The following is a 72,089-nucleotide window of genomic DNA, read 5'->3' as shown; positions in this document are numbered from 1 at the left end:
GTGCCTGAGGCAGAGAGTTATTCCAGCAACTCCGTGCAAACTCCACACACACACACACACACACAGGCGCACACACACACATAGACACACACACACAGAAACACAGACACACGCACACACACACACACACGCACACACACACACACACACAGGCGCACACACACACACACACACACACGCGCACACACACACACACACACACACACACACACACACACACACACTCACACACACACACACACATAGGCGCACACACACACACACACACACACACATACACACACACACACACACACACACACACACACACACACACACACACACACACACACACACACACACACACACACACACACACACACACACACACACACACATAGGCGCACACACACACACACACACACACACACACACACACACACACACACACACACACACACACACACACACACACACACACACACACACACACACACACACACACACACACACACAAACAGCATCCGAGGTCAGGATCGAACCTGGTTCTCCGGTGCTGTGAGGCGGTGGCTCTACCCACTCATAATCATTCCTTGGGTACAAATGTATTTGAATTTTTTAAAGTAATTCAGTGCAACAATTGTGCTTTTGATGTGTAACTTGACACAAATAACCGCTTTGGCTGAATTTTGGGCAGAGCTCTTTGAGTAGCTGGAACATTTCACAATGCTTTGTTCTAGACGTATACAATGCCCTGAATGCTCATGAGCAGACAGTTCCAAGTCCACATATTGCTGCACATTCTTCACTAGACCTCTGCTGTGCTGTACAGAGCGCTGTGCCAACTAATATTGGACCAGTATGTTATCTTGCAGAGCGAGAATAACAACCAACAATTACAAACCCCTCCCAGTTGCAAAAGGAAACAGCCAACTAACTATCTGCCTCTACTGGGAAAAGCTGTTTGTATTCACCAGAGTACGTTTAAACCAGGAATGAAATCCTCACCAGCCCCAGTGGTGTGACCAGCATAACTACGGAATAACAACCAATTTCTTCAATGCCGGGCAAATGTCCAAGGGAGTTCTCGAGCAATAGAAGCTCAAGGTAGACCAGATGATGGGCAAATAGACCAGAATAAGCAGCAATGCTGTGGCATTCTGTTGCAACCCAACACCCAAAATATATACAGACACAAGGGTGGCACAGTGGTGGCACAGCGGTAGAGTTGCTGCCTCACAGCGGCAGAGATCCGGGTTCGATCCTGACTACGGGTGCTGTCTGTGTGGAGTTTGCACGTTCTCCCTGTGACCTGTGTGGGTTTCCTCCGGGTGCTCCGGTTTCCTCCCACACTCCAAAAACGTACGGGTTTGTAGGTTAATTGGCCTGGTGTAAATGTAAATTGTCCCCAGTGTGTGTAGGATAGTGTTAATGTGTGGGGTGATCGCTGGTCGGCACGGACTCGGTGGGCTGAAGGGCCTCTTTCCGCACTGTATCTCTAAACTAAACTCAGATAAAGTCCACCAAATGATTGCTATTTTGATCTACACCGGGCAAACTTAGTATTTTCACGCTTGTCGCTTGAAGAAGGTGTAGAGGAACAAGATTTAATTTCTAAATCTCTAAAGATTTTTAAGGGTTTGGACACGCTAGAGGCAGGAAACATGTTCCTCGTGTTGGGGGAGTCCAGAACCAGGGGCCACACAGTTTAAGAATAAGGAGTAAACCATTTAGAATGGAGACGAGGAAACACTTTTTCTCACAGAGAGAGTGGTGAGTCTGTGGAATTCTATACCTCAGAGGGCGGTGGAGGCAGGTTCTCTGGATACTTTCAAGAGAGAGCTAGATAGGGCTCTTAAAGATAGCGGAGTCAGGGGATATGGGGAGAAGGCAGGAACGGGGTACTGATTGTGGATGATCAGCCATGATCATATTGAATGGCGGTGCTGGCTCGAAGGGCCGAATGGACCTACTCCTGCACCTATTGTCTATTGTCTAAACCTTGCTGAGTAAACTCATTGAAAGTGGAGAAATTCACTTCAAGAGATCTCTCATCCCCTCTAGTGGAGTAGTGGGGCAGCGCTGCACCTCCCACATTGTGGCCTCCAATGAATGCCTTTTAAACAGCAGCACCTCGTCCTCTGCTTGGCAAGCTGACAACCCGGCCGTATCAACGTAGAATTCTCCAAGGTAGACACAAAATGCTGGAGTAACTCAGCGGGACAGGCAGCATCTCTGGAGAGAAGGAATGGGTGACGTTTCGGGTCGAGACCCTTCTTCAGACTGAGAGTCAGGGGAAAGGGAAAAGAAAAATATAGATGGTGATGTAGAGAGACATAGAACAAATGAATGAAAGATATGCAACAAAGTAACGATGAGAAATTAAACAGGCCATTGTTAGTTGTTTGCTAGATGAGAACGAGAAGCTGGTGCGATTTGGGTGGGGGAGGGATAGAGAGAGAGGGAATGCTGGACTTACTTGAAGTTAGAGAAATCAATACTCATACCGCTGGGGTGTAAGCTACCCAAGCGAAATACGTCTGAAGAAGGGTCTCGACCCGAAACGCTACCTATTCCTTCGCTCCATAGATGCTGCCTCACCCGCTGAGTTTCTCCTGTATTTTGTCTACAAGCGAAATATGAGGTGCTGTTCCTCCAATATGCATGTGGCCTCACTCTGACAATGGAGGAGGCCCAGGACTGAAAGGCCAGTGTGGGAATGGGAAGGGTAGTTAAAGTGTTTGGCAACTGGGAGATCAGGTAGGTCCAGGCCAACCTAGACCAAATCTCCAGCTCCTGTAACGTCTACATTTCCGTCGCCCGTGCCATGATGTAAACCTTTATGTAAGTGTTACTCGGTGAAATGCTGTCAAGCAATAATTTGGGTGGTAATTGCCTTCCTTGCTTGACTCCCCATGAATTACAGAAGCCTTAATAATCCTCCTTGGTGCTTAGACTTCTCTCGATAACCACTCTACAATGACTAGCTTGCACCCTCCATCATTACGGTGTGACTGCCTCACCAACACTCTCTCCAATTATCTCCAATTCAGAGCAAAAGGATTTGAGTATAGGAGCAGGGAGGTTCTACTGCAGATGTACAGGGTCTTGGTGAGACCACACCTGGAGTATTGCGTACAGTTTTGGTCTCCTAATGTGAGGAAAGACATTCTTGCCATAGAGGGAGTGCAGAGAAGGTTCACCAGACTGATTCCTGGGATGGCAGGACTTTCATACAAAGAAAGACTGGATAGACTCGGCTTGTACTCGCTAGAATTTAGAAGATTGAGGGGGGGATCTTATAGAAACGTACAAAATTCTTAAGGGATTGGACAGGCTAGATGCAGGAAGATTGTTCCCGATGTTGGGGAAGTCCAGGACAAGGGGTCACAGTTTAAGGATAAGGGGGAAATCTTTCAGGACCGAGATGAGAAAAACATTTTTCACACAGAGAGTGGTGAATCTGTGGAATTATCTGCCACAGAAGGTAGTTGAGGCCAGTTCATTGGCTATATTTAAGAGGGAGTTAGATGTGGCCCTTGTGGCTAAAGGGATCAGGGGGTATGGAGAGAAGGCAGGTACGGGATACTGAGTTGGATGATCAGCCATGATCATATTGAATGGTGGTGCAGGCTCGAAGGGCCGAATGGCCTCTACTCCTGCACCGATTGTCTATGTTTCTATGTTTCTATGTTTCTCCTGTTTAAGAAAAATCGAAGGTAGATAAAAATGCTGGTGAAACTCAGCAGGTGAGGCAACATCTATGGAGCGAAGGAATAGGTGACGAATGGCCTACTCCTGCGCCTATTGTCTATTGTCATTCCTTCCACAGATGCTGCCTGACCTGCTGGGTTAATCCGGCACTTTGTGTTTTGCTCAAAATTTAGTTTAGTTTTGCTTAGTTTAGTTTAGTTTAGTTTAGTGATGTAGTATGGAAACAGACCCTTCAGCCCATCGAGCCCATGCAGTCCATACACTTGTTCTATCCTAGACACTAGAGCCAAATTACTGGAACCAATTAATCTACAAACCTGCACGTCTTTGGGGTGTGAGAGGAGACAAGAACACCTGGAGGAAACCCACGCAGTCACGGGGAGAACGTGCAAACTCCGTAAAGACAGCATCCGTAGTCAGGATCGAACCTGGGTCTCTGTTGCCGTGAGGCAGTAACTCTACCGCTGCGCCATCGTGCCCTTACAGATTCTAACTTTGCCTGTAAGAGTAACAGTTTAGAGTTTGCAACACAAATCTGAGCAAATGGTTACTGTTTGTGAGTTTCAAAGTCACGTTCCTTCTCTCCAGAGATGCTGCCTGTCCCGCTGAGTTTTACTCCAGCATTTTGTGTCTGTCTTTGGGGTAAACCGGCATCAGCAGTGCCTTCCTCCACAGTTGTAACCACGTGTTCAAGATTCAAGATTCAAGAAAGTTTATTGTCATGTGTCCTTGATAGGACAATGAAATTCTTGCTTTGCTTCAGCACAACAGAACATAGTAGGCATTTACTACAGAACAGATCAGTGTGTCCATATACCATTATATAAATATATACACACATGAATAAATAAACTGGTAAAGTTCAAATAATAGATAATGGGCTATTAATGTTCAGAGTTTTGTCCGAGCCAGGTTTAATAGCCTGATGGCTGTGGGGAAGTAGCTATTCCTGAACCTGGACGTTGCAGTCTTCAGGCTCCTGTACCTTCTACCTGAAGGTAGCGGGGAGATGAGTGAGTGGCCAGGATGGTGTGGGTCTTTGATGATACTGCCAGCCTTTTTGAGGCAGCGACTGCGATAGATCCCCTCGATGGTAGGGAGGTCAGAGCCGATGATGGACTGGGCAGTGTTTACTACTTTTTGTAGGCATTGACTACAAAACAGATCAGTGTGTCCATATACCATTATATATAAATGTAAACACACATCAATAAATAAAACAGATAAAGTGGTGACTAAAGTGCCAAATAATAGATAATTGGCTATTAATGTTCAGAGTTTTGTCCGAGCCAGGTTTAATAAGCTGATGGCTGTGGGGAAGAAACTATTCCTGAACCTGGTCATTTACGTCTATCTCTCTGTTTTAATACTTCCAGTTTCTATGGGACGGCTTGAACTTCGAGGACAATTTCAGGTGCTCGCTGAAGGACAAGGAGCTCATGTCGATGAGGTCAGGAAAGAAGTTCAACGTCCTGGTCAACACCATCATCCCCAAGAATATTTCTGACATCCGGAGACTAACTCACAAACTGTCCGAGCACCAAGGGCAGCTCAAGCCCGCCGACTTCGAGAGGATACTCTTGACTCTAGTCTTCACAGCTTACCGCACGTCAAAATCCCAGGGACATCAACAAGACACCTGGGCAGAGTCGTTAGTGAATATTTTCAAGGCTTTAAGACATGATTTAATGCTTTAATTACATCGAGTTTACGGGCAATGGACATAAAGAAAAAGGCTTTTAATTCCAATACTAACTCTCGAAAACTTCATTCTACACCCGTTGTATATCAGTTTTAATGGTATCTCTTGTTTCCTGAATATATGTCATGCTTTCCAGTACAACTCTTTCTGCAGTAAACTTTGTCTTCCGCCTGTTTCTCCAAAGATAACATCGTTCACAAGTTATAGGAGCAGAAATAGGCCATTCGGCCCATCTAGTCCACTCCGCCATTCAATCATGGCTGATCTCTGCCTCCTAATCCCATTTTCCTGCCTTCTCCTCATAACCCTTGACACCCGTTCTAATCAAGAATTTGTCTATCTCTGATAGACCACGTATAGCTCATGGGAACCTCTACTCTGGACCCTCCCAATCCCCCACCAGCCTGTCTTGCAAATGTATTGTGAATCATAGAATCAAAGACTCATAGAATGATACACTGTGGAAACAGTGTGCCCAACTTGCCCACACCGGCCAGCATGGCCCAGCTACACTAGCCCCACCTGCCTACGTATGGTCCATATCCCTCCACACCTGTCCTATCCATGTACCTGCCTGAAGAAGGGTTTCGGCCCGAAACGTTGCCTATCCCTTTGCTCCATAGATTCTGCTGCACCCGCTGAGTTTCTCCAGCATTTTTGTCTACCTTCGATTTTCCAGCATCTGCAGTTCCTTCTTAAATACCTGTCTAACTGTTTCTTAAATGTTACAATAGTCCCTGCCTCAACTACCTCCTCTGGCAGCTTGTTCCATACACCCACCACCCTTTGTGTGAAAAAGTTACCCCTCAGATTCCTATTAAATCTTTTCCTCGTCACCTTAAACCTGTGTCCTCTGGTCCTCGATTCCCCCACTCTGGGCAAGAGACTCTGTGCATCTCGGTGCATCTGGGCAACATCCCCATAAATCTTCTCTGAACCCTTTCAAGCTGGACAATATCTTTCCTATAACAATTGTAAAGAATCCTTCATCTTGAACCGATCAAATCTCGCAGAGTCCTCTTTACGATACATTGCAAGAGTAATTCTTCACTAGAAAGATCGCTTTGCTCATAAAGGCAGCTATCATTTCTTCAAAAGAGCAAAATGCGATGAATAAAAATAACCTGGCCTCGCCAACGATGCTTTTATCCAACGAAGAAAGAACAATAAAAATCGCACTACATTCTCAGCTCAGTTCAGTGTAGTTTATCGTCACGTGTACAGAGGTACAGTGAAAAGCTTTTGTTGCGTGCTAGCCAGTCAGCAGAAAGACAATACTTGATTACAATCGAGCCATTTACAGTGTACAGATACATGATAAGGGAATAACGTTTAGTGTATTCCGGTCATTATGAGATTTACGATCAAAGTCAAGGGTCATATATACGGACCATGGAACAATGTGACTCCTACCTGTAACAGCACAACAGGCCTATACATGCAATACACACAGATAATATATAATAAACACATATTCAATACATTAATAACCATAATACTAGTACAGAAAAAAAACCCTATAGTCCTTTAACAATCGGAGACAGTCCATAGAAGTTCATAGTTGCAGAGGTTAGTGTTGTGCACTGTTCAAAAAACCTAGTGGTTCAGTTTAGTTTATTGTCACATGTACCTAAAGTGCTGTGAAAAGCCTTTGTTGCATGCTAACCAGTCAGTGGAAAGACAATGCATGATTACAATCGATCCATTTCCAGTGTACAGATACATGATAAGGGAATAATGTTTAGTGCAAGGTAAAGCCAGCAAAGCCCAGTCAAGGATTATCTGAGGTTGTTTGGGAAGAACCGTCTCCATTAGAGGCGTGGGTTTGTACCCCACTTCTGACACCAAGTTTGTGAATGATCCACGACAACATACATAGTGAAAGATTAGACTTTATTCCATAAGTGATCCTAACTGCCAGCCATACCCAGCTCCGGCGTGGCTTCTGACAGCTTGCTGACCTTGTTAATGCAGTACCGTGTGGTACCGTGTAGTACTGTAATACCATGTAATGGGTGGCATGCATATGTGCGCAGTGGAGTTGATAGCTGGGCTGGATCAATAAGGGTTAATCTGCATGGTGGTCACGGTTTTCAGGCTCCTGCACCTTCTTCTCGACGGCAGGTGGGAAAAGAGAGCGTGGGCTGGGTCTTTGACGATGCTGGCTGCCTTCTACATGCAACGCCTCCTGGAGGAATAACATCAGGAGATTTATTGACAGAGGCTGCCGATTAAAACAAAACCAACTCAAACCACTTGTGAACAAAGTGCTAAGCAGAAGGCAAACCAATGATGAAGTCATTATCATGTTCCCTTTCTCATTATCGAGTCAACAACTCAGAGCTTGAAAGAAATCCATTAAAGGGAAATGAAGATAAGCTTCATTAATTTTAATATATTAAAGGAAATAAAGTTGTGTGCAATATCGATTCTTTATTCTAATTTGTATATCAATTAAATAATTCATTCCAACTACTACAGCTTGCCCTGGAAGTCATTTCACGGGGAATTTAATACCATTTCAGATCATTCTTCCGCCCCTGGGCCTTGTGTTCAAATCCAAGGCAGGTTAATGGGGCGAAGGTCTATTTCTCTGCCATCTATGGGAATGCGCTGGTCGGGTATGATCCTGACCTCGGGTGCTGTCTGTGTGGAGTTTGCATGTTCTCCCTGCGACCGTGTGGATTTCTACCGGGTGTGGACCGGTTTCCTTTAGTCAGAGGGTGGTGAATCTGTGGAATTCTTTGCCACCGACGGCTGTGGAGGCCAAGTTATTGGGTATTTTTTAAGACAGAGATAGATAAATTCTTGATTAGTACAGGTGTCAGAGGTTATGGGGAGAAGGCAGGAGAATGGGGTTAGGGGGGAGAGGTAGATCAGCCATGATTGAATGGCGGAGTAGACTTGAGGGGCTGAATGGCCCAATTCTACTCCTATCCCCTATGACCTTATGGCCTCCCACATCCCAAAGATGTGCAGGGTTGTAGGTTAAGTAACCCCCTGTAAAATTGCCCCTTGTGTGTAGAGAGAGTGGATGAGAAAACAGGATACGGTAGAACAAGTGTATGAATGAGTGATCGATAGTCAGCATGACACGGTGGGCCGAAGGGCCTGCTTCCATGCTATATCTTTCAGTCAATCAATTAAAGAATATGTTGTTCCCATTGATGTGTGGCACGGTGGCGCAGCGGCAGAGTTGATGCCTCACAGCGCCAGAGACCCGGGTTCGATCCTGACCACGGGTGCTGTCTGTACGGAGTTTGTACGTTCTCCCCGTGACCGCGTGGGTTTTCTCCGGGTGCCCCGGTTTCCTCCCACACTCCCAAAGACGTACTGGCCTGTAGGCTAATTGGCTTGGTAACATTACAAATTGTCACTAGTGTGTGTAGGATAGTGTTAGTGTGCCAAACAGGAGCAAAAACGGGAAAGCAGACTATTATCTAAATGGTGGCCGATTGGGAAAGGGGGAGATGCAGCGAGACCTGGGTGTCATGGTACACCAGTCATTGAAGGTAGGCATGCAGGTGCAGCAGGCAGTAAAGAAAGCGAATGGTATGTTAGCTTTCATTGCAAAAGGATTTGAGTATAGGAGCAGAGAGGTTCTACTACAGTTGTACAGGGTCTTGGTGAGACCACACCTGGAGTATTGCGTACAGTTTTGGTCTCCAAATCTGAGGAAGGACATTATTGCCATAGAGGGAGTGCAGAGAAGGTTCACCAGACTGATTCCTGGGATGTCAGGACTGTCTTATGAAGAAAACTGGATAGACTTGGTTTATACTCTCTAGAATTTAGAAGATTGAGAGGGGATCTTATAGAAACTTACAAAATTCTTAAGGGGTTGGACAGGCTAGATGCAGGAAGATTGTTCCCGATGTTAGGGAAGTCCAGGACAAGGGGTCACAGCTTAAGGATAAAGGGGAAATCCTTTAAAACCGAGATGAGAAGAACTTTTTTCACACAGAGAGTGGTGAATCTCTGGAACTCTCTGCCACAGAGGGTAGTTGAGGCCAGTTCATTGGCTATATTTAAGAGGGAGTTAGATGTGGCCCTTGTGGCTAAGGGGATCAGGGGGTATGGAGAGAAGGCAGGTACGGGATACTGAGTTGGATGATCAGCCATGATCATATTGAATGGCGGTGCAGGCTCGAAGGGCCGAATGGCTATGTTTCTATGTGCGGGGATCGCTGGTCGGCAGGGACTCGGTGGGCCGAATGGCCTGTTCCCGCGCTGTATCTTTAAACTAAACATAATGTAACAACAACTTATTACTGAGGGCGAGGTTGAATAATGTGGTGGGAGATTTATTTAGCAATTGGCTATTGTTACATCTGATGCAGAATTCCTGCAAGGATATTGATCCCTAACACTAACATGTCTGAACAAAAATAAACATCTCGGCTGGAAACCTGATGACGAAATAAGGCTAATCAGCTCTTTTATAAATTATATCATCAATCTAGCTCCTGCTCTTTGCTTGCAGTTACATTTATTTACTAACAGTTAGCCTGAAGAAAATGACTTCATGTGTAGGAAGGAACTGCAGATGCTGGTTTAAACCGAAGATAGACACAATAAGCTGGAGTAACAATGGACAGTAGACAATAGGTGCAGGAGTAGGCCATTCGGCCCTTCGAGCCAGCACCGCCATTCAATGTGATCATGTCTGATCATCCCCAATCAGTACCCCGTTCCTGCCTTCTCCCCATATCCCCTGACTCCGCTACTTTTAAGAGCCCTATCTAGCTCTCTCTTGAAAGCATCCAGAGAACCGGCCTCCACCGCCTTCTGAGGCAGAGAATTCCACAGACTCACCACTCTCTGTGAGAAAAAGTGTCCGTTCTAAATGGCTTACTCCTTATTCTTAAACTGTGGCCCCTGATTCTGGACTCCCCCAACATCAGGAACATGTTTCCTGCCTCTAGCGTGTCCAAACCCTTAACAATCTTATATGTTTCAATGAGATACCCTCTCATCCTTCTAAACTCCAGAGTGTACAAGCCCAGCCGCTCCATTCTCTCAGCATATGACAGTCCCGCCATCCCGGGAATTAACCTTGTAAAACTACGCTGCACTCCCTCAATAGCAAGAATGTCCTTCCTAAAATTTTGGGACCAAAACTGCACACAATACTCCAGGTGTGGTCTCACTAGGGCTCTGTACAACTGCAGAAGGACCTCTTTGCTCCTATATTCGATTCCTCTTGTTATAAAGGCTAACATGCCATTCGCTTTCCTCACTGCCTGCTGTACCTGCATGCTTACTTTCATTGTGTTTAAGAAGGAACTGCAGATGCTGGAAAATGGAAGATAGACAAAAGTGCTGGAGAAACTCAGCGGGTGCAGCAGCATCTATGGAACGAAGGAAATAGGCAACGTTTCGGGCCGAAACCCTTCCGGGTTTCGGCCCAAAACGTTGCCTATTTCCTTCAGGGTTTCGGCCCGAAACGTTGCCTTTTTCCTTCGCTCCATAGATGCTGCTGCACCCGCTGAGTTTCTCCAGCTTTTTTGTGTACCTTTGCTTACTTTCATAGACTGATGTACAATGTAACTCAGCAGGACAGGCAGCATCTCTGGAGAGAAGGAGTAGCTGATGTTTTGGGAGGTGCCGGCCCAAAATGTCACCTATTCCTTTTCTCCAGAGGTACTGTCTGACCTGCTGAGTTAACATAACTTCACTTCAGATTCAGAAGCGCAAACTGCTTCAGTAATTAAAATGCAACTTGAAATTATAATGGAAGGGGTTAGTTTCTGATAAGCACTTAGAATTTGTTTTTCCACGGTTGCTCGGCAAGGGATAATTTCCCAAGCATTGGAGCCAGTGTGTAGTAAATGTGAGCTTACCTGGAGCTCCACTTGGGTGGCTGGTTCCATGCCATGATGTGTGTAAGAATAAGGGGTGTGCTGTTTAAGGGCCTGTCCCACCTTCACCACCTAATTCAAGACCTCTGCCAAGTTTGCCCTTGACTCATACTCGCAGCATGATCGTCACATAGAAACATAGAAACATAGAAAATAGGTGCAGGAGGAGGCCATTCGGCCCTTCGAGCCAGCACCGCCATTCATAGTGATCATGGCTGATCGTCCCCTATCAATAACCAGTACCTGCCTTCTCCCCATATCCCTTGACTCAACATGCCCCTCGAGCTCTACCTAACTCTCTCTTAAATCCATCCAGTGATTTGTCCTCCACTGCCCTCTGTGGCAGGGAATTCCATAAATTCATTTCACAACTCTCTGGGTGAAAAACGTTTTTTTTCTCACCTCAGTCTTAAATGGCCTCCCCTTTATTCTAAGACTGTGTGTGGCCCCTGGTTCTGGACTCGCCCAACATTGGGAACATTTTTCCTGCATCTAGCTTGTCCAGTCCTTTTATAATTGTATATGTTTCTATAAATAACCCCTCATCCTTCTAAACTCCAGTGAATACAAGCCTAGTCTTTTCAATCTTTCCTCATATGACAGTAATGAGGTCGTAGGTAGGTCGTAGGTAGGTCGTAGCAGGACGTGATGCTAGTCGTAGGTACTCGTGGCATCAAGTAGGTCGGGGCGTTTTTCTAGCCAGATGAAAAATGTCCACGAGTAAAAAAGATCGTGAATTAGGTCGTGAAAGAGGGACAGACTGAGATGAGGAAAAACTTTTTCAGCCAGAGAGTTGTGAATCTGTGGAATTCTCTGCCACAGAAGGCAGTGGAGGCTGATTCACTGGATGCATTCAAAAGAGAGTTAGATTTAGCTCTTAGGGATAATGGAATCAAGGGATATGGGGAGAAAGCAGGAACGGGGAACCGATTTAGGATGATCACCATCATCGGAGGCCACTTGAAACGAGTATGACTGTCCTGTCATGGAGGAGGCCTGTGCGTGACTTTGTTTAACGAGGGGGGAGACTGGTGCACAGACAGCCACCACACACACGGTCCTTGACAGATCTGGGTCAGGATCCAGTGGCATGGAGTCCAAGACGACCGGAGACTCTTCATCCGCCTTCCCAGCCGTTGTGACGCTCCACTAAGGTCAGCCATCGTCCTCCGCCTGTTCCACCGTTGAGGTCTTGGTTGGATTGGCTCTTTGTCAGAGACCTCCCCCTCGACCTTACCGCCATGGGTGGCCCTACCAGGAGCGTAGCTCCAGACGGCATCGCTCTCAGGATCTCAGGACCACACAAGCTTCTCCACCACGACAAGGTGACAATCCACGGGGAAGAAATGAATGGCGGTGCTGGCTCGAAGGGCCGAATGGTCTACTCCTGCACCTATGTTTCTATGGTTACAATAATAGTGCTGGGAACATTAAGCCCATTATATTAGTTTGGTGCGTACCTTATTGCTGGAAGATGTCACAAACATTGCAGGCGTAGGGAAGCCAGTAAAAAGCATTGAAGTTGCTCCTAATAAGAACGGCACAGTGCGCAGCGGGTAGTACCGTTGCCCCACTGTGCCAGAAACCCGGGTTTGATTCTGACCTCGGGTGCTTTAGACTTTAGCCATGCAGTGTGAAAACAGGCCCTTCGGCCCACTGTGTCCGTGCCGACCCGGCGATCCTAGCACTAGCACTGTCCTACACACTAGGGCCAATTTACAATTTTTTTTTAACCAAAGCCAATTAATCTACAAACCTGGACGTCTTCGGAGTGCGATAGGAAACCAAAGCACCCGGAGAAAACCCACGCGGTCACAGGGGGAACTTGCAGTCTCCATACAGGCAGCACCCATAGTCAGGATCGAACCTGGGCCTCTAAAGGCAGCAGCAACTCTACCGCTGGGCCAGCCATAATGGTGCTGTCTGTGTGGAGTTTACACGTTCTCCCTGTGACCTCCGTGGTTTCCTCCGGGTGCTCCGGTTTCCTCGCCCATCCCAAAGACGTGCGGGCTTGTAGGTTAATTGGTCTCTGTAAATTGTGTGGAGGGAGTGGGTGAGAGAGAGTGAGAGAGAGAAAATGAGGACACAAGGTCACATAGAACTAGTGTGGATGGGTAGCAACAAGGAACTGAAAGTGCTGCTTAATACACAAAAGGAGACAGAGTGCTGGAGTAACTCAGCGGGTCAGGCAGCATCTGTGGAGAACAAGGATAGGTGAGGTTTCACAGACAGAGTGCTGGAGTAACTCAGCGGGTTAGGCAGCATCTGTGGAGAACTTGGATAGGTGACGTTTCACAGAGTGCTGGAGTAACTCAGCGGGTCAGGCAGCATCTATGGAGCTATGGAAATAGGTAACGTTTAGGGCCGAAACCCTTCCGGGTTTCGGCCCGAAACGTTGCCTATTTCCATAAGGATTTCGGCCCCGAAACGTTGCCTATTTCCTTCGCTCCATAGATGCTGCTGCACCATAACTCAGCGGGTCAGGCAGCATCTGTGGAGAACATGGATAGGTGACGTTTCACAGAGTGCTGGAGTAACTCAGCGGGTCAGTGAAACGTCACCTATCCATGTTCTCCACAGATGCTGCCTGACCCGCCGAGTTACTCCAGCACTCTGTGCCTTTCTCCACCACGATCGTTCCTACATTTCAATGGTGACACACGGGCAAACGATAGCTGTAACCAGCCTTGCGATGTGAAGACTGGGACGCAAATGCATTCTTTAACCCAGGTCTTTCTTCCCTATGGTGAGGAGGTTTCTCTGGGCTTCCCCCTGCTGCCCTCCATACTGAGCAGCTGCACGGGCAGTAGCTGCCAATGGATTGGACCGGACATGCAGCAGAACTGCCAGAGCATTGGGAACGGAAGTGTGAAAAACACTGGGCTGAAAGCCGCTCACAGGGAACTGAGATCTGAACAATGAGCTGCAAGCAAAGCTCAGCCAATGTCACCCTTCACCTGCTGTAACCCTCTTGGCCAGCAGGGAAGTCCTTCACAAAACAATATCCAATGGCTCCACGCAGCAAGGCACAGCCAGAAACTCTGCAGATTCCAGATATTATTGATTTTTTAAATATATATATTTTTGGATATTCAGCAAAAAACATAGGACATGGGTTTATGTTGAGAAAGGAAAGATTTAATAGGAGCCTGAGGGGCAACTTTTTCCACATAACCATATAATAACCATATAACAATTACAGCACGGAAACAGGCCATCTCGACCATTCTAGTCCGTGCCGAACACATAATCTCCCCTAGTCCCATATACCTGTGCTCAGACCATAACCCTCCATTCCCTTCCCATCCATATAACTATCCAATTTATTTTTAAATGATAAAAATGAACCTGCCTCCACCACCTTCACTGGAAGCTCATTCCACACAGCTACCACTCTCTGAGTAAAGAAGTTCCCCCTCATGTTACCCCTAAACTTCAGTCCCTTAATTCTCATGTCATGCCCCCTTGTTTAAATCTTCCCTACTCTCAGTGGGAAAAGCTTTTCCATGTCAACTCTGTCTATCCCTCTCATCATTTTAAAAACTTGTATCAAGTCCCCCCTTAACCTTCTGCGTTTATGGGTGGGTTTATGGAACAAGATAGTTGAGGCAGGGACTATAACAGCATTTAACAGACGGCTAGGTACAGGAGAGGATAGGTTTAGAGGGATATGGGTACATTACAGGTCGGTGGAACTAGCATAGATCAGAGATTAACGCAAATGCTGGAGTAACTCAGCGGGACAGGCGTCATCTCTGAAGAGAAGGGATGGGTGACGTTTCGGGTCGTGACCCTCCTTCAGACTGATGTCGGGGGGGGGGGGGGGGGGGGGAGGGAGATACAGAGATAAGGAGGTGCAAGGTGCGAAAACAGGACAAAGGGAATCGAGGTCAAGGGAAAAGGATTTGAGTATAGGAGCAGGGAGGTTCTACTGCAGTTGTACGGGGTCTTGGTGAGACCACATCTGGAGTATTGCGTAGTTTTGGTCTCCAAATCTGAGAAAGGACATTATTGCCATAGAGGGAGTGCAGAGAAGGTTCACCAGACTGATTCCTGGGATGTCAGGACCGTCTTATGAAGAAAGACTGGATAGACTTGGTTTATACTCCCTAGAATTTAGGAGATTGAGGGGGGATCTTATAGAAACTTACAAAATTCTTAAGGGGTTGGACAGGCTAGATGCAGGAAGATTGCTCCCGATGTTGGGGAACTCCAGGACAAGGGGTCACAGCTTAAGGATGAGGGGGTAATCCTTTAAAACCGAGATGAGAAGAACCTTTTTTCGCACAGAGAGTGGTGAATCTCTGGAACTCTCTGCCGCAGAGGGTAGTCGAGGCCAGTTCATTGGCTATATTTAAGAGGGAGTTAGATGTGGCCCTTGTGGCTAAGGGGATCAGGGGGTATGGAGAGAAGGCAGGTACGGGATACTGAGTTGGATGATCAGCCATGATCATATTGAATGGCGGTGCAGGCTCGAAGGGCCGAATGGCCTACTCCTGCACCTAATTTCTATGTTTCTATGTTTCTAAATGTAGAATAGATCATTGTTAGTGTGTGCGTGTGTGCGTGCGTGTGTGCGTGCGTGTGTGCGTGTGTGCGTGTGTGCGTGCGTGCGTGTGAAAGTTATGGCCAGTATCCTGGGTCATCTCTGGCAGAATTCTGTGGCTTGTGATGTATTCATTTCACCAGGAGATAAAGGAGGACCTCAGCAGGTCAGGCAGCATCTGTGGAGGGAATTGACAGGCAAAGTTGGGCAAGCTGGGTGGCACGGTGGCGCAGCGGTAGAGTTGCTGCCTCACAGCGCCAGAGACACAGGTTCGATCCTGACCACGGGTGCTGTCTGTACGGAGTTTGCACGTTCTCCCCGTGACAGCGTGGGTTTTCTCCGGGAGCTCAGGTTTCCTCCCACACTCCAAAGACGTGCAGGTTTGTAGCTTAATTGGCTTCGGTAAAATTTATAAGTTATCCCTCGTGTGTGTGTAGGGTAGTATTGGTGTACGGGGATCGCTGGTTGGCATGGACTCGATGGGCCGAAGGGCCTGTTTCCACACTGTATCCCTAAGTCCATTATTGTCACGTGTACCGAGGTACTTTGAAATGTTTTTGTTTGCGTGCTATCTCGACAAAGAAAATACTTCAATCAAGCTGTCCACAGCGTACTGTTCAATGACAAAGTGCACAGAACTCAGTGCTAGATAAGATGAGTGATTCTGAGCAAAACACAGCATAGGTTCACCAAGTTAGTTCCCGGGATGGCGAGACTGTCATATGATGAAAGAATGGAGCGACTGGGCTTATCTTCACTGGAATTTAGAAGGATGAGAGGTTATCTTATAGAAACATATAAGATTATTAAGGGTTTGGACACACTAGAGGCAGGAAACATGTTCAGATTCAGATTCAGATTCAGATTCAATTTTAATTGTCATTGTCAGTGTACAGTACAGAGACAACGAAATGCATTTCCCGATGTTGGGGGAGTCCAGAACCAGGGGCCACAGTTTAAGAATAAGGGGTCGGCCATTTAGAACTGAGAAAAGTCACCTATTCCTGCGCTCCATAGATGCTGCCTCACCTGCTGAGTTTCTCCAGTATTGTTATCTACCTGTGTCTAGAGATAGTTTGTCTACATAATCATGAGAGGAGGTAAGTGAGCTATTTTGCTCAATGTTGTGGCATCTGCAGTTTCTGTGTGGGGGGTGATCAACAATCCACTGTGTTGCATTACATAGAAACATAGACAATAGGTGCAGGAGTAGAGGCCATTCGGCCCTTCGAGCCTGCACCATTCGCCATTCAATATGATCATGGCTGATCATCCAACTCAGTAGTGCAGCAGTAGCTATGGAGTGAAGGAAATAGGCAACGTTTCGGGCCGAATCCCGAAGGGGTTCGGCCCGAAACGTTACCTATTTCCTATGCCCTAGCTTTCATAGAAACAGAGAAAATAGGTGCAGGAGTAGAGGCCATTCGGCCCTTCCGAGCCTGCACCGCCATTCAATATGATCATGGCTGATCATCCAACTCAGTATCCCGTACCTGCCTTCTCTCCATACCCCCTGATCCCTTTAGCCACAAGGGCCACATCTAACTCCCTCTTAAATATAGCCAATGAACTGTGTGGCCTCGACTACCTTCTGTGGCAGAGAGTTCCACAGATTCACCACTCTCTGTGTGAAAGAAAAATGTCTCTTCTCGGTCCTAAAAGATTCCCCCCTTATCCTAAAACTGTGTGACCCCTTGCTCTGGACTTCCCCAACATCGGGAACAATCTTCCTGCATCTAGCCTGTCTTAAGAACCTTAAGAATCTTGTAAGTTTCTATAAGATCCCCCCCTCAATCTTCTAAATTCCAGCGAGTACTGTGTTGCATTGCCTGTGTTACTTTATGTGTTACACAATGAACTAGAGACGTCGCTGGCCAAGAGTTCCACTACAGCCGCAGCAGAGACAGAGAGAGAGAGAGATGGGTTTAACTTGAAAATAGTTTGCTGTTAATTTCCACCACTTGGGAATTCCTGCGTCTCTTGGGTTCAAAGGTAAAACCTTTCAACTATTCGTGAATTTCACAGCCAGCCCTTCGCTGCGCAAGGGACGAGGGAGGGCGAGCAGAGGGGGTTAATGGACAGATATATTAACCCTGTGTCCCCCCCTCTACCCCCGGCCCGATTGGGTTGAGAAGGTCCTTGCCCTTCACCCATTGGCGGCGACTCCTCGCGTGTGGGCGGCGACTCCTCGCGTGTGGGCGGCGACTCGCTAAAAGATGGGGTTGACTTTTGATAAAAGGGGAGAAAAGTTCTGGTGAAGTTTGCTGGACATAGGGTCGGGGTAAAGGGCAGGCGGAGGAGGAAGATACCGGGTCGGGAGGTCCTGTAACATCTCAACTCAGTCAAAGGAACTCACCTGGGTGGACTTCAGCCACCGAGACCGGGTCTGAAACTAGTTCTTTGATTCAACCAGAGGATCCAAGCAAAGGCAGCATTTTATTTTGCCCGTGGGCTGAGCAGTACCGTGACAGGCAAGGAGATCTTGAAGATCATTCATATCCCTAGACGACCGGTGTCCAGTTGAGAATAGAATTACTGATCGAGGACCACACCTTTGGGCAACTGAGCTGGACATTGGACCTCCCGTTGGGCAGGTGGTCTTCTAATTCCACAACAAACGTTCTCAGGTTGAGAAGGAGACAAAACGCTTCTACCTCAAGGAGTCGCCTCTACCAATGAGAAGGTCCACCGTTCGCTAGGAGCTGAAGACCCGCTGGTTTTGGACGCGATGGGGATGTTGAGGAATCTGTGGAGAGCTCGGAAGTTGTTGCTGGTCATCTTGATCCCTCTGCTGATGTTACCTCTGCCTGTCCTGTATCCCGACAGTGTAAGTCCACCACTTCCTTGCCACGGGTTCGGGGCCAGCTCAGACCATGTCTGGAACGGGTACAGAGAGAGACTCGAGGGCCAGAGCTGTAGCGGGAGGTTGAGCAGGCTGAGACTTGAAGTAACATTGAAGGCAACGTTTTTATTCAGATATTATTCAGATATCTTATAGAAACTTACAACATTCTTAAGGGACTGGACAGGCTAGATTCAAGATGATTGTTCCCGATGTTGGGGAAGTCCAGAACAAGGGGTCACAGTTTAAGGATAAGGGGGAAGTCGTTTAGGACCGAGATGAGAAAAACATTTTTCACACAGAGAGTGGTGAATCTGTGGAATTCTCTGCCACAGAAGGTAGTCGAGGCCAGTTCATTGGCTATATTTAAGTGGGAGTTAGATGTGGCCCTTGTGGCTAAAGGGATCAGGGGGTATGGAGACAAGGCAGGTACGGGATACTGAGTTGGATGATCAGCCATGATCATATTGAATGGCGGTGCAGGCTCGGAAGGGCCGAATGGCCTCTACTCCTGCACCTATTTTCTATGTTTCTATGAAAGCTAGGGCATAGGAAATAGGTAACGTTTCGGGCCGAACCCCTTCGGGATTCGGCCCGAAACGTTGCCTATTTCCTTCACTCCATAGCTACTGCTGCACTACTGAGTTGGATGATCAGCCATGATCATATTGAATGGCGAATGGTGTAGGCTCGAAGGGCCGAATGGCCTCTACTCCTGCACCTATTTTCTATGTTTCTATATTTAGACAGGTACATGGATAGGAAGGGTTTAGAGGGATTTGGGCTAAACCCAGGCAGGTGGGACTAGTGTAGATGAGGCATGTTGGTCAGCATGGGCAAGTTGTGCTGAAGGACCTGTTTTCATGCAGTATGACTATGAGTATATTTTTGGAGCACAGGAGGCTGAGGGTTGATCTTATGGAGGTGTGTAAATTCACGAGGGGAATAGACGAGGTGGATGCAAAGAGTCTTTTACACAGTTGTGGAATCAAGAACCAGAGGACATAGATTTAGGAAGAGGGGGGAAAGATTCCATAGGAACCTGAGGGGCACCTTTTTCACACAGAGGTATATGGGACAAGCTGCCAGAGGAGGTAGTTGAGGCAAGTACAATAACAGCATTCAACGTGGACTGGTACATGGATAGGAAAGGTTTAGAGGGATATGGGCCAAATGAGAGCAAATGGGACTAGTTGGGCGCACGGTGGCGCAGCGATAGAGTTGCTGCCTCACAGCGCCAGAGTCCCGGGTTCGATCCTGACCATGGGTGCTGTCTGTACGGAGTTTGCACGTTCTCCCCGTGACCTGCATGGCTTTTCCCCGGGATCTCTGGTTTCCTCCCGCACTCCAAAGATGTACATGTTTGTTGATTAATTGGCTTGGTAAAAATTGTAAATTGCCCTAGTGACTGAATGAATGACTGAATGAATGACTGAATGAATGACTGAATGAATGAATAGGTTTATTGGCCAAGTATTCACATACAAGGAATTTGCCTTGGTGCTCCGCCCACAAGTGACAACAAGACATACAGTGACAGTTGGGAATGACACATAAAACATTAATAAGTGTATCTAAGTTTATATAATTAATAAGTGTAGTATAGTCTTAATGTGCGGGGATCGCTGGTCAGCATGGACCCGGTGGGCCGAAGGGCCTGTATGTCCAAACTAAATGAAACTTAGATGGAGCATAGACACACAACGCTGGAGAAACTCAGTGGGACAAGCAGTATCTCTGCAGTGAAGGAATGTGTGAGGTTTCGGGTCGAGACCCTTGTTCAGACTCAGACAAGATGGGGCATCTTGAACGAGTGGGGCCGAATGGCCTGTTTCCCTGCTGCGTGACTGTGTGACTCTGAACCTGCTGTTTCTTTCAGACACGTTCCAGAGTACAAGCACTGGAGCCATCAAGTATTGTTTCGTAGGTAGCCAAAAATGCTGGAGGTACTCAGCGGGTGAGGCAGCATCTGTGGAGAGAAGGAATAGGCGACGTTTCGGGTCGAGACCTTTCTTCAGACAGCCAGCATCTGCAGTTCTTTCTTAAACACAAATATTGTTTCATGACTATTCACCGTTGCATTGCAAATATCCCCAATTAACAAGGTTAACATTAACGATAGATTTAAAGCAATATAGAAAATTATCTTGTCGGGGGTGGCTAATTTTAAAACTTCCCAGATGTTGTTTGTTGAGTAATGTTTGGTACTTGGTTTGTGTTTTTTCCAAGGAGAATGAGCAACACAGATTCAACAGGGAACTTTGGCCACCTATAACACTCTTTGCCTTCCCAAAGGGTCTTGAAGGTGGGGATAGGAGTAGAGATGGATGGTGAGAGGGCTAGCATAGACGTGATGGGCTGAATGGTCGCTTGTAGCTGTAATTGTTCCATGATTCGGGAAAGATGATTATCAAGTTCAGGAGTGGTGAAATAGATGGAACCAGAATGGTGAGAGTTTAAGGCGGCATGTTGGTACAGCGGGTAGAGTCACTGCCTCACAGCGCCAGAGACCCGGGTTCGATCCTGACCTCAGGTTTGTGTGGAGTTTGCACGTTCTACCTGCGACCGTGTGGGTTTTCTCCGGGCGCTCCGGGTTTCCTCCCACATCCCAAAGACGTGCGGGGTTTGTAGGTGGATCGGCCCCTCTGTAAATTGCCCCCTAGTGTGTAGGGAGTGGATAAGAAAGTGGGATAGCACAGAACTAGGTGTGAACGGGTGATCGATGGTCGGCACGGACTCAATGGGCCGAAGGGCCTTGACGCCCAACTTAAGTTGGGCGTCACAGCAGCGCAGCGGTAGAGTTGCTGTCTTACAGCGCCAGAGACCCGGGTTCAATCCCGACTAAGGGTGCTGTCTGTATGGAGTTTGCACGTTCTCCCCGTGACCTGCGTGGGTTTTTCTCCGAGATCTTCGGTTTCTTCCCACACTCCAAAGATGTGCATGTTGGTAGGTTAATTGGCTTGGTGTAAATGTAAAAAAAAGTGTCCCTAGTGTGTGTAGGTTGGTGTTAATGTGCTGGTGTTGGGTACCGCTGGTGGGTGAGAACTCGCTGGGCCGAAGGGCCTGTTTCCGCGCTGTATCTCTAAACTAAACTAAACTCTGACCATTGGGGGAGATCAAGATGTCGACTGTCTCTCTGGCGAGCGTTTGGAACTAGTGCGATGATCTTTGGGTTGGTGGGTGATGCCAGACTGGGGTTGCTCCAACTCCCGATTCTTCCCAGGGATATTTCCTTGTACGTTAGGGAACAGTCACAGGTCAATGCGTCTGGGATCAGCGGTACAAATCCTTGACTTCAAGCAAAGTGCACATTTGTCATCAGAGATTTAAAAAATATATAATATAAAGCATAGGTCCTTTCCATAAGAAACATAGAAACATAGAAATTAGGTGCAGGAGTAGGCCATTCGGCCCTTCGAGCCTGCACCGCACTGCCATTCAATATGATCATGGCTGATCATCCAACTCAGTATCCCGTACCTGCCTTCTCTCCATACCCCCTGATCCCCTTAGCCACAAGGGCCACATCTAACTCCCTCTTAAATATAGCCAATGAACTGGCCTCAACTACCCTCTGTGGCAGAGAGTTCCAGAGATTCACCACTCTCTGTGTAAAAAAAGTTCTTCTCATCTCGGTTTTAAAGGATTTCCCCCTTATCCTTAAGCTGTGACCCCTTGTCCTGGACTTCCCCAACATCGGGAGCAATCTTCCTGCATCTAGCCTGTCCAACCCCTTAAGAATTGTGTAAGTTTTGTGAACATAAGAATAAGAAAACCAATCTTACATAGAATATAGAACAGTACAGCATAGGAACAGGCCCTTCGGCCCACAATGTCCGTGCTGGACATGATGCCAAGTTAAAATCATCTTTTCCAGTTTCTTCCAATTCTCCACTTTCCTGATTATTTTTACATAGTCAGGAAAATGGTAAATTCGAGTGGAACATAGAATATAGATCTTAGTATAGCAGAGGAACAGGCCCTTCGGCCCATAATATCCATGTTGAGCATGATTGAGTACTCAGAGAGTGGTAGTTGTGTGTGGAATGAGCTTCCAGTGGAAGTGGTGGAGGCAGGTTCGATTTTATCATTTAAAAATAAATTGGATAGGCATATGGACGAGAAAGGAATGGAGGGTTATGGTCTGAGTGCAGGTAGATGGGACTAGGGGAGAGGAAGTGTTCGGCACGGACTAGAAGGGCCAAGATGGCCTGTTTCCGTGCTGTATTTGTTATATGGTTGTATGTTATCAAGCCATACTAATCTCCTCTGCCTGCAGGTGATCCATATCCCTCCATCCCCTGCATATCCATGTACCTGTCTAAAAGCCTTTTTGACACCACTATCGTATCTACCTCCACGATCACCCCTGGCAGCGCGATCCAGGCCCCTCACATCCACCTTTATACTTTGGCCCCTCTCACCTTAAAGCTACGCCCTCTAGGATTGGATACTTCGACTCTGGGGAAAAAGGTTGTGACTGTCCACCCTGTCTCTACACTTCCATCCAGTCTCCCTTCAACCTCCAATGCTCCAGAGAAACAATCCAAGTCTGTACAAGCTCTCCCTCTAGCTAATGCCCTCTAATCTAGGCAGCAGTTTGGTATATTGTTACTGGGTTAATATAATGTCTGGCGATAAACTGTGGAGTCAGCAATATTAAACAGCAGCTTTTAACAGCTTGCCTTTCTGAGCCCATTTGGAATTATCGCTAGAATTTAGAAGATTGAGGGGGGATCTTATAGAAACTTACAAAATTCTTAAGGGGTTGGACAGGCTAGATGCAGGAAGATTGTTCCCGATGTTGGGGAAGTCCAGAACAAGGGGTCACAGTTTGAGGATAAGGGCAAAGTCTTTTAGGACCGAGATGAGAAAAACATTTTTCACACAGAGAGTGGTGAATCTGTGGAATTCTCTGCCACAGAAGGTCATTGAGGCCAGTTTATTGGTTATATTTAAGAGGGTTAGATGTGGCCCTTGTGGCTAAAGGGATCAGGGGGTATGGAGAGAAGGCAGGTACAGGATACTGACTGGATGATCAGCCATGCACATATTGAATGGCAGTGCAGGCTCGAAGGGCCGAATGGCCTACTCCTGCACCTATTTTCTATGTTTCTATGTTTCCAAACATTTCCTAAAGAAATGCAGATGAGCATTAGTACCAGTAAGATGTAAATGTACAGACAGATGTAACGAGGTGTGGTGTGTATGTCTGGGGAGAACAAGGCAGCAAGGGGCAAAAAGTACCTGATAGACTCATCGAGTGATGCAGTGTGGAAACAGGCCCTTCGGCCCAACTTGCCCACACTGGCCAATATGTCCCATCCACACCAGTCCCACTTACCTGCATTTGGTCCATATCCCTCCAAACCTGTCTTACCCATGTACCTGTCTAACTGTTTCTTAAATGTTGGGATAGCCCCAGCCTCAACTACCTCCTCCGGCAGCTTGTTCTATACACCCACCACCCTTTGTGTGAAAAGGTTACCCCTCAGATTCCTATTGAATCTTTCCCCCTTCACCTTGAACCTATGTCCTCTGGTCCTCGATTCCCCTACTCCGGGCAAGATCTACCCGATCTATTCCTCATGATTTTACACACCTTTGTAAGATCTCCCCTCATCCTCCTGCGCTGCAAGGAATAGAGACCCAGCCTGCTCAACCTCTCCCTGTAGCTCACACCCTCTAGCCCTAGCAACATCCTCGTAGATCCTCTCTGTACCCTCTCCGCCTTGTTCCAGACTCCAGCTTGATCTCGTTACACAATGTTGACGAGCTCCATGACTCAGTGCACCTCACCTCCTATCATCTGTTCAGGATTACATTCAAAAACAAAGATAACATGAGATAAGTTTCATTGACATTGTCTCTGTCCCTAATGAGTTAGAGTTAGATTTAGCTCTTAGGGCTAAAGGAATCAGTGGTGAAGTTTTGGTCCCCTAATTTGAGGAGGGACATTCTTGCTATTGAAGGAGTGCAGCATAGGTTTACAAGGTTAATTCCCAGGATGGCGGCTCTGTCATATGCTGAGAGAATGGAGCAGCTGGGCTTGTACACTCTGGGGTTTAGAAGGATGAGAGGGTATCTTATTGAAACATATAAGATTATTAAGGGATTGGACACGCTAGAGGCAGGAAACATGTTCCTTATGTTGGGGGAGTCTGTTGCAGAAGGTGCTCCTCAGGTTGACCAAGTGTGTCACGAAAGGGGTGGACTTGGTCCATTCAGGCCTAGGTCCATTCCCTCCACAGATGCTGCCTGACCCACTGAGTTCCTCCAGCACTGTGCCTTTTTTTCTCTTGCTGATCAGCCAGTCTACTTGAGCAGTCTACTAGATCTTCCCAACATCGTGGGTTCCCCTCAGCATGTCACTGCCCCCCTGTCCACCCACCCACCCATCCCGCGGAGAATGCCTCCCAGCCTGGTTTTACAAAAAACAGTTGACAAGCAGCAAGTAAGGAGCAGACATTTGGAACAAGTTCTCCAACACAGTTTATCATTTACTAACTCTGACTAATCAATCACTCATTGTCCAAAGGGAGTGGGGAACTCATATTTGAACCGACTGATTACCACCTTAATTCTATTGTCACAGGGGCATGAGAGAGCTGGGAGAGAGAGAGAAACAGCATGGAAACAGGCCCTTCGGCCCACCGGGTCCATGCCGACCATCGATCGCCCGTTCACACTAGTTCCATGTTATCCCACTTTCACATCCACTCCCTGCACACTAGGGGGCGATGCGCAGGAAACCGGAGCATCCGGACGAAACCCACGCGGTCACAGAGAGAACGTGCAAACTCCACACAGACAGATGGAACCCGGGTCTCTGGCGTTGTGAGGCAGCAGATCTATCCATTGAAATGTTTAAGAAAGAACTGCAGATGCTGGAACAATCGAGGGTAGACAAAAATTGCTGGAGAATCTCAACGGGTGAGGCAGCATCTATGGAGCGAAGGAATGGGCGACGTTTCGGGTCGAGACCGTTCGTCAGACTGATGTCGGGGGGGGCGGGAAAAAGAAAGGAAGAGGCGGAGACAGTGGGCTGTGGGAGAGCTGGGAAGGAGGGAGAAAGCAGGGACTACCTGAAATTGGAGAAGTCAATGTTCATACCGCTGGGGTGTAAACTACCCAAGTGGAATATGAGGTGCTGCTCCTCCAATTCACGGTGGGACTCACTCTGGCCATGGAGGAGGCCCAGGACAGAAAGGTCGGATTGGGAATGGGAGGGGGAGTTGAAGTGCCGAGCCACCGGGAGATCAGGTTGGTTATTGCGGACCGAGCGGAGGTGTTGGGCGAAGCGATCGCCAAGCCTGCGCTTGGTCTCACCGATGTAGAGAAGTTGACACCTGGAGCGGCGGATGCAGTAGATGAGGTTGGAGGAGGTGCAGGTGAACCTCTGCCTCACCTGGAAAGACTGCTTGGGTCCTTGGATGGAGTCGAGGGGGGAGGGAAAGCATTTCCGTCCCATTCCAAGTGAATCCATTCATGATTCAGCTTGCATCAGGATCTGTATCATGTCTTGTTTCAGCAAAGAATCAGTTGGACCACCAAAAGACACACAAGAAGGGTCTCCACCTGAAACGCCACCCATTCCTTCTCTCCAGAGATGCTGCGTGTCCCGCTGAGTTACTCCAGCATGCTGTGTGTGTATTACATAGGGGGGGTCGGATCCGGCCCCTAACCCGGAATTATCGGGGGGTTTTTTCCAATGAGTTTTCGCAAACTGGGCACTACAGCCAGACCCGGGGCACGCAGGTGACGTGGGAACTGCAGAAAACTAATTGGAAAAACACGTGGAAACGAATGCAAAAACCAAAACCAAGTGTCACACTAGTTAGTATGTATTATTAGTATGCATTATTACTAATTACTAATTACGATAACATGCATTATTATTACCTCCATCTATTGACTTTGGCGATGGATGTGGCCCGCCATCCGCTCACAAATATGGGTCCTGGCCCCTATGCAGATCAGCGTTGCCGACCCCAGACATAACACACAGTTGCTGGGCTGTACTGTTCTGCGTTCCACGGTGCTCGTTGCTCCTGGGTTTGGCTGAGTGAATGTTTTCTTTGTGTTTTCCAGCCGGAGGCCCAGTGTGCGTACGTCCTGATCGTCACGGCCGTCTACTGGGTGTCTGAGGCGGTGCCGCTGGGAGCCGCTGCCATGGTCCCAGCCTTCCTCTTCCCACTCTTTGGGGTTTTGAAAGCCAGCGAGGTAAGAGCAAAGATACAGTGTATCATAGAAACATAGAAATTAGGTGCAGGAGTAGGCCATTCGGCCCTTCGAGCCTGCACCGCCATTCAATATGATCATGGCTGATCATCCAACTCAGTATCCCGTACCTGACTTCTCTCCATACCCTGTGATCCCCTTAGCCACAAGGGCCACATCTAACTCCCTCTTAAATATAGCCAATGAACTGGCCTCAACTACCCTCTGTGGCAGAGAGTTCCAGAGATTCACCACTCTCTGTGTGAAAAAAGTTCTTCGCATCTCGGTTTTAAAGGATTTCCCCCTTATCCTTACGCTGTGACCCCTTGGCCTGGACTTCCCCAACATCGGGAACAATCTTCCTGCATCTAGCCTGTCCAACCCCTTAAGAATTTTGTAAGTTTCTATAAGATCCCCTCTCAATCTCCTAAATTCTAGAGAGTATAAACCAAGTCTATCCAGTCTTTCTTCATAAGACAGTCCTGACATCCCAGGAATCAGTCTGGTGAACCTTCTCTGCACTCCCTCTATGGCAATAATGTCCTTCCTCAGGTTTGGAGACCAAAACTGTACGCAATACTCCAGGTGTGGTCTCACCAAGACCCTGTACAACTGCAGTAGAACCTCCCTGCTCCTATATCGGTCCGCAGATCGTCCGGCTTCCAGAGTCCTTCTGGTTCATCCGGACCCACAGAGGTCACGGCCTCCGAGAGGAGTCCAACGGTCCACCTGGGCCCGGGGGCCGAGATACCAGCCCGCAAAGTCGGCCTCGGAAATCGGCGATGATTATGTCAATAGACAATAGGTGCAGGAGTAGGCCATTCAGCCCTTCGATCCAGCACCGCCATCAATGTGATCAAGGCTGATCATCCCCAATCAGTACCCCGTTCCTGCCTTCTCCCCATATCCCCTGACTCCGCTATCTTTAAGAGCCCTATCTAGCTCTCTCTTGAAAGCATCCAGAGAACCTGCCTCCACCGTCCTCTGAGGCAGAGAATTCCACAGACTCGCCACTCTCCGTGAGAAAAAGTGTTTCCTCGTCTCCGTTCTAAATGGCTTACTCCTTATTTTTATACTGTAGCCCCTGGTTCTGGACTCCCCCAATATCGGGAACTTGTTTCCTGCCTCTAGCGTGTCCAAGCCCTTAACAATCTTATATGTTTCAATGAGATCCTTCTAAACTCCAGAGTGTACAAGCCCAGCTGCTCCATTCTCTCAGCATATGACAATCCCGCCATCCCGGGAATTAACCTTGTAAACCTACACTGCACTCCCTCAATAGCAAGAATGTCCTTCCTCAAATTAGGGGACCAAAACTGCACACAATACTCCAGGTGTGGTCTCACTAGGGCTCTGTACAACTGTAGAAGGACCTCCTTGCTCCGATATTCGATTCCTCTTGTTATAAAGGGCATAAGGGATAGGAGTAGAATGAGGCCATTCAGCCCATCAAGTCTACTCCACCATTCAATCTTGGCTGGTCTATTTATTCCTGCTAACCCCATTCTCCTGCCTTCTCCCCGTAACTTCTGACACCCGTACTAATCAAGAATCTATCTATCTCTGCCTTAAAAATATTTACCGACTTTGTCTCCACAGCCTTCTGTGGCAAATAATTCCACAGATTCACCCCTCTCTGACTAAAGAAATGTCCTAAAAGAATGTCCTTTAATTCTGAGCCTGTGACCTCTGGTCCTAGACTCTCCCACCAGTGGAAACATCCTCTCCACATCCACTCTATCCAAGCCATTCACTATTCTGTACGTTTCAATGAGGTCCCCCCCTCATTCTTCTAAACTCCAGCGAGTACAGGCCCAGTGCCGACAAACGCTCATCATAGGTTAACCCACTCATTCCTGGGATCATTCTTGTAAACTGGGGACCCGGGTTCGATCCCGACTACGGGCGCTGTCTGTACGGAGTTTGCACGTTCTCCCCATGATCTGTGTGGGTTTTCTCCAAGATCTTCGGTTTCCTCCCACACTCCACAGACGTGCAGGTTTGTAGGTTAATCGACTTGGTAAATGTAAAATAATTGTCCCTAGTGTGTTTAGGATAGTGTTAATGTGCGGGGATCGCTGGTCGGCGCAGACCCGGTGGGCTGAAGGGCCTGTTTCCGTGCTGTGTCCCTAAACTAAACTAAACCTCTTCTGGACCCTCTCCAGTGCCAGCACATCCTTCCTCAGATCTGGTGCTCAAAATTCCTCACAATAATAATCTTATTTATATAGCACATTTTTAGTCAACTTGCATTGACCCCAAAGTGCTTCACATAATTACATTACATTTACACACAGGCAAAGGTGGGTGAAGTGTCTTGCCCCAAGGACACAACGACAGTATGCACTCCAGGCGGGATTCGAACCGGCTACCTTCCGGTTGCCAGCCGAACACTTAGCCCATTGTGCCATCTGTCATCCAACAATATTCCAAATGCTGCCCGACCAGCGCCTTGTAGCCTCAGCCTCAGCCTGTGGGGAATGGATCTGCCGGCCCCAGGGGTCAGATTCCACCCGCAGACTGGCCGTGGAAGTCCCGATCAGGTGGAGATTGGTCGCCTCTCCCAGCCTGGGCAACACATTTTCGGGAGGACTTTCGTGGGGGGTGCGTTCTTGTAATTCTGTCCAGATTAGGGTGGCAGCCGTGCCAACGGTTGCCGGGAAATCGGTATTGGAGCTGAAAGGGAGAGTGAACGCTAGCACGATTAGCTGCTGCACCTCTCTTGTTGAATATTTGTATTGTTGATGTCCTTACTATTTTTTTTCTTTTCATTACGCATATATGTTTTGTGATCTGCTTACTAAATTTTGTAAGGCATCCTTGAGAGTCCTTTGAAAGGCGCCCATGAGTATAATGTATAATAATAATAATAATAATATCTTATGCATTCATGGATGTCTCTGTGTGAATCGGCACGGTGGTGCAGCGGTGGAGTTGCCACCTTAAGGGGCTGTCCCACATAGACTAGTTTGTGGGCGACTACAGGTGACATGGCCAGGGTGTCGCCTGTATGGTCGTGAGTCGTCTCCTCAAACAGGCGTAGCGTTGTTCTGGTCACCGCTGGATTTTCAACATGTTGGAAAATTGTCGGCGACGGTGGGTTTGACGCCAGTGAGCGTTGTTTGACGACTCCAGACGTGGGCGCTGGGATAGGTTGTCGCCAGGTGACGTTGGGTGCTGACTGGTGAATTCCATCGGCGACTACCTACGCCAACCAGCGACAGGTACCGGCGACTGAATTGCCTTCAGTTGTTGCCGACAGGGTCGATGCTTGTCGTAGCTCGTAGCGGGTGGACGCAGGTGTGGACGCAGGTGTGGACGCAGGTGGGGACGCAGGTGTGGTCACAGGTGGGGTCGCAGGTGTGGTCGCGGGTGTGGACGCAGGTGGGGTCACAGGTGTGGTCGCAGGTGGGGTCGCGGGTGGGGTCACAGGTGTGGTTACAGGTGGACGTTCTAACGGGTCGCCGGTTGCCGGCAGCTTACCGTAGCTCGACGTCGACTAGGTGGTTGGTTGTCATAGATATTGTCGTAGGGGGCGTCCAGTCACCAGTTTTTCGGCGACCTGCCACAACTATGACAGTCGCCGAAAAAATCACCTAAGTGGGACTGGCCCTTTAGCACCAGAGATCCAGGTTTGACCCTGACTACGGGTGCTGTCTGTGTGGGTAGTTTACACATTCTCCCTGGGAACGTGGATTTTCTCCGGGTGCTCCAGTTTCCCCCCCACAGACAATAGACAATAGACAATAGGAGGAGGCCATTCGGCCCTTCGAGCCAGCACTGCCATTCAATGTGTTCATTGGCTGATCATCCACAATCAGTACCCAGGCTGTGTTTCTCTAAACTAAACTAAACTAAACTAAACTAAACTAAACTAAACAATGGAAGCGCTAGGTACCAGTTAAATCAATGATGTTTCCACACAAAGCAGGTGTCGTGTCCATTTTCCTAACAAAGATCTTGGAATAGCTTGTGTTCCAAATTGTATTCACAACAGTTACAATGAAAGTTAATTAGTTTAGACTCGAGATACAGCATGGAAACAGGCCCTTCGGCCCACCGAGTCCAGGCCGACCATCGATCACCCATTCACACTAGTTCTATGTTATCCCACCTTCTCATCCACTCCCTACACACTAGAGGGCAATTTACAGAGGGGCCGAGTAATCCACAAACCAACACACGCCTTTTCAATGTGGGATGAAACCGGAGCACCCGGAGAAAACCCACGTGGTCACAGGGAGAACGTGCAAACTCCACACAGACAGACAGACAGCAGCCGTGGTCTGGGGTGGAACTGGGGTCTCGGACGCTGTGAGGCAGCAGCTCCACCCGCTGCGCCACTGTGCCGCTCCTCAAGAGCGAGATTCAATCTGGTTTCCTTGTGGAAAATTCCCTGCCCTTTGCTTGAGGTTTTCGTCAGGTTTCCCAAGAAGTTAATCATCTCTGACCCCTGACCTCGGGCACTGTCCGTACGTGTGGTGTTTGTACCTCCTCCCTGTGACTGTTTAGCCGTTGACCAGCCTGTGGGACTGCTTCCTCCTGCACCCTACACCCTCTGTCAGCTGCCACGGAAAATGTTACTTCTTAAATAAAGACTGAAATGTCAGTAAAATCATTCAGGTGATAAAGTGCCCAATTAATAAGAAGCCAGTGTTCTCCCCACAATGTGAAGTTGGTGTCACTTTAATGGATAATTCATCAGAGTACGTCAGTTACATGCAGTAGATTAGTTTAGAGATACATCGCAGAAAAAGGTCCTTCGGCCCACCGAGTCCATACTGACCAGCGATCGACAATGGTGGGGAGTGTGGTGTGTGTGATGGACTGGGCTACATCTATAGTGGTGGGGAGTGTGGTGTGTGTGATGGACTGGGCTACATCTACAATGGTGGGGAGTGTGGTGTGTGTGACGGACTGGGCTGGAAACATAGAAACATAGAAATTAGGTGCAGGAGTAGGCCATTCGGCCCTTCCGAGCCTGCACCGCCATTCAATATGATCATGGCCGATCATCCAACTCGGTATCCTGTACCTGCCTTCTCTCCATACCCCCTGATCCCTTTAGCCACAAGGGCCACATCTAACTCCCTCTTAAATATAGCCAATGAACTGTGGCCTCAACTACCTTCTGTGGCAGAGAATTCCACAGATTCACCACTCTCTGTGTGAAAAATGTTTTTCTCATCTCGGTCCTAAAGGATTTCCCCTCGATCCTTAAGCTGTGACCCCTTGTCCTGGATTGGGCTACATCTACAATGGTGGGGAGTGTGGTGTGTGTGATGGACTGGGCTACATCTACAATGGTGGGGAGTGTGGTCTGTGTGATGGACTGGGCTACACCCACAACTCTATGCAATTGCTTATGGTCTTGGGCAGAGCTGTTCCCAAACCAAGCCGTGATGCATGCCGACAGTCCACTCTTTCTTGTGCATCTGTAGAACGTAGAACAGTAGAACCAAGGAACAGGCCCTTCGATCCACAATGTCTGTGCCAAACGTCATGCCAAGACCAATTCTTCTCTGCCCGCCCGTGATCCATATCCCTCCACTCCCTGCATATCCACGTGCCTGTTCAAAAGCCTCTTAAACACCACTATCATATCAGCCTCCACCACCACCCCTTTTTGTAATCAAAGATATTTATTCAAATACATAAATAATATATACAGCACAGTGAAACAAAATGGAACCCACCACCACAATACACGGCCAACGACAAACTACTAAACAACGACATTACGCTCCTTGTCCAGGATACATTCCACTCCCCGCGGTGCCCAGCGGTCCCAGATATCCCCCAGGGTGCCCGTGGACAGCGCGTAGTCCCGCTCTAACGCCACCCGGGCACGGACATTACCCCGGACAAGGGGCGGGCAGCCGGCTCGGGTAGAGCCCTCCACCGCCTGGCCCCGTGACCCGCGGATGGCCAGCTTGGCCAGGCCCAGGAGCAACCCAACCAGGACATCTTCAGCCCCAAACCCTCTCCCCTACACACAGGGTGTCCAATGATGAGGATGGTGGGTGACAAGTGCAGCCAGAAGGCAAAGGAGCAGCCCCTTTAGATAAGGGAACAGTGGCTGCAGCCTCACGCACTCCACATACACGTGGTACACAGACTCTTCCAGCCCACAATAGCAGCAGGCGGCTGGTGGGTCTGTGAACCGTGAGAGAAACAGGTTGCAGGGGACACCTCAGTGCGGTCTCTCCCACCCCAGGACCCCGATGTGTGGGTGACACGTTGGCCTTTGTTGTATTGTGGCAGGCGCTAGTTGCCCCAGTCCCAGAGGGTGGTGAGAGGATCGGAGGGTGGTGAACCTGTGGGATTCATTGCCACAGACGGCGGTGGAGGCCAAGTCAATGGACATTTTTAAGGCAGAGATAGATAGATTCTTGATCAGTGCGGGTGGCAGAGGGTGTTAAGGATAAGGGGGAAGTCTTTTAGGACCGAGATGAGAATTTTTTTTTTTTTACACAGAGAGTGGTGAATCTGCGGAATTCTCTGCCACAGAAGGTAGTTGAGGCCACACAGTTCATTGGCTATATTTAAGAGGGAGTTAGATGTGGCCCTTGTGGCTAAAGGGATCAAGGGGTATGGAGAGAAGGCGGGTACAGGATACTGAGTTGGATGATCAGCCATGATCATATTGAATGGTGAATGGTGCAGGATCGAAGGGCCGAATGGCCTACTCCTGCACCTATTTTCTATGTTATGGGGAGAAGGCAGGAGAATGGGGTTGAGAGGGAAAGATAGATAACAAGATATATGATTGAATGGCGGAGTAGACTTGATGGGCCGAATGGCCTAATCCTGCTCCTATCACTCATGAACATGAGCTTGTGAGCTGACGTGTGTGTACTCTCTGCAGGTGGCTTCAGAATACTTCAAGGACACCACGTTGCTGCTGATCGGTGTCATCTGCCTGGCTGCTTCCATTGAGAAGTGGAACTTGCACAAGAGGATCGCTCTCCGCATGGTCATGCTGGCCGGAGCAAAGCCTGGGATGTGAGTACCTCAGTAGGGTCTGAAGGTCATGTGATGGGAGCAGATTTAGGCCATTCGGCCCATCAAGTCTACTCCGCCATTCAATCATGGCCGACTTATCTCTCCACCCCTAACCCCATTCTCCTGCCTTCTCCCCATATCCCCTGATCAATAGACAATAGTCAATAGGTGCAGGAGGAGGCCATTTGGCCCTTCGAGCCAGCACCGCCATTCAATGTGATCATGGCTGATCATCCACAATCAGTACCCCGTTCCTGCCTTCTCCCCATATCCCCTGATCAAGCATCATTAGTGTGGGTGTCAGGGGTTAGGGGAAGAATGGGGTTGAGAGGTTGAGATAGATCAGCCACGATTGAATGGCAGAGGAGGGTTGATGGGCCGAATGGCCTAATTCTGCTGCTATGTCTTATGAACATGACCTGCTGTGTTCCTCCAGCACTTTGTATTTTGCTCAAGACCCCAGCATCTGCAGTTCCCCGTGCCTCCACAGAGGTAGCGGTCGGATGACAGGTGTCTAACAGTGAACTTGATGTCTGAGCGTTTGGCTTCAGCTTTCACTGACGGCTGCTGCGGTGAATCAGAATGCCCTCATCTCCCCTGGGGCGCGCGCACACACACACACACACACACACACACACACACACACACACACAGACACACACACACACACACACACACATACACACACACACACACACGCACACACACACACACGCACACACACACACACACACACACACACACACACACACACACACACACACAGACACACACAGACACACACAGACATACACACACACACACACACACACACACACACACACACACACACACAGACACACACAGAGCCACACACACACACACACACACACACACACACACACACACACACACACACACACACATACACGCACACACACACACACATACAGACAGACACATACAGACCCAGACAGACAGACACACACACATACACACACACACACATACACACACACACACACACATATAGACACACACACACACACAGACACACACAGACACACACACACACACACACACACACACAGTGGAGCCCTCCAGTGGATGCGGGGGACACTGCAACCAAACTTAAAACCGTAATCTCTGCGAAAAAGCTGGAGTAACTCAGCGGGTCAGGCAGCATCTCTGGAGAGAAGGTATAGGTGACGTTTGAGGTCGAGACCCTTCAGACTGAGAGTCAGGGGAGAGGGAAACGAGAGATATTGACGGTATAGATTACATCTCTCCCTTTCCCTTCACTCACAATTATGAAGGAGGGTCTCGACCCAAAACATCGCCCATTCATTCTCTCCAGAGACGCTGCCTGTCCCGCTGAGTTACTCCAGCACTCTGTGTCTATCTTCAAGGGCCTGTCCCACTTAGGCTATTTTTAGGCAACTGTCATAATCGCAGCAGGTCGCCGAAAAAACGTAAAATTTGAAATAGAATCATTACTTTAACAACAAAAAAAACAAAGTCAACGCCTGGAGACAACCTACGCAACAGCTACGTCAGGAGAAGTCAAGCTACGCTCATTGGCGTCAAAATCCAGCAGCGACCAGAAAGACGCTACGATTCTTGGGGCGACTGAGGAGACGACTCACGACCGTACGGGCAACATCCCGGCGACCATTGGCGATAGTCTAGTCGTCTGTATTCACCTAAAAAATCGCCTAAGTGGGACAGGCCCTTTAGGGTTCATGGATGGGGGCATGAGGAGAAACCAGGTGGGATCCAAGGACAGGGAGGGTCTGAGCTACCATGGTCATTGAGATAGGCAGCATGAAACAGGCCCTTCGGCCCACTAATTCCGTGCCACCAATCCCCACCACTTTATACTAATCCTACATTCATTCCATCTCCCCTCAGTCTCACCAATTCCCCTCAGATGCTCCCTCTCACCAACACACCAGGCACGAGTCCACGCCGACCATCGATCCACACTAGTTCTGTGCTATCCCACTTTCTCATCCACTCCCTACACACTAGGGGGCAATCTACAGAGGGGCCGATTAGCCTGCAAACCAACGCACGTCTTTGGGATGTGGGAGGAAACGCTATAAGGTCACAGGGAGAACGTGCAAACTCCACACACACAGACAGCACCCGAAGTCAGGATTGAACCCGGGTCTCTGGCGCTGTGAGGCAGCGGCACTACCCGCTTACCTGACAGAACTGCCCTAGATGAGGAATAACGTTTTCACCCAGAGACTTGTGAATCTGTGGAATTCTCTACCAGGCAGTGGAGGCCGGTTCTCTGGATACTTTCAAGAGAGAGTTAGTTAGGGCTCTTAAAGATAGCGGAGTCAGGGGATATGGAGAGAAGGCAGGAACGGGGTACTGATTGGGGATAATCAGCCATGATCACATTGAATGGCGGTGCTGGCTCGAAAGGCCAAATGGCCTACTCCTGCACCTATTGTCTACCGTCTACCGTCTACCGTCTCCCGTCTCCCGTCTCCCGTGTCCCGTCTACCGTCTCCCGTGTCCCGTCTCCCGTGTCCTGTCTATTATCTACTGTCTCCTGTGTCCCGTCTCCCGTCTCCCGTCTCCCGTCTACCGTCTCCCGTCTACCGTCTCCCGTCTCCCGTCTCCCGTCTGTCCCGTGTCCCGTGTCCCGTGTCCCGTGTCCCGTCTCCCGTGTCCCGTGTCCCGTCCCGTCTACCGTCTCCCATCTGCCGTCCGTCTCCCGTGTGCCGTCTCCCGTCTCCCGTGTACCGTCTCCCGTCTCCCGTGTCCCGTGTCCCGTCTACCGTCTCCCGTCTACTGTCACTACCGTCTACCGCGTCTACCGGTCTCCCGTCTCCCGTCACGGCGCTGGCCAGTGGTGGATTGGATATGTGTCGGCAGGGTAGGAGTTTAGGGTTGACGTTGGTCTGTGTCCGCAGGTTGGTCCTGGGCTTCATGTGCTGCACTGTGTTCTTGTCCATGTGGCTCAGTAACACGTCCACCACGGCCATGGTCATGCCCATCGCTGAGGCCGTGCTCCAGCAGCTGATCAGCACCAGCCTGGAGGCCGACATGGACTTGGCCGTCATCATCGACACCGACAGTGCGGAGGACACCTACACCAACTCAGCCTCCCACAAGTACGGTAGGTATGGCTGGCACGGCGTGGAACAGCGCAACTCATCAGCGCTGCAGTAAGGTCAAAGATAGACACAAAATGCTGGAGTCACTCAGCGGGAAAGGCAACATCTCCGGATGGAAGGCATGAGTGACACTTCGGGTCAAGACCCTTCTTCAGACTTCTTCCTCAGTCTGAAAAAGGGTCTCGACCTGAAACGTCGACCATTCCCTCTCTTCAGAGATGCTGCCTGTCCTGCTGAGTTACTCCAGCATTTTGTGTCTATATTTGAGATTACTGCATCAGTTTAAACCATCACTTGCAATTCCTTCCTGCGCTAAGGTCGTAAGGTCATCAGTACCCCATTCTCCTGCTTTCTCCCCAGAACCCCTGACACCCGTAATAATCACAAATCTATCTATCTCTGCCTTAAAAATATCCACTGACCATGTGGCCTCCACAGCCGTCTGTGTGGCAACGAATTCCACAGATTCACCTCCCTCTGACTGAAGAAATTCCTCCTTCTTAAAGGATCGCCCTTTTAATTCTGAGCCTGTGACCCCTAGTCCTAGACTCTCCCACTAGTGGAAACATCCTCTCCACAGCCACTCTATCCAGGCCTTTCACTATTTAATAAGTTTCAATGAGGTTCCCCCTCATCCTTCTCCAGCAAGTACAGACCCAGTGCCGTTAAATGCTCATCATATGCAAACCCACTCATTCCTGGGATCAATCCCATAAACCTTCTCTGGATCCTCTCCAGGGCCAGCACATCATTCCTCAGATATGGGGCCCAAAATTGCTCACAATACTCCAAATGTGGCCAGACCAGTGCCTTAGATACTCAGCGGGTGAGGCAGCATCTATGGAGCGAAGGAACAGGCGATGAGGCGACCCTTCGTCAGACTGGTCTCTAAATTCTTCCTGCATCAACACTTTACACTGGGTGTGTAGTTAGCATCTGTGGGGCAACGGGGGGTGAGTCCACAGCCCACTCACCAGCACCCACCCTCTCCTCCCTCCAGCAACCACCATCCTGGAGGATAACATAACCATTACACACCATGGCCAGAAGTCCATGTAACCCTGGCCCCCAAAGTTAGATTTGTTTATGATACATTTGCCTTTTTCATTTTGCAAGTTTCAATATCTTCCCGTTATTTTTTCCAGGGGGTGAGAATGAGAAGAGACAGCTGGAACTTATCTACCTTAAAGAAAAGTAAGTCCCACATTGAGTTTATTGTTCGGGCTGCGGTAAACTGGGCTCCGGGGATGGGACAGGGGAGGGGGATGGGTTCAGAAGAGACAAACTTTTCTTTCCTTGGTGATTAGCTTAAAGGGCCTGTCCCACTTGCGTGCGATTGCGTGCGTTTGGCGCGACCAACCGGAAGCGGAGGTCTGCGTAAGTTCGCACTAAGTTCGCGCTAAAGTTTGCGCTAAGTTCGCGCGTGATGTCATTTACGTCATGCTTACCAATCAGCTGGGCAGGAAGCGGGCCAACTTCACCGGGCGGTGACATCATCACGCAACGCCACACCGGGCGGTGATGTCATCGTGCAACGCCACGCGCTAGGCATACGCTGTCAAGACGCTGCGTATGACCGCAATGCGCCTGCGTGCGTACGCGGGCCAACATGTCATTGGCGCACGAAGATTTCGATCACTGCAAGAATTTCGGAGCCCCGTGCGATGTTGGGACCAGCCCCGCACAACTCCGCGCTTCTAAGTGGGACTGGCCCCGCGCGACCATATGGTGCCCGTACACCTCAAGCGACCACGAGGTTGCGTAATTTGCGAGCCAAGGTCGCGTAAGTGGGACAGGCCCTTTAGTTAATTTTCTAAATAGTCCTTAGACTGGGAAGATACAGTGCGGAAACAGGCCCTTCGGCCCACCGAGTCCATGCTGACCAGTGATCACCTGTACACTAGCACTATCCAACACACCTGGGACAATTTACAATTATTTTTTTTACCAAAGCCAATTAATCAACAAGCAAGAAGGGTCTCGACCCGAACCGTCGCCCATTTCTTCTATCCAGAGTTGCTGCCTGTTCCGCTGAGTTACTCCATCATTTTGCGATTAACCTACAAACCTGTATATCTTTGTAGAGTGGGAGGAAACCTGAGCACCTGGAGAAAACCCACCTGGTTACGGGGAGAACGTGCAAACTCCGTGCAGGCAGCGCCCGTAGTCAGGATTCATGTCCGGCGCTGTAAGGCAGCAACTCTACCGCTGCGCCACCGTGCCGCCATTGTTGGCGTTCCAGTTACCGAAGCAAATACCAATAAACTCATTCCAGACAATGTTGGTGGGGAGACGAGGAACTGCAGCTGGAGCTGGTTCACAAAACACACACACATAAAGTGCTGGAGTAACTCAGCGGGTCAAGCAACTGGAGCATCTTGGGGAAACAGGGAGAACGTGCAAACTCCTCTCAGGCAGCACCCGAGGTCAGGATTGAACCCAGGTCTCTGGCGCTGTGAGGAAAAAACATGCCCTGCATATTAAAGTTTGCCACTCGTACCTTAAAGTTATGCCCTCTAGCCTTTGGCATTTCCACCCTGGGAACAAGGTTCTATATATTTCCATCAGGTCTCCCCATAACATCTGACAATCTGAGCTCTCAATCTAACAATCTGTGCTCTCAGTCCTGACCTGAAACGTCAACAGAGACGCTGACTGACCCGTTGAGTTCCTCCAGCATTTTGTGTCTACCTTAGAGCTAATATTCTTTCATCCAGGCGTAGACCTCTTCCGCACCCTCTCCAAAGCCAACACATCCTTCCCATAACGGGCAGCACAGTGGTGCAGCGGTAGAGTTGCTGCCTCACAGCGCCAGTGACCCGGGTTCGACCCTGACTACGGGCGCTGTCGGCATGGAGTTTGTGCGTTCTCCTCGTGACCGCGTGGGTTTTCTCCGAGATCTTCGGTTTCCTCCCACACTCCAAAGGCGTGCAGGTTTGTAGGTTAATTGGCTTGGTGTGAATGTAAATTGTCCCTAGTGTGTGTAGGGTAGTGTTAGCTTGCGGGGATCGCTGGTTGATGGGCCAAATGGCCTGTTTCCATGCTGTTCAAGAAGGAACTGCAGATGCTGGAAAATAGAGGGTAGACAAAAGTGCTGGAGAAACTCAGCGGGTGCAGCAGCATCTATGGAGCGAAGGAAATAGGCAACGTGTCGGGCCGAAACCCGGAAGGATTTCGGCCCGAAACGTTGCCTATTTCCTTCAGGGTTTCGGCCCAAAACGTTGCCTATTTCCTTCAGGGTTTCGGCCCGAAACGTTGCCTATTTCCTTCAGGGTTTCGGCCCGAAACGTTGCCTATTTCCTTCGCTCCATTAATGCTGCTGCACCCGCTGAGTTTCTCCAGCACTCTTGTCCACCTTCTGCTTCCATGCTGTATCTCTGCACCAAACAAAACTAAGCTAAAGCTGCACGCAATGGTTTAAACCAGCTCATGAAGTGAACCTCGGGTGAATGTTAGGACCAAGACTGTTAAGGTTGTTAACATAGATAAAATTGTTAAGGGTTTGGACACGCTAGAGACAGGAAACATGTTCCCGATGTTGGGGGAGTCCAGAACCAGGGGCCACACAGTTTAAGAATAAGGAGTAAGCCATTTAGAACGGAGACGAGAAAACATTTTTTCTCACAGAGAGTAGTGAGTCTGTGGAATTCTCTGCCTCAGAGGGCAGTGGAGGCTTTCAAGAGGGAGCTCTTAAAGATAGCGGAGTCAGGGGATATGGGGAGAAGGCGGGAACGGGGTACTGATTGGGGATGATCAGCCTTGATCACATTGAATGGCGGTGCTGGCTCGAAGGGCCGAATGGCCTACTCCTGCACCTATTGTCTATCGTCTATTGACTGTTAGCGACTGTAACGATTGAAGGAGAGAGTTGTCAGCATACATCGAGCACGTACTCAAGGGACAGAGTTCACATCACTATCTGTCAGCTCTCATTCAGACATTGGCAAGTTAATTGCACCACTCTCCATTAAGGCTATTTTGAACCCAAATAGATCTTTTAATGAGACTGGATCGATGTGTTGCATGTGCTGTCGACCCAAGACCAGCTCTATTTAACGGCTGACAAACACATTACAAATCCAATCTGGAACTCGTCCTTGAAATGAAGACACATCAACAGTGTGCACTCTTCACCCTGGGACCAGGCTGACATTTATTATTGTCACGTGTACCGAGGTACAGTGAAAAGCTTTGTTTGCTTGCTATCCCAAACAGATCAGATAACGTTACATATAAATACAATCAAATTTAAAGTCATTCAAAGTCCAATAGGTGGAGCAAAGGGGAAGATACAGAGTGCAGAATATAGTTCTCAGCATCGTAGCGCATCTGTTCCACAGACAAAGTCCAATGTCCACAATGGGGTAGAGGTGAATCGGACAGTGCCCTAGCTTATGGAAGGGCCGTTCAGAAGCCTGATTACAGAGGGGAAGAGGCTGTTCCTGAGTCTGGTGGTGCGCGCTTTCAAGCTTCTGTACCTTCTGCCGGACGGGAGCGGGGAGAAGAAGGAATGGCCGGGGTGGGACAGGGACAAGTCTTTGATGATGTTGGCTGCTGACCCAAGGCAGGGTGAAGTGTAGATGGAGTCGATGGTGGGGAGTGTGGTGTGTGTGGGACTGGGCTACATCTACAAAGGTGGGGAGTGTGTGGTCTGTATGATGGACTGGGCTACATCTACAATGGTGGGGAGTGTGGTGTGTGTGTGTGATGGACTGGGCCACATCTACAATGGTGGGGAGTGTGGTGTGTGTGATGGACTGGGCTACATCTACAATGGTGGGGACTGTGGTGTGTGTGGGACTGGGCTACATCTACAATGGTGGGGAGTGTGGTCTGTGTGACGGACTGGGCTACATCTACAACTCTCTACCATTTCTTGTGGTCTTGGGCAGAGCTGTTCCCAAACCAAGCTGTGATTCAACCCGACAGTCCGCTCTCTGTGGTGCATCTGTGGAAGTTGGAGACTTGCAGAAGGAGACCACTAGTTGGAGGAGCTACTTTCTCCTGAGAAAGTAGAGGCGTTGGTGTACCTTGGCCATCGCATCAATGTTGTTTCGTCCATGATAGATCATTGATAATATATACGCCAAGGAACCTGAAGCTGGCCACCATTTCCACAGCAACACCATGGATGCTGAATGGGGCACTTACTTACTCACCCTTGCTTCCTGAAGTTGATAACTAGCTCCTTGGTCTTGCTGACTTTGAGGGAGAGGTTCCCTACCTGACACCATGTATCTCGACCAATTTATCCTTCAATTGAAGCGGGTGCTTTCAATGTTCTGGGCAAGGCGTGGATGTTGCAGGACTAACGTTACTGGCCAAGACAGCATGATTTATGGCCACTCGTACTCAAACAGGAAAATAGCCAGTGGACTCAAAGAATTATCGGAGACAGGCGGAGCTGCAGGGGCTGGAACCTTCAGCAAAACGCAAGTGATGGTGGATCTCAGGCAGGATCTTTGGAGGGAGAGAGACAGTCTCAGCAGGTCAGGCAGTGTCTGTAGAGGGATTGGATAAATGGTTGTTCAGGTCTTCGGACTGATTGCAATCGGGTGGAGAAGGTGGAAAGAGGTGGAGAGGTAGCAGGACAAAGCCTGGGCAAGTGAGAGGTGGCTAGAAACTCAGCAGCAGGTCAGGCAGCATCTCTGGAGAAAAGGAACAAGAGAATTTCAGTATAGGAGTAGAGAGGTTCTTCTGCAGTTGTATAGGGCTCTGGTGAGACCACATCTGGAGTATTGTGTACAGTTTTGGTCTCCTAATTTGAGGAAGGACATCCTTGTGATTGAGGCAGTGCAGCGTAGGTTCACGAGATTGATCCCTGGGATGGCGAGACTGTCATATGAGGAAAGATCGAAAAGGCTAGGCTTGTATTCACTGGAGTTTAGAAGGACGAGGGGGGAATCTTATAGAAACATTTAAAATTATAAAAGGACTGGACAAGCTAGATGCAGGAAAAATGTTCCCAATGTTGGGCGAGTCCAGAACCAGGGGCCACAGTCTTCAAATAAAGGGGAGGCCATTTAAGACTGAGGTGAGAAAAACCGTTTTCATCCAGAGAGTTGTGAATTTGTGGAATTCCCTGCCACAGAGGGCTGTGGAGGCCAAGTCACTGGATGGATTTAAGAGAGAGTTAGATAGAGCTCTAGGGTCTAGTGGAGTCGAGGGATATGGGGAGAAGGCAGGCACAGGTTATTGATTGGGGACGATCAGCCATGATCACAATGAATGGCGGTGCTGGCTCGAAGGGCCGAATGGCCTCCTCCTGCATCTATTTTCTATGTTTCTATGAATAGGTGACGTTTCAGGTCGAGACCCTTGTTCATTCCTTCTCTCCAGAGATGCTGCCTGTCCCGCAGAGTTACTCCAGCATTTTGTGTCTATCTGCAATTCCTTAATACACAAGTGATAGGTGGATACAGCTGAGGGGGTTGGCTGGAAGATGGATAGACAATGGCCAGAGATGGGTGGAAGACAAAAGGAGTTGAGATGTAAAGCTGGGGGGAGGGATATAGGTGGAAGGGGACAGAGGGTGGAGGGACGGGTGGGACAGTGCCAATAATGGCGAACATCTGACTCAGATTGTTTACTATTATCGATCGTTCAAAGTTCTTTGAGATAGCGGGCGTTGATTCGGCCAACGTGTTTCCGTGGTGGAATTACTAGAGTTATTTAACATCTTGTTTGTTCTTGCAGTGGAATGAAGAAGAACCGATCTGACAAGGAGATGTTGACTCTGTCCGATGGCCAGGTCTGTGGTTTCATCACCTGTTGCTCTTATCACCGTCTTTGTTTGGTTGTTGGCTGCATTCTGTTTCTTCCTGTTTGTTGGCCCCACTGACCTCTCTCCGGTACCTGATAATGATGATTTAGAGTCGCCGGGAATAGATTATGAGACTACTTGAGTTCTGCAGGGTTCACATAAACATCTCTGTAGTTTACATAGAAACATAAACAATAGGTGCAGGAGTAGAGGCCATTCGGCCCTTCGAGCCAGCACCGCCATTCAATGTGATCATGGCTGATCATCCCCAATCAGTACCCCGTTCCTGCCTTCTCCCCATATATCCTGACTCCGCTATCTTTTAAGAGCCCTATCTAGCTCTCTCTTGAAAGTATCCAGAGAACCGGCCTCCATCACCCTCTGAGGCAGAGAATTCCACAGACTCACGACTCTCTGTGAGAAAAAGTGTTTCCTCGTTTCCGTTCTAAATGGCTTACCCCTTATTCTTAAACTGTGTGGCCCCTGGTTCTGGACACCCCCAACATCAGGCTCGAAGGGCCGATTGGCCTACTCCTGCACCTATTGTCCATTGTCTATTGAGAGGTGGACAATCTTGGAACTTTTTCCCTAGAACGTCACTGGTTGAGCGGAGGAGATGTATTAGAAATATATAAAATTACAGGAGGCATAGACTCACAGTTTAGATAGAATTACAGTTTACAGTTTAGTTTATTGTCCCGTGTACCAAGGTACAGTGAAAAGTTTTGGTTGCGTGCTATCCAGTCAGCGGAAAGACAATACATGATTACAATCGACCCAGCCACAGTGTACAGATACATGATGAAACGAATAACGTTTAACGCAAGGTAAAGCCAGCAAAGTCCGATCAAGTATAGTCTGAAGTAGACAAAAATGCTGGAGAAATTCAGCAGGTGAGTCAGCATCTATGGAGCAAAGGAATAGGTGACGTTTCAGGTCAAGACCCTTCTTCAGACTGATGTGGGGGTGGGGGGTAGGCAGAAGAAAGGAAGAGGCGGAGACAGTAGGCTGTGGGGGAGAGGGGAAGCAGGGTCTCGACCCGAAACGTCACCTATTCCTTCGCTCCATAGATGCTGCCGCACCCGCGGAGTTTCTCCAGCATCTGCAGTTCTTTCTTAAACAAAGGTTAGTCCGAGGGTCACCAATGAAGTGGATAGTTGTTCAGCACTGCTCTCTGGTTGTGGTGGGATGGTTCAGTTGCCTGATGACAGCTGGGAAGAAACTGTCCCTGAATCTGGAGGTGTGCAGATAGGGTAGACAGTCGCAACCTTTTATCCCAGGGTAGAACTGTCAAAGCCTGGTGGGGAGAGTTTGAAGGTGAGAGGGGCGAAGTTTAAAGGAGACGTGCGGGGGCAAGTTTTGTTTTACAGAGGGTGGTGGGTGCCTGGAACGTGCTGCCAGGGGTGGTGGTGGAGGCAAATACGATAGTGGCGTTTAGAGAGGAACATGGGTATGCAGGGAATGGAGGGATATGGATCACTTGCAGGCAGTTTACCTTGGCATCATGTCCAGCACGGACATTGTGGGCCGAATGGCCTGTTCCTGTGCTGTCCTGTTCCATGGATTCATCGATGTCGCATCAGGAGTGTCCGCGCTGAGTTTGTGTGAAGGGTTGGCTTGCAGACACAATAACATTGGCCGTCCCGGCTTGGCCGAATGCAGACGTGGGTAAACAGACCACAAGGTTATCGATTGCCTGGATATCAGCTGCTCGCTGAAGCCAAACACTCCCGTCAGCTCCAACATCTGCTCAGAAATTCTCAACGATTCCAACTCAAACACTCAAACAGATCCAAAAGGTCGAAGCTTTGGCTTAATATGTTTGCACGCGACAGATAATGTGGACGGGGTAAATACCGGCTCAGTCTGGGGAGCAGGAATGCACAGAAGTTTATCAATCATCTACTGCCTCCGCGGTTCACCCCTGTGGCCCCTGTACATCGACAAGACCAAGCGTAGACTTGGCGACAGATTCACCCAACACTTGCGCTGGGTCAGCCAAGGCCTGCTGGATCACCCAGTGGCTAATCACACTAACCCCCCCCTTCCCATTCCCACACTAACCTTGAGGAGATTGTTCGGAGGTAGAGGTCGGGGATGGGGCCCTGGTAAGCCTCGAACAAGGATTGTTCAATGTACCCGACAAAGAGGCAGGCATAGTTGGGGCCCATGCGTGTGCCCATAGCTACGCCTTGTATTCGGAGGAAATAGGAGGAGTCAAACGAGAAGTTATTGAGGCTAAGGACCAACTCCGGTCTGAAGAAGGGTTTCGGCCCGAAACGTTGCCTATAGGGTGATTTCACCAAAGGTCACTGGAGCGTAGATCCGCACCCACGTGACCGAAAATCTGAAGTGGAGGACATGCTATACATCCGGTACATGTTAGTGGATGGGAAAACACGCACTTTCACACCCGTTAAAAACATCGAAAACGGCCAGTGTTTGAGCTGCAATTTACTGTGCCAGTCGGGGTGACCGTGAGGCACAGCTACCTAGATTTACAGTCCAAAAAAAAGAGGGTAGTCGAGGCCAGTTCATTGGCTATATTTAAGAGGGAGTTAGATGCGGCCCTTGTGGCCAAGGGGATCAGAGGGTATGGAGAGAAGGCAGGTACGGGATACTGAGTTGGATGATCAGCCATGATCATATTGAATGGCGGTGCTGGTGCAGGCTCGAAGGGCCGAATGGCCTCCTCTCCTGCACCTAATTTCTATGTTTCTATGTTTCTATGATTGAATGGCGGAGTAGAGTCGATGGGCTGAATGGCCTAATTGTGCTATGAACATGGCCTGCTGATGGCCCCCGCTGGGTATCTGCAGCACCTTGTGTCTGGCTGGCAATGGATTAGCGTTGAGCTGTGATCTATTCTGTTGCTGTCCCCCCCCCCCCCCCACCAGGAGCCGGGCCAGGCGGGCATGGAGTACAGCAGTAAATATAAGACCAAACGTGACCATATGATTTGTAAGTGTCTGTCGCTGAGTATTACCTACGCCGCGACCATTGGAGGCCTGATGACCATCACGGGGACCTCAACCAACCTCATCTTTGCTGAACAGTTCAACAGGTAAGCTGCTCCACCCACTAGCACCGACCGCCTGCCCGTCCGTCAGCTGGGTCCGATCGCCCCACCGGTATGGGCGGCACGGTGGCGTAACGGGCAGAGCCACTGGCTCACTGCGCCAGAGACCCGGGTTCCATCCCGACCTCTGGTACTCTGTGTGTGCATGTGCGTCCGCATGTGGGTGTATGTGTGCGTGTCTATGTGTGTGTATTTGTGTATGTGTGTATGTGCGTGTGTATGTGTGTATGTGCTTGTGCATTTGCTTGTGTGTATGTGCGTGTGCATGTGCATGTGTGTATATGTATTTGCTTGTGTATATGTGCGTGTGTGCGAGTGTGTGCGAGTGTGTGCGTACGAGTGTGCATGTGTGTGTGCATGTGTGTGCGCATGTGCATGTGTGTGTGCATGTGTGTGTGCGTGTGTGTGTGTGTGCGTGTGCATGTGTGTGTGTGTGTGCATGTGTGTGTGCATGTGTGTGTGTGCATGTGTGTGTGTGTGTGCTTGCGTTTGGAGTTTGTACGTGACCACGTGGGTTTCCTCCGGGTGCTCCGGTTTCCTCCCATATCCCAAAGACGTGCGGGTTTGCAGGTTAATTGTAAGAACTGCTCCAAGCGTGTAGGGAGTGGGTGAGAGAGTGGGATAACATAGAACTAGTGTGAGCGGGTGATGGATGGTCAGTGTACACCTGGTGGGCCGAAGGGCCTGTTTCCACGCTGTATCTCTAAACTAAACCAAACTAAGAGGCTTTTAGATAGTCACATGGCTAAGCAGGGAATGTGTAGGAAGGAACTGCAGATGCTGGTTTACACCGAAGATAGACACGAAATGCTGGAGTAACTCAACGGGACAGGCCGCATCCCTGGAGAGAAGGAATGGGTGACGTTACAGGTCGAGACCCTTCTTCAAAGAGTAACATTCTCTTACAGTAAGTTATTTCTTGGAAGAATGGTTCCGACTCGAGACATCATCTATTCCTTTTCTCCAGAGATGCTGCCTGACCTGCTGAGTTAGTCTAGCACGCTGTGACTTTCTAGGGAATAGAGGGATATGGATCAGAGGAGATTAGTTAAACCTGGCATCGCAATTGACATGGGCCGTTCTTGCGTTCTGCTGTTCTGCGAGCTAGCATGAAAGCTGAGTGTGGAAGGGCCGGGTGTTCAAGAAGGAACTGCAGATGCTGGAAAATCGAAGGTAGACAAAAGTGCTGGAGAAACTCAGCGGGTGCGGCAGCATCTAAATTGCCCAACGCATCACCGGTTCCTCGCTCCCCTCCATTGAGTCTGTCCAAAGCAAGCGTTGTCTGCGGAGGGCGCTCAGCATCGCCAAGGACTGCTCTCACCCCAACCATGGACTGTTTACCCTCCTGCCATCCGGGAGGCGCTACAGGTCTCTCCGTTGCCGAACCAGCAGGTCCAGGAACAGCTTCTTCCCGGAGGCTGTCACTCTACTCAACAACGTACCTCGGTGACTGCCAATCACCAACCCCCCCGGACACTTATCATTATTTATTCAAATCATTTGCTATGTCGCTCTTCCAGGGAGATGCTAAATGTATTTCGTTGTCTCTGTACTGTACACTGACAATGACAATTAAAATTGAATCTGAATCTGAATCTAGGGAGCAAAGGAAATAGGCGACGTTTTGGGCCGAAACCCTGAAGGAAATAGGCAACGTTTCGGGCCGAAACCCGGAAGGGTTTCGGCCCGAAACGTTACCTATTTCCTTCGCTCCATAGATGCTGCCGCACCCGCTGAGTTTCTCCAGCAATTTTGTCTACCTGTGGAAGGGCCAGTCCCTTTGTGTCACACTGTTCTGTGTTCTACTTTGAACGATCACTGCCCTGGGAGAGATGCTGGCAGGCGCGACCTTACCAGGCATAGATAGAGTGGATGCGGAGAGGATGTTTCCACTGGTGGGAGAGTCCAGGAACAGAGGTCACAGCCTCAGAATTAAAGGGCGCTCTTTTAGAAAGGAGGTGAGGAGGAACTTCTTTAGTCAGAGGGCAGTTAATCTGTGGAACTCATTGCCACAGACGGCTGTGGAGGTCAGGTGGGTGGATATTTTTAAGGCAGAGATAGACAGATTCTTGATTAGTGCTTTTTCGAGCTATCATCTCACCTCACCTTTTCCTTCGGTGCAGGCTCGAAGGGCCGAATGGCCTACTCCTGCACCTAATTTCTATGTTTGTCTTGTTCTTTATCTTTTCTTTTCACTAATTTTCGGGTTAAAAGGTTAAAAGTGAAGCTGTACAAGAATTGTATAATTTTAGATGCCGAATGCTTTATCCGTGTACAATTGCTTCTAATAAAAATAATTTAAAATCATTTTTTTTTTTAAAAGAACAGGTGTCAAGGGTTATGGGGAGAAGGCAGCGTGTTCCATACACCCACCACCCTTTGTGTGGAAAAGTTACCCCTCAGATTCCTATTAAATCTTTCCCTTCACCTTAAAGTGAGTACAGAGCACAGAGGAGATTTACTAGAATGTTGCCTGGGTTTCAGCAACTAAGTTACAGAGAAAGGTTGAACAAGTTAGGTCTTTATTCTTTGGAGCGCAAAAGGTTAAGGGGGGACTTGATAGAGGTCTTTAAAATGATGAGAGGGATAGACAGAGTTGACGTGGATAAGCTTTTCCCATTGAGAGTAGGGAAGATTCAAACAAGAGGACATGACTTCAGAATTAAGGGACTGAAGTTTAGGGGTAACATGAGGGGGGAACTTCTTCACTCAGAGAGTGGTAGCGGTGTGGAATGAGCTTCCAGTGGAGGTGGTGGAGGCAGGTTCGTTTTTATCATTTAAAAATAAATTGGATAGGTATATGGACGGGAAAGGAATGGAGGGTTATGGTCTGAGTGCAGGTAGATGGGACTAGGTGAGAGTAAGTGTTCGGCATGGACCAGAAGGGTCTGTTTCCGTGCTGTAATTGTTATATATGGTTATAATGGGATTAGGAGGCAGTGATAGATCAGCCACGATTGAATGGCGGAGTGGACTCGATGGGCCGAATGGCCTAATTCTACTCCTATAGCTTGTGAACATGCGTGCCTGCCGGGGCTGACGTCTGCCTGTTTGTCTTTCCCACAGCCGCTACCCAGAGTCTCGCTCCATCAACTTTGGCACCTGGTTTGTGTTCAGTTTCCCCATCGCCCTCATCATGCTGGTGCTCACCTGGGTTTGGATGCACTGGCTTTTCCTGGGATGCAAGTAAGCAACTCCCCACTGGATGAGAACGGCTTCATGGGAGAGGGGGGGAGGCTCTTCAAGAGTCTTTTATATATGTGTCTTCATAGAGATAAGCCTAGACTTGGGGAACGGCTTCATGGGGGCTACTGCTTCTAGAGTCTTTTAGACAATAGATAATAGGTGCAGGAGTAGGCCATTTGACCCTTCAATGTGATCATGGCTGATCATCCCCAATCAGTACCTGCTGTTCCTGCCTTCTCCCCTGACTCTGTTATTTTTAAGAGCCCTATCTAGCTCTCTCTTGAAAGCATCCAGAGAACCGACCTCCACCGCCCTCTGAGGCAGAGAATTCCACAGACTCACCTCTCTCTTTTATAAGTCTCTTAGAGATTAGCCTAGACTTTATGGGCCCTTGTCCCTCCTTCTCTCATGCCCTTTTGTCTCTTTTTGATTTCTAGTCTTATAAATAAGTCTAGCTTCAGGTAACAGCCTTATTAGGGGGTGCCTCTTCGAGAGTTTTTAAAGTCCAGAGTCTCTCCCTCTAGAACCTTCTAGAGCCTTTTTCAGAGTCTCTCTTCGTACAGATGTCCAGGGTGGTCACGGTGGCGCAGCGGTAGAATGCAGCGCCGGAGGCCCGGGTTCGATCCCGACTACGGGCGCTGTCTGTACGGAGTTTGCACGTTCTCCCCGTGACCTGCGTGGGTTTTCTCTGAGATCTTCGGTTTCCTCCCACACTCCAAAGATGTACAGGTTTGTAGGTTAATTGGCTTGGTAAATATAAAAATTGGCCCTAGTGGGTGTAGGATAGTGTTAATGTGCGGGGATCGCTGGTCGGCGCGGACCCGGTGGGCCGAAGGGCCTGTTTCCGTGCTGTATCTCGAAATTGTGTTCTAACATCTGTAACCTATCTCTAACAGAGATCCAGTAAGTCTAGAGTCAATTCTAGAGACTCTTCTGGATTCTTTTTAGAGGGATTCTTTTTAGAGAATAAAACTCATCTGTACCCTTTCCAAAGCCTCCACATTTGGACACACTAGAGGCATGAAACATGTTCACGATGTTGGGGGAGTCCAGAACCAGGGGCCACATAGTTTAAGAATAAGGGATAAGGCATTTAGAACAGAGACGAGGAATCACTTTTTCTCACAGAGAGTTGTGAGTCTGTGGAATTCTCTGCCTCAGAGGGCGGTGCTCTGGATGCTTTCAAGAGAGAGCTAGATAGGGCTCTTAAAAATAGCGGAGTCAGGGGATATGGGGAGAAGGCAGGAACGGGGTACTGATTGTGGACGATCAGCCCTGACCACATTGAATGGCAGTGCTGGCTCGAAGGGCCGAATGGCCTACTCCTGCACTTATTGTCTATTGTCTATACCATAAGCCTTCTTTACCAGCCTATGTTGCTGCTTTCAGGGAGTTATGGACTTAGACCCAACATTTCTTGGGATTTCTGCTTGTATAATCTTCAATTCAGTTCTGAAATGGCGATATATTGCCTTTTCTTCTCCTAAACGGCCTGTCCCACCAGCATGCGACTCCGTGCGGCAAGCGCGACCTAACGTGGTCGCTTGAGCCGTACGGCCTCGCGGGGCCGGTCCCACTTCGATCGTATGGAGCCGCATGGAGTTGTGCGGAGCTGGTCCCGACATCGCGCGGGGGGGGGCTCCGAAAAACTGACCGTGTTCAAATATTCCGCGCGGCAACGGCCTGCCGGCCCGCAGCCGCCTCGATGCAGTACGCAACGTCTTGACGCTGTACGACACGTGCGAACTTCCCGCGGATTTCGCTCGAACTTCGCGTCACTCACTCGACCTCCGTTTCCGGTTTGGGCACGCTTGCCACATGCAGGTCGCATGCTCATGGGACAGGCCCTTTAGGGTCAAGGCTGTGTAAAGTGGGGAGTTAACACATGAGGCCAGTTTTCCGGCTGGGGATTAGACAACTTTTTTTAAACTGGGATAAATCGATCTTCAGGAAGCCACAATCTCGGCTCATTCTTTACGTCTGGATCTCAGATACCATAACCCACACAAACCTACCAAAGGTTAGTCAGTGGTTTAAAAAACAGCTGACCTAGCCCAAAGATGACTGAACGCATGAGATAAGGCAGCAATGTGTGAAAACAAGTAATCAGACCTTGTACTCAATCCTGGTTTCAACAACTGATACAGCAACAGATTGTTTAAGAAGGAACTGCAGATGCTGGAAAATCGAAGGTAGACAAAAATGCTGGAGAAACTCAGCGGGTGCAGCAGCGTCTGTGGAGCGAAGGATATAGGCAACGTTTCGGGCCGAAACCCTGAAGGAAATAGGCAACGTTTCGGGCCGAAGCCCTGAAGGAAATACGCAACGTTTCGGGCCGAAACCCTGAAGGAAATAGGCGACGTTTCGAGACGAAACCCGGAAGGAAATAGGCAACGTTTCGGGCCGAAACCCTGAAGGAAATAGGCGACGTTTCGGGCCGAAACCCTGAAGGAAATAGGCAACGTTTCGGGACGAAACCCTTCCGGGTTTCGGCCCGAAACGTTGCCTATTTCCTTCGCTCCATAGATGCCGCTGCACCCGCTGAGTTTCTCCAGCATTTTTGTGTACAGCAACATATTGTTCATTTAGGAATTGCAATGGTTTGGATTTTCTGACGTTTCAGACATTTTAGATTTGGGACAATGGACAATTCCAAAAGAGATCTTAAACTTAATCATTTTTTTATTTTATTTTCTTTTCTCTATTTTCTCTCTCAACTTTCTTCATTTACTCATTTTCTTTCTTCACACACTATATATTTCACATCTTTCTATTCTTTACTATCTAACTTCTTTTTCTTATTCTAATCTTTTTTCAATGTAACAAAAAAAAAGAAAATGAAGTTGTACATAAAATGTATTATGAAAATATATATTAGGCACTCTGGTGCCATATGACTGTACTTACTTCTAATAAAATTAAAATAAAATAAATAAATAAATAAAAACTTAATAACCCCAAACGGTTACAAAGACCGCTCCTGAATTAGCTTCACAATACTATTCCAGTCTCTTCCAACAAAGGTTAGGAGTGCAGTACATATAATTAGTATATTATATATTATAGATATTTTTACAACAGACAATAGGTGCAGGAGTGGGCCATTCAGCCCTTCAAGCCAGCACCGCCATTCAATGTGATCATGGCTGATCATCCACAATCAGTACCCCGTTCCTGCCTTCTCCTCATATCCCCTGCCTCCGCTATCTTTAAGAGCCCTATCTAGCTCTCTCTTGAAAGCATCCAGAGAACCTGCCTCCACCGCCCTCTGAGGCAGAGAATTCCACAGACTCACAACACTCTCTGTGAGAAAAAGTGTTTCCTCACCTCCATTCTAAATGGCTTACCCGTTATTCATAAGATACATCTTCCATTGCAGCTTTAAGGAAACCTGCTCCCTGAGCAAGAAGAGAAAGACAAAGCGTGAGGAGATGTCGGAGAGGAGAATCCTTGAGGAGTATGAGAAGTTGGGGCCCTTCAGGTAGGTGGGGGAGGGGGGGGGACTGTTCCTGAGGGATTGGGACGACTAGGGGTGAACTGGGATGGACTTTAACTTTGTTTAAGAAAGAACTGCAGATGCTGGTAAAATTGAAGGTGGACACAAAATGTTGGAGAAACTCAGCGGGTGAGACCCGAAATGTCGCCCATTCCTTCTCTCCAGAGATGCTCCATAGATGCTGCCTCACCCGCTGAGTTTCTCCAGCATTTTTTTTTTTTTTTAATTTTATTTTTATTAGCAGTACAGTAAATCACATTAATACATCGCATATATCTTATTACATTATGTTGTACCACTTCATTTTTTGAGCTTTAAAAAAGATAGAAATAAAAGAAGTAAGAAAAGTAAGCAAGAATCGTGAAGGTGCAGGAAAGTGTTGGGAAAAGAAAACCCCTTAGGGAAGGAATTAGAGAAGGAAGCAAAGAAAAGAAATAAGACCCTAGAAAGAAAAGAAAAAAAAAGAAGAAAGGAAAATCAATCGCTCTATTGTAACACAAAACTCCGCAAAAAAGGATATACCAATGTTTTTATTAAAAATGTATTTTATACCCCCCGTTTCCAGGTCTTGGTAGCCTTTATGTTATAACTTATTATTGCACCTTATGCTTGTAATAGTTCCATAAATGCAGACCACGTCTTTTGGAAGTGGTCTGCTTTGCCTGCTAGGAGGAGTCTCATCTCTTCCAGGTGTAATGTTTCGAACATGTTTGAAATCCACATTTTTGTTGTTGGTATTGGAACATTTTTCCAAAATTTAAGTATAAGCTTTTTTCCGATTATTAGCCCGTAATTAAGTAAATTCTTTTGAAACATATTTAATTCAGGGTTACCTTCCAATATTTCAAAAATGATCCATTCTACTTTGGTTAGTAATTTTGTTTTAAATAATTTTGTGAAGATTTCAAATATTTTGTTCCAGAATTTTTGGATTTTTATACAGAAAACAAAAGAGTGCGCTATGTTAGCTTCTTGTAACTGACATTTATCACAAATGGTTGAGACATTGGGGAAAAGTTTATTTATTTTAGTTTTTGAATAATATAGTCTATGTAATGTTTTATATTGGATTAGAGTATGTCGTACGTTGATCGAGCATTTATGCACATATATTAAGTGTTTATCCCAGCTCTCTTTTGACATTTTTATAGCTAATTCTTGTTCCCAGTCTCTTCTAATATTATCTGTTGTAGGTATTTCTATATTCAATATAATATTATATAAATATGATATTAGATTTGCTGATTCAGCCTTTATCTCCAGCATTTTGTTTCCTACTTTAGACTTTAAACTTGTTGTCCTTCGGTGTTTGTTCCAGCTACCCAGAGATGGTGACGGGGATTTTCTTTGTGTTGATGACCTTGCTGTGGTTCACACGGGAGCCAGGCTTTGTTCCGGGATGGACCTCGCTCTTTGAGAGGTGAGGACGGCAGTCTAAGATGACACAGTGAACCCCCCCCCCCCCATCAATGTCATCCCCACCCTGACTACAACGCATTGGTCCCACGCCCACATCCACACGGCACTGGGCCCACTGCCCAAATACACTGTCGCTCAGATCCAGTGCACAGGTCCACTGTCACTCAGATACAGTGCAAAGATCCACTGTCACTCAGATCCAGTGCACAGATCCACTGTCACTCAGATCCAGTGCACAGATCCACTGTCAATCAGATCCAGTGTCGCTCACATCCAGTGCACAGGTCCACTGTCACTCAGATCCAGTGCACAGGTCCACTGTCACTCAGATCCAGTGCACAGGTCCACTGTCACTCAGATACAGTGCACAGATCCACTGTCGATCAGATCCAGTGTCGCTCACATCCAGTGCACAGGTCCAATAAGATCCAACCAGATCCACAGCTTGCTGGAACCAGTGCCCAGATGCACTGTCAATCAGATCCAGTGGCCAAATCCAGTGTTGCTCATATCCAGTGCGCTTGTCCAGAATCCCTGGGATCTGGCACCCAGATCCAGTGTCACTGGCACCCAGTGCTCAGATCCAGTGTCACTGGCATCCAGTGTACAGACAAAGTGTCCAGATCCACTGACACTCAGACCCAGTGCATAGATCTCCAGTCACTCATATCCAGTGGCGTGCTCGTGTGGCTGTGATCCAGTGTCGGGATGCAGTGTGTCTGGGATTCAATCATTGATCTCCCGTTTTTGACGATGAGTGAGATCACCTGTGAACCTATTCTCCGCCCTCACTGACCAGCGACTGTGTTCTTTGCTGCAGGAAAGGCTACAGGACGGATGCCACCGTCTCCATCTTCCTGGGCTTCCTCCTCTTCCTCATCCCTGCCAGGAGGCCGTCCTTCTCCTGCTTCGGCAAGGGCATCCCTGGTGAGTAGCGAGGGTGAGCAACACGCCCAGTGCCAATCTGGTACCCACCTGGTGTCTGCCTGCTGCCTGCTCTGTGCCAGGCGGATACTCACCTGGAGCCAACCTGATGCCAGCCTGGTGCCTGCTTATTGCCCACCTGATGCCCACCTGACACCAGCCTGCTTCATGCCCACCTGTCACCTGCCCACTGCCTGCTTCATGCCCACCTGGACCCCACCTGGACCCCACCTGGAGCCCACCTGGAGCTCACCTGGCACCTGCCTGCTTCATGCCCACCTGTCACCTGCCCACTGCCTGCTTCATGCCCACCTGTTGCCCACCTGGACCCCACCTGGAGCTCACCTGGCACCTGCCTGCTTCATGCCCACCTGGTGCCCACCCAATGACAGTCTGCTGCCACCCCCTCTCCCCGCACAACCACAGACCGGCGGCGAGGCGAGGGAGACATGTTCACATGTGGGATGGCAGCGCCAGAGTTCGATCCCGACTCTGTACGGGTTTTTAGGTTCTCCCCGTGACCTGCGTGGGTTTCTCCAAAGACGTACAGGTTTGTAGGTCAATTGGCTTGGTCTAATGGTAATGTGCCCCCTAGTGTGTGTTGGATAGTGTTAATGTGCGGGGATCGCTGGGCGGTGTGTGGACTCGGTGGGCCGAAGGGCCTGTTTCTGCGCTGTATCTCTAACGTAAACCAAATGCACTAATTTGTATAGACACAAAATGCTGGGGTAACTCAGCGGGACAGGCAGCAACTCTGGAGAGAAGGAATGGGTGACGTTTCGGGACGAGACCCGTTTTCAGACCCGAAATGTCACCCATTCCTTCTCTCCAGAGATGCTGCCTGACATCTGAAATGTCCTCACTATTCAGGGAACGGGGGTTCCCCTCCTCCACCATAAATGAGGCTCGCACCAGGGTCTCCTCCATACCCCGCAACACTGCTCTCTCTCCCCATCCCCGCACTCACAACAAGGGCCGAGTCCCCCTAGTCCTCACCTTTCACCCCACCAGCCGTCACATACAAAAAATAATCCTCCGTAAGTTTCGCCACCTCCAACGTGACCCCACTACTCGCCACATCTTCCCATCTCCCCCCATATCTGCCTTCCGCAAAGACCGCTCCCTCCATAACTCCCTTGTCAATTCTTCCCTTCCCTCTCGGTCCACCCCCTCCCCGGGCACTTTCCCTTGCAACCGCAGGAGATGCAACACTTGTCCCTTTACCTCCCCCCTCGACTCCTTTCAAGGACCCAAGCAATCGTTCCAGGTGCGACAGAGGTTTACCTGCATCTCTTCCAACCTCATCTATTGCGTCCGCTGCTCTAGATGTCAGCAGATCTATATCGGTGAGACCAAGCGGAGGTTGGGCGATCGTTTCGCCGAACACCTCCCCTCGGTCCGCAATAACCAAGCTGACCTCCTGGTGGCTCAGCACTTCAACTCCCCCTCCCACTCGGCCTCCGACCTCTCTGTCCTGGGTCTCCTCCATGGCCACAGCGAGCAGCACCGGAAATTGGAGGAACAGCACCTCATATTCCGTTTGGGGAGTCTGCATCCTGGGGGCATGAACATCGAATTCTCCCAATTTTGTTAGTCCTTGCTGTCTCCTCCCCTTCCTCAGCTCCCCTGCTGTCTCCTCCCACCCTCCAGCCTTCTGGCTACTCCTCCTTTTCCCTTTCTTGTCCCCACCTACCCCCACCCCCGATCAGTCTGAAGAAGGGTTTCGGCCCGAAACGTTGCCTATTTCCTTCGCTCCATAGATGCTGCTGCACCCGCTGAGTTTCTCCAGCTTTTCTGTGTAACCTAAATGCTGCCTGTCCCGCTGAGTTGCTCCAGCTTTCTGTGTCTATGTTCGGTGTCTGCGGCCCCTCCCTCCCCACGCGCCACTAACCCGTTTCTCTTGTGCAGATGAGGAAAGTGCAAGGGACCAGAAGAAGCCCAAAGACTCCAATCCCCTGGCACCGCTGATCAACTGGAAAGACTTTCAGAAACACATGCCCTGGGAGATAGTCATCCTGGTGGGAGGTGGCTATGCTCTAGCTGCAGGCTGCAAGGTAAAGCACAGACCCGGCTACTGGTCAAACCTGGTCAATATAGACCAGCACTGGGTACTATGTACAGGGTAGTGTTGCCAACTGTCCCATATTAGCCGGGACATCCCGTATTTTGGGCTAAATCGGTTTGTCCCGTATGGGACCGCCCTTGTCCCGTATTTGACCGCTACTACTCGGGTCGAGGGGACTGGAGGGTCAGAGCGAAGCGTCCACCCCCGCCTCACCCGTCCCGACGTAGTGCAGCCCGTGGAGTGCAGCAGCAGCACCAGTGCCTCGCCCGTGGCCCCGTCGGTCAGTCGGCAACCCGGCCAGCTGTCCGACCTTCAGACCTTCGCTTACCGCCGACACCACCACCACCTTACGGCCGATCATCGGTTCGTGAGTTGGACGGGGCGCCGGACTTTGCACCCGACGTCGCACGCCTGCACTTCTCCAGCACTTTTGACCGCTCTCTAGTTGTTGATGGGATGGGTTCAGTTGCCTGATAACAGCTGGGATGAAACTGTCCCTGAATCTGGAGGTGTGCGTTCGTTTTCACACTTGCCCCAATGGGAGAGGGGAGAAGGGGGAGGGAGTGACCAGGGTGAGACTGGTCCATGATGATGCTGCTGGACTTGCCGAGGCAGCGTGAGGTGTAGATGGAGGCAAGACATGGATCAACGTGTTGGAGTTTTGTAGCATTACATGGGATTGGTTTTTGATTTTTTTAAATTATTTTAATTTTTTTTTAATGTAAAAAAAAATGTTTAATTGATTTTTTTAAATTATTTTAATTTTTTTTTTAATTTAAAAAAAAAAATGTTTAAGTGATTTTTAAAATCATTTTTAATTTTTACATTTTATTTTTAATGTTTTTTCATTTTTTTAATTCAAAAAAATTAACTTTTAATTTTTTAATTTTTTAAATTTTTTAATTTTATTCGAAGCAATTGTACAAAGATAAAACATTCGGCATCTAGAATTATACAATTATTGTACAGCTTCATTTTTAACCTTATAACCTAAATCATAAAAATGAAAGAAAGGAAAGAAACGAAAAGGTGAAAGGATAGAGTGGAGGAGAACAAGGAAAGGTCCCCTAAACTACCAAAACAGGAATAAGAAAAACCCAACATGGCATCGGATTTAAATTTAAATTTGTGTTACACCCTACTATTGTTGTAAAAATTCAGTAAAGAGTGTCCATGTCTTAAGATAATTGATCTGGTTTTTCCCGCCAAGACAAGCCTAATAACCATATAACCATATAACAATTACAGCACGGAAACAGGCCATCTCGGCCCTACAAGTCCGTACCGAACACTTTTTTTTTCCCTTAGTCCCACCTGCCTGCACTCATACCATAACCCTCCATTCCCTTCTCATCCATATGCCTATCCAATTTATTTTTAAATGATGCCAATGAACCTGCCTCCACCACTTCCACTGGAAGCTCATTCCACACCGCTACCACTCTCTGAGTAAAGAAGTTCCCCCTCATATTACCCCTAAACTTCTGTCCCTTCATTCTGAAGTCATGCCCTCTCGTTTGAATCTTCCCTATTCTCAAAGGGAAAAGCTTGTCCACATCAACTCTGTCTATCCCTCTCATCATTTTAAAGACCTCTATCAAATCCCCCCTTAACCTTCTGCGCTCCAGAGAATAAAGACCTAACTTATTCAACCTATCTCTGTAACTTAGTTGTTGAAACCCAGGCAACATTCTAATAAATCTCCTCTGTACTCTCTCTATTTTGTTGACATCCTTCCTATAATTGGGCGACCAAAATTGTACACCATACTCCAGAATTGGCCTCACCAATGCCTTGTACAATTTTAACATTACATCCCAGCTTCTATACTCATGTTTTCCAAATGTTGTGTGTCGGAAATATCTGTAATCCACATCTTCACTGTAGGGACTGTTGTCTATTTCCAAAATTTAAGTATTAATTTTTTCGCTGTTATTTGGCCATAGTTGAGGAAACGTCTTTGAAATATCGTTAGCTTAGAACAGGCCTCTGACATACCTAGTGAGCATGGTGTTGTTTCCACGATCTGTACCACCGGCAGCGCTATCTGTCGTACACACATACAACTCTTTATCATTCTCTCCGCAGGTGTCTGGTCTGTCGGACTGGATCGGCCGTCAGATGGAGCCGATGAGCAACCTGCCGCCCTGGGCAGTCACACTCATCGCCTGCCTGCTGGTGTCTGTGGTCACCGAGTTTGCCAGTAACCCTGCCACCATCACCGTCTTCCTGCCCATCCTCTCCACCCTGGTGAGCCCCGCCTGCCCTCTGTAACACGCACTCACACACGTGTGCACGCCTCTACCCGCAGCCCAGAACACGTTTCTGTGAAACCTCCTCAAAACCTCCCCAATGTTATTACCAAAGTCCTGTTTCCACCCTAAACTCAACTAAACTTGGACACGCTAGAGGCTGGAAACATGTTCCCGATGTTGGGGGAGTCCAGAACCAAGGGCCACAGTTTAAGAATAAGGAGTAAGCCATTTAGAACGGAGACGAGGAAACACTTTTTCTCATAGAGAGTGGTGAGTCTGTGGAATTCTCTGCCTCAGTGGGCGGTGGAGGCAGGTTCTCTGGATGATTTCAAGAAAGAGCTAGACAGGGCTCTTAAAGATAACGGAGTCAGGGGATATGGGGAGAAGGCAGGCCATGATCACATTGAATGGCGGTGCTGGCTAGAAGGGCCGAATGGCCTACTCCTGCACCTATTGTTTATTGTCTCTAAACTAAACTCGTCAACTAAACTAAACTGAACTAAACAGCAAAATTTACATCTAAATTAGTTGAGTTTCAGTGTGTTGCTATTTTGTGGGGCAAGTACATGGATAGGACAGATATGAGGGGTATGGGCAAAGGTATTTTGTTTACATTAGAGATACAGCATAGAAACAGTTCCGAGGGCCCATCAAGTCCGCACTGACCAACGATCACTTGGACACGAGTTCTATCCCACATGCTAGGGACAATTTACAGAACACAATTAACCTACAAACCTGCATGTCTTGGAGGAAACTGGAGATCCCGGGGAAAACCCACGCAGGGCACGGGGAGAACATATAAACACCGTACAGACAGCACCCGTAGCCAGGATGGAACCCAGGTCTCTGGCGCTGTGAGGCAGCAACTCTACCGCTGCGCTACCGTGCTGCACTAATGGGACTGTATTAGATGGGCATCTTGGTTGGCATGGGCCAGTTGGGCCGAATGGCCTGTTTCCGTGCTGTGTGACTCTTTGGCTCTGTACATGGACTGTGAGTTACTGCTTTAACACTCAAGACCCCCCCCACCCCCCCGCTTTCTGTTTCTCTCCTAGTCCGAGACGCTGCAGATAAACCCGCTGTACACCCTGATACCAGCCACGATGTGTGTGTCATTCGCAGTGATGCTACCCGTTGGAAACCCACCAAATGCCATCGTCTTCAGCTATGGGCACTGCCAGATACAGGACATGGTAAGGCACCGCCATGGCCAAAGGTCACCCAATGTCTGTGTTCTGTTCCGTGTTCCATGTTCCACATCCGTGTTCCACATTCCGTGTTCCACATTCCGTGTTCCACGTTCCGTGTTCTGTTCCGTGTTCCATCTTCCATATCCGTGTGCCATATTCCGTGTTCAGTTCAGTTTATTGTCACATGTACCGAGGTACAGTGAAAAGCTTTTTGTTGCACGCTAACCAGTCAGCGAAAGACAATACGTGATTACAATCGAGCCGTTTACAGTGTACAGATACATGATAAGGGAATCACGTTTAGCGCAAGGTAAAGCCAACAAAGTCCGATCAAGGATAGTCCGAGGGTCACCAATGAGGTAGATAGTAGTTCAGGACCGCTCTCTGGTTGTGTTAGGATGGTTCAGTTGCCTGATAACAGCCGGGAAGAAACTGTCCCTGAATCTGGAGGTGTACGTTTTCACACTTCTGTACCTTTTGCCTGATGGGAGATGGTAGAAGAGGGAGTGGCCGGGGTGAGACTGGTCCTTGATGATGCTGCTGGCCTTGCCAAGGCAGCGTGAGGTGTAGATGGAGTCAATGGAAGGGCGATCGACACAAAATGCTGGAGTAGTTCAAGGGTCAGACAGCTTCTCTGGAGAAAGGGAATAGGTGATGTTTTGGGTCGAGACCCGTCTTCAGACTGGAAGGAAAGGGAGGTTGGTTTGTGTGATGGTCTGGGCTGCGTCCACAATTCTGTGTCCCATGTCCCATGTTCCGTGTTCAAGATTCCATGTAGCATGTTCCACGTTGTGTGTTCCATCTTGTGTGTTCCATGTTCCGTGTTCCACATTGTGTGTTCCGTCCCATGTTCCACACTGTGCGTTCCGTTCCATGATGCGTGCTCCATGTTGCGTGTCCCACGTCCCATGTTGCGTGTTCCATGTTCCACGTTGCGTGTTCCGTGATGCGCGTTCCATGTTGCATGTGTTCCATGTTCCATGTTGCGTGTTCTGTGATGCGTATTCCGTGATGCATGTTCCATGTTCCACGTTGCGTGTTCTGTGGATGCGTGTTCCGTGATGCGTGTTCCACGTTGCGTGTTCTGTGATGTGTGTTCCATGTTCCATGTTGCGTGTTCCGTGATGTGTGTTCCATGTGATGTTCCATGTTCCATGTTGCATGTTCTGTGTTCTGTGTGCACGTTCCATGATGCGTGTTCCATGTTGCGTGTTCTGTGATGCGTGTTCCATGTTGCGTGTTCTGTGTGATGCGTGTTCCGTGATGCGTGTTACATGTTCCACGTTGCATGTTCCGTGTCCCGTGACCTGCCCCTCCTGTGTTGCAGGTGAAGGCTGGCTTTGGTGTGAACGTGATTGGGGTGGCGGCTGTAATGCTGGCCATCACCACCTGGGGCTTCCCCCTCTTCCAGCTGCAACACTTCCCTGCGTGGGTCAATGCGACGGGAGGCCAGTGACGAGCAGAGGTGCAGCAGCAAGAGGCGCAAGCGAAGCCCAGCGCAGATGTGCAGCGGGCTGTGGAACATCTGGCCGGCGCTGGCCAAGGCAGGAAGGACCATCACCTGCATCACACACACACACCATCCCGCAGAGAGCAGCCACAACTCGGCAACTCTCAAATAAGGAGCTTCTGTTTCATCCTGCCAAGGACAAGCGCAGTTTGTTTTGTTTACGCTGTCTCTGTGAACGATTCTTTGGGGCAAGGGATTTATCTTCCAATAGTGTTTTTATTTTCTATTTTACTTCTTCCAAAGGCAGTGGGTCCAACAAGGTGACAGCCCACAGCCGCACGTGACCAGGGCGATCTTTGCCAGAACCGACACCGACACACACACGCACACACAGACACACACACACACACACGCACGCACACACGCACGCACGCACGACACACACACACACACAGACAGGCAGCCCGGCCACTCCAGCCACACCAGACGTCTGAAGAAGGGTCTCGACCAGAAACGTCACCCATTCCTTCTTCCAGAGATGCTGCCTGTCCCGCTGAGTTACTCCAGCATGTTGTATCTATCTCCGGTGTAAACCTGCACCTGCAGTTCCTTCCTTCATATACAGAGACCAATCATTGTGTGGCCCAGCCTCTCAACACCACATGGCACATTCTCACTCCATGTTCTCCGGAGATGCTGCCTGACCTGCTGAGTTACTCCAGCACTTTGCGTTTTTTTTACAAATATACATAAACCAGCATCTGCAGTTCTTTGTGTCCACATTTCATATTCTTCTTAAAGGGATCACTCAATGACTATTCCTCAGGAGCAGGTTCCTTGGTGAACATGTGGTCATTGCTGTATATCCACCACTACACCCTCAGGTATGTCAGATTTTACCTGTACAGGTACACCTTCACCGCCCCTGTCAAAGCCCAGCTCCATCACTGAGTTTCTAGTACCCTTGGTTCCAGAGCCTTTCTGGATTATCCGTGTTCTAGACAATAGACAATAGGTGCAGGAGTAGAGGCCATTCGGCCCTTCGAGCCAGCACCGCCATTCAATGTGATCATGGCTGATCATCCCCAATCAGTACCCTTTTCCTGCCTTCTCCCCATATCCCCTGACTCCGCTATTTTTAAGAGCTCTATCTAGCTCTCCCTTGAAAGTATCCAGAGAACCTGCCTCCACCGCCCTCTGAGGCAGAGAATTCCACAGACTCACCACGCTCTGTGAGAAAAAGTGTTTCCTCGTCTCCGTTCTAAATGCCCTACCCCTTATTCTTAAAGAGAGGTCCGGGCCTCCGAGAGGAGTCCAATGTTACCGGAACGTTCCCCGCAGAGCGAGTGTCCGAGATACCGGCCCACAAGGTCGGCCACGGGAACGGATCTGCCGGATCTGGCCGGGCCGGAGTTCCAGATCCCCGGCCACAGGGGGCAGATTCCACCCGCCGATCGTCCGTGGAAGTCCCGATGAGGTCGAGATCGGCCTGGGGGACCACATTGTCGGGGAGTTCAAGCAAACTCTCGTAATTCCGTCCGGATTAAAGGAAGTGCCGGCCCACCAGTTGCCGGTAAATCGGTGGTGGAACTGGGTTGTCTTTTACTGGTGGGGCAAACGAGCTTTGGTTGGCAATGGATGGGAGTGTAAAACATGCATCGTTCAAGAGTAGAGACAGCTCCATGAACCTGGGATACCCACTGTGTGATAGAGTCGCAGGTGCCTGTGTTAGCTGAAGATGCCGCGTGGAACTTGCCAAGGATCTCTAGAAACTAGAAATTAGGTGCAGAGGGTAGCCCCTTCGAGCCTGCACCGCCATTCAATATGATTGGCTGATCATCCAGTTCATATGGTACCTGCCTTCTCTCCATACCCCCTGATCCCTTTAGCCACAAGGGCCACATCTAACTCCCTCTTAAATATAGCCAATGAAGGCACCCTCTACGGCAGACTGAGTTCCAGAGATCACCACTCTCTGCGTGAAAAAAATTCTTATTCATCTCGGTTTTAAAGGCTCTTTATCCTTAATGGTGACCCCTTGTCCTGGACTTCCCTCACATCGGGAACAATCTTCCTGCATCTAGCCTGTCCAACCCCTTAAGAATTTTGTGAAGTTTCTATAAGATCCCCTCTCAATCTTCTAAATTCTAGAGAGATCAGAGAGTGTTAGCTGGAGCACTGGATGCTAAACTGAGCATTGCTACTGTCTCTGTGTTGAAGGGTTCAGACCCGAAACATCACCAGAAATGCTGCCTGGCCCGCTAAGTTACTCCAGCACTTTGTGCCTTGTCCACTTAAGTGTTATGCTCAGCGGTTCATTTAGGTGGTGCAATGTCATAGACCCGGTATCGTGGCATAAAGAGGGGCAGATAGGTCACTGATCCAGTAGAGTTGGCCTTTTAAAAATAGATACAAAAAGCAGGTCAGGCAGCTTCACTGGAGAAAAGGAATGGGTGACGTTTCGGCTCAAGAGCCGCCTTCAACCTGAGAGTCAGGGGAAAGGGAAACAAGAGATTATGAAAAGGTACATCGAACAAATGAATGAAAGATACGCCAAAGGGCAGATCAAAGCCGGCAACGATGATCGAGCAGAGCCCACAATGGTCCATTGTTGGTTGTGGGGAGCATGATAAGGAGTGATACAAACGGTGAAACTCAGCAGAACGACAGTGAAACTAGTACAACGAGAGGGAGAGGGACGGAGAGAGGGAGAGGGAGAGAGAGAGGGGGAATACAAGGGGCTACTTGAAGTTACAGAAAGCTGAGACAGCACTCAGTGTAAGCTTTGCATCTTGAGAGAACCAGAGGGTGCTGATTGCCGAGACTGATTGCGTTTGATGGGCAGTATTCCATTCTCCAGTACTAACCAGCACAAAATTCCAATATTCTAATTTACTTTCTTTTACTTCAGTTTATTGACACGTGTACCATGAAAATCTTTTGTTACGTGTTATCCAGTCAGTGGAAAGACTATACATGATTACAATCGAGCCGTCCACAGTGTACAGATACAGGATACAGGGACTAACGTTTAGTTCTCGACCCGAAACGTCACCCATTCCTTCTCTCCAGAGATGTTGCCTGTCCCGCTGAGTTACTCCAGCATTTTGTGTCTATCTTTGTGACGGGGTGGTTCAGTTGCCTGATAGCAGCTGGGAGGAAACAGTGTCCCTGAATCTGGAGGTGTGCGTTTTCACACTTCTGTTCCTCTTGTCTGAAGGGAGAGGGGAAAAGAGGGAGTGACCAGGGTGAGACTGGACCCTGATTTTGCTGGTGGTCTTGCCAACATGAAGTGTTGATTGTTTACTTGTATTGCTTGGGCTATAGTGTTAATGTGCGGGGATCGCTGGTCGGCGCGGACTCGGTGGGCCGAAGGGCCTGTTTCCGTGCTGTATCTCTAAACTAAACTAAGAAAGAAACATAGAAAATAGGTGCAGGAGTAGAGGCCATTCGGCCCTTCAAGCCTGCACCGCCATTCAATATGATCGTGGCTGATCATCCAACTCAGTATCCTGTACCTGCCTTCTCTCCATACCCCCTGATCCCTTTAGCCACAAGGGTCACATCTAACTCCCTCTTAAATATAGCCAATGAACTGTGTGGCCTCAACTACCTTCTGTGGCAGAGAATTCCACAAATTCACCACTCTCTATGTGAAAAATGTTTTTCTCATCTCGGTCCTAAAAGACTTCCCTCTTATCCTTAAACTGTGACCCCTTGTTCTGGACTTCCCCAACATCGGGAACAATCTTCCTGCATCTAGCCTGTCCAACCCCTTAAGAATTTTGTAAGTTTCTATAAGATCCAAAGATGCTGCCCTGACCCACTGAGTTCCTCCAACACTTTGATCCTTGTTCAGGATTGACCGAAACGTACCAATTCCTTTTCCCCAGAGATGCTGCCTGTCCCTTCACCCTGAGTTACTCCAGCTTTTTGAGTCTATCTTCGGTTTAAACCAGCATCTGCAGTTCCTTCCTACACAATCTAGTTCGGGACTTATCTGTTCATCTGCATTACTGAGACAGATACCTGCTGTGTGTCAGTGCTTCCTGAGATGTCCGCATCTCTATCTACTGCAGGCTAAATGAGCTTCCATTCAATGCTGTGTGCACTCTCTGTAGCTTACTGTATCTGCCAGCTACTACTGATCCTAACACACAGATATCCACTCTCTTCTCGCCCCGGATTGTTCATTAGAGGCTGACACAGATCGTTTCAAGCTGTTTTTAAGAAGCCGAGGTGGTTCTATAACCACATCCAGTCCAATTTCATGAATTCCCAGAGGGATCTAAGCAAGGCCGTGTTTGTTGTGTGATGTTCAGAAGCCGACCTCTGTGTGATCTCATCGCGTCAGCTCCACACAGGGCTTCAGTGGAGCGTGTCTGCCCAGATACACACCACTCCGACAACTCAGCCCCAACACTTCAGCAACCGCAAAGTCTCTAACCGGCCTTGCTGTAACTCATAGAAACACGGGGTAGGCCATTCGGCCCTTTGAGCCAGCACTGCCATTCAATATGATCATCACGTCTAATCATCCAAAATCACAGTTCCCCGTTCCTGCTTTCTCCTCCTATCACCTTGATTCCGTTACCCCTTGGAGCTATATCTAAAGGGCCTGTCCCACTTGGGCGTAATTTGCGGGTAATTTACGCCCCATATACGTGTCACGATGCATGCACGCACGTCGTGCCGCGCACATGATGCGTGCATGGTGCGCATTACGCGTGCAAGGTGCGTGGTGACGTAGACCGTGATGCGCAGTCGCGCACGGCGCCCCAGGATTTTGGAACGTACAAAATCTTCAGGCGCCATCTGCGTGACGCTCAAATGGGACGGGCCCTTAACTCTGTTGAAAACATCCAGTGATTTGGCCTCCATTGCCTTCTGTGGCAGAGAATTCCACAGATTCTCCCCAGAGAATTCCACGCCCACAGTCTGATGAAACTCCAAGTCAATTTTATTTGTCATTTAGTTTCGATATTTAGTTTGTTCTGCATTGAACATGTTCAATGATTCAACGATACGTTATTGCCAGATGTGCCTGTGTATCCTGATATTCTTTGTTCAGTTCAGTTTGTTGTCACGTAGGTACAGAGGTACAGTGAAAAGCTTTTTGTTGCATGCTAACCAGTCAGCAGAAAGACAATACATGATTGTCAAGAAAGGAGCAAGAGAGAAAACGGGGAATTATAGACCAGTTAGCCTGACATCGGTGGTGGGGAAGATGCTGGAGTCAATTATTAAAGAAGTAATAATGGCGCATTTGGATAGCAGTAAAAAGATCGGTCCAAGTCAGCATGGATTTATGAAGGGGAAATCCTGCTTGACTAATCTTCTGGAATTTTTTGAGGATGTGACTAGTAAAATGGATGAAGGAGAGCCAGTGGATGTAGTGTATCTAGACTTTCAGAAAGCCTTTGATAAGGTCCCATACAGGAGATTAGTGTGCAAAATCAGAGCACATGGTATTGGGGGTAGGGTATTGACATGGATAGAGAATTGGTTATCAAACAGAAATCAAAGAGTAAGAATAAACGGGTCCCTGTCAGAATGGCAGGCAGTGGCGAGTGGAGTGCCGCAAGGCTCGGTGCTGCAGCCACAACTATTTACAATATATATTCATGATTTAGATGATGGGATTAAAAGTAACACTAGCAAATTTGCAGATGACACAAAGCTGGGTGGCAGTGTGAACTGCGAAGGGGATGCTAGGAGGTTGCAGGGTGACTTGGACAGGTTGAGTGAGTGGGCAGATGCAGTACAATGTAGATAAATGTGAGGTTATCCACTTTGGTGGCAAGAACAAGAAGGCAGATTATTACCTCAATGGTGTCAGATTAGGAAGAAGGGAAATGCAACGAGACCTGGGTGTCCTTGTACACCAGTCACTGAAAGTAAACATGCAGGTACAGCAGGCAGTGAAGAAAGCTAATGGCATGTTGGCCTTCATAATGAGAGGATTTGAGTATAGGAGTAAAGAGGTCCTTCTGCAGTTGTACAGGGCCCTAGTGAGACCACATCTGGAGTATTGTGTGCAGTTTTGGTCTCCTAATTTGAGGAAGGACATCCTTGCTATTGAGGCAGTGCAGCATAGGTTCACAAGGTTTAATCCCTGGGATGGCGGGACTGTCATATGAGGAAAGATTGGAAAGACTGGACTTGTATTAACATGAATTTAGAAGGATGAGAGGAGATCTTACAGAAATGTATAAAATTGTAAAAGGATGGACAAGCTAGATGTAGGAAAAATGTTCCCAATGTTGGGCGAGTCCAGAACCAGGGACCACAGTCTAACAATAAAGGGGAGGCCATTGAAAACTGAGATGAGAAAAAACGTTTTCACCCAGAGAGTTCTAATTTGTGGAATTCTCTGCCACAGAAGGCAGTGGAGGCCAAATCACTGGATGAATTTAAAAGAGTTAGATAGAGCTCTAGGGGCTAGCAGAATCAAAGGATATGGGGAGAAGGCAGGCACGGGTTACTGATTGTGGATGATCAGCCATGATCACAATGAATGGCGGTGCTGACTCGAAGGGCCGAATGGCCTCCTCCTGCAACTATTTTCTATGTTTCTAGGATTACAATCATCTACAGTGTACAGATGCATAAGGGAATAACGTTTAGTGCAAGGTAAAGCCAGCAAAGTCTGATCAAGGATAGTCCAAGGGTCACCAATGAGGTAGATAGTAGTTCAGCACTGCTCTCTCTGGTTGTGGTAGGATGGTTCTGTTTCCTGATAACAGCTGGGAAGAAAATGTTCCTGAAGCTGGTGGTTTTTGCGTACAAAAACAACCCAATAAAAGTACGCAAAGAGTCACCAGGTATTTGGTGCCGACAAACTTACAGCACAGGACAGGCCCTTCGGCCCACAATGTCCGTGCTGAACATGATGCCAAGACCAACTCTCCCTGCCTGCACGTGATCCATATCCCTCCATTCCCTGCATATCCATGTTCCCGTCTAAAAGCCTCTTAAACACCACTATCGTATCTGCCTCCACCACCACCCCTGGCAGCGCGTACCAGGCACCCACCACCCTCTGTGTAAAACAAACTTGCCCCGCACACCTCCTTTAAACTTTGCCCCTCTCACCTTAAAGCTATGTCCTCCAGTATGTAATATTTCCATCCTGGGGAAAAAAGGTGCTCCTTGTCTACCCTATCTATGCCTCTCATTATTTTACATGCTTCTATCGGGTCTCCTCTCAACCTCCTGTGTTCCAAAGAAAACAATTCAAGTCTGTCCAACCTCCTCTCCCTGCAGCTAATCCAGGAATTGTTCTGGTAATTGAGCCTCGACCCAAAACGTCACCTATCCACGTTCTCCACAGATGCTGCCTGACCCGCTGATTTGCTCCAGCAGCACTCTGTGAAACGTCACCTATCCATGTTCTCCACAGATGCTGCCTGACCCACTCAGTTATGGTGCAGCAGCATGTATGGAGCTATGGAAATAGGCAACGTTTCGGGCCGAAATCCTTCTGGAAATAGGCAACGTTTCGGGCCGAAACCCTTACGGGTTTCGGCCCGAAACGTTGCCTATTTCCTTCGCTCCATAGATGCTGCCTGACCCTCTGAGTTACTCCAGCACTCTGTGAAACGTCACGTATCCATGTTCTCCACAGATGCTGCCTGACCCGCTGAGTTACTCCAGCACTCTGTGAAATGTCACCTATCCATGTTCCCCACAGATGCTGCCTGACCCGCTGAGTTACTCCAGCACTTTTTTTTTAATTTAATTTTTTTTTAAATCATTCTGGTAAACCTCCTCTGAAAGCCTTCCTGTAAAGGGGGCGATCAGAACTGCACACAATTCTCCACTTGTGTCCTACACAAAGTCTTAAAACGTTGGTTTCTCTAAGTTTCAAGTTACCCCTGCACCCCCCCCCCCCCCCCCCCCCCCCCCCCCCCACCAACCTCCTCACCCTAATGATCCTACTAGTTCTACTGTCCGTATCCCTGCATCCCCTCGTCATCACCTCTTCCCCAGCCAACAATGGGCCATTGTGGGCTCCACCCTTCCACCCTCATCTGTTGCCGGTCCTGCTTTGTTCTGGTCTTTCCCCCACCTCTACTTTCAGTCTGAAGAAGATTTCCGACCCTATTTCCTTTTCTCCAGAGATGTGATCTGCCCCACTGAGTTACTCCAGCACTTTGTACCTATCCATGTCCTCCAGAGATCTTGCCTGGCCCGCTGACTTACTCCAGCACTCAAAGACTGAAAAACCTGTATTATTAACTCCTGACTCTTGTATTCAATGCCCCGAACATTGAAGGCCAGTTTAGCCTTGTACATGGTCTTGCATCTGAGGCACTGCATGTGGTAACCCTCAGCAACAGGAGCAGAGGAACCACCCATAACTTGTCCACTCCCTCTCCCTCCAGCAGTTACATTTTGCACACAAACATGAAGGAAACATTTGTCTTTGGTCCTCAGTGCTAAATGCCCACAGGAATTACACTGGAAATTGGAGGAGCAGCACCTCATATTCCGCTTGGGCAGTCTGCACCCTAGTGGCATAAACATTGAATTCTCCAATTTCCAGTAGCCCTTGCTGTCTCCTCCCCTTCTAAGCTCTCCCTCAGCCTCCTCCTCTTCCTTTCTCCTTTCTTCTCCCCACCCCCACCCCCCCCACATCAGTCTGAAGAAGGGTTTTGGCCCAAAACGTTTGCCTATTTCCTTCGCTCCATAGATGCTGCTGCACCCGCTGAGTTTCTCCAGCTTTTCTGTCTACCAACAGGAATTCCACACACAGACTGTGCCGACCTTGTAACTTAAGTGGAGGCAGATATCAGGAAGGGATGTGTTCTCGAGGCCAATGTTCACTGATTCAATGCCTCAATGATACTCTATAGTTACATGTACCTAGGCATGGTGAAATTCTTTGTTTTTACATACAACCCGGTAAAACCATATGGCGAACCCGGTAAAACCACACGGCGGACCTCACCCCGGCTGTACACAGAGAATCGCCACGTTTCAGACACTGACCAAGTTGCGCAAAAATTAATCGAACCGTCTCTCGACGCTTTGGTGGCAAAGACACATCTTCCCCCCGCAAGTGTCCAACCTTTCATCGAAATGACCAGCCTCTCCTCGAAGGTCAAACGCTGCCTCTTCTCCACAACACACGAGTTTCCTGCAGCAGGATAAATTAAAAACTGGTAAAAAATAACCGGGCCAAATCGCCTTGCTCGCTCCGAAAATTACACGTGATTTGTTTTTTGGAAATTCAATAAAGATACATATAATGTTTAAATGTTCTCACTACTGT

General features: G+C 48.6%; 2 protein-coding genes across 2 annotated transcripts in view; both read left to right on the top strand.

Annotated features, from left to right (window-relative positions):
• Positions 1-6,770, top strand: part of LOC129706083 (protein FAM180A) — a 31,002-nt gene extending 24,232 nt beyond the window's left edge. Inside the window, exon 3 of the mRNA XM_055650053.1 lies at positions 5,070-6,770. Coding sequence (XP_055506028.1) covers positions 5,070-5,390 — 321 coding nt within the window. The 3' untranslated portion in view covers positions 5,391-6,770. The remainder of the gene's footprint in view (positions 1-5,069) is intronic.
• An 11,624-nt stretch (positions 6,771-18,394) lies between these two features.
• On the top strand, positions 18,395-63,227 carry LOC129706082 (solute carrier family 13 member 4-like). Its single transcript, XM_055650052.1, has 15 exons — positions 18,395-18,629; positions 26,736-26,867; positions 33,733-33,869; positions 36,779-36,984; positions 38,128-38,176; positions 43,679-43,733; positions 46,643-46,809; positions 49,891-50,010; positions 53,390-53,491; positions 54,825-54,926; positions 55,746-55,852; positions 57,758-57,903; positions 60,003-60,164; positions 61,228-61,365; positions 62,690-63,227. The coding sequence occupies exons 1-15, from the start codon at positions 18,531-18,533 to the stop codon at positions 62,816-62,818; spliced, it is 1,851 nt and encodes a 616-aa protein (XP_055506027.1). The 5' UTR covers positions 18,395-18,530; the 3' UTR covers positions 62,819-63,227.
• Positions 63,228-72,089: the final 8,862 nt, after the last annotated feature.

This window comes from Leucoraja erinacea, chromosome 19 (assembly GCF_028641065.1).
Source record: "Leucoraja erinacea ecotype New England chromosome 19, Leri_hhj_1, whole genome shotgun sequence".
In the NCBI taxonomy this organism is placed as follows: Eukaryota; Metazoa; Chordata; class Chondrichthyes; order Rajiformes; family Rajidae; genus Leucoraja; species Leucoraja erinaceus.
This window is presented reverse-complemented; position numbering and strand designations above follow the sequence as displayed.

What these genes read in the sequence shown, in the direction of transcription:
- LOC129706082 (XM_055650052.1), top strand. Translation starts at nt 18,531, where the DNA reads ATGGGGATGTTGAGGAATCTGTGGAGAGCTCGGAAGTTGTTGCTGGTC. An exon ending in CTTATCTACCTTAAAGAAAA is followed by an intron (nt 38,177 to 43,678) that starts GTAAGTCCCACA and finishes TTGTTCTTGCAG; the next exon opens with TGGAATGAAGAAGAACCGAT. An exon ending in GAGAAGTTGGGGCCCTTCAG is followed by an intron (nt 53,492 to 54,824) that starts GTAGGTGGGGGA and finishes TGTTTGTTCCAG; the next exon opens with CTACCCAGAGATGGTGACGG.